We start from the raw sequence: 72089 nt of genomic DNA, 5'->3' as shown, positions 1-72089 counted from the left end.
TAACTAATTCTACCACTCCATCTTAGAGATCTCAAAATAAACCTGGCCAAATCTAGTCCAAGATATTCGTAAAATAAGACCAAACCAAACCACAACACTTGACCAGGCCATCTTTTACCAACTTGATTAGTCTGCAACCTGCAACTTTAATAGACTTAAGTCAAACTTATCCACCGGCCTGTTTTATAAAATAATAAACAAAAGTACTAAAAAATATTTTATTAAAACATATACGCGTACTATAATACATAACAAATCATTATATCTAAAATTCAAATTTATTTCATTAATATAACTTAAAGTCAAATAGGAACTGACAAGACCAAAAAAAGTTAGTCTATTCAGAATATGAATCTAACCAGACCAACACAAATTTATCATGTGGCTCATCCAACCGAGTCGGGTTGACCCATTTGACAACTCTACTCCCAAATAGTTGCCAAACTTAAAATATTGTCAAAATCATGACGTTCAAAGAAAAACTCCTTCAGTATGAATTCCCCTCAAACCAAAATTGATAGTGTTAAAGTTAATACAGCATAAAAGAAAAAGGCATAATTTAATTCATAAATCCCTCCATATTACCAACATATAATCATATCGGCATTTCATTAGTTGAAAGAAACTAAAAGCTAACTTCTAGGAACCACATCTAATATTAACCACGGATCATCCAGCATTATATTTTGATGTTGAAATAATCTGAGTCGAAGTGATGCAACCGTACATAACCATCTTCACCTCCACTTGAAAAACTACAAAAGAAAAGTTTGTAATTTACTGAGAGCAGTAAACGAAAAAGCCAAACAGCCATTCGGAAAGGAGTAACACTAAAGTGCAATGTTGAGTCATAACTATTAGATATTCTGAGACATAATGATAATTGAAGAAAGATGACAACCAAGAAAGCAATGAGTAGCATTTACAACATTGTTCAATCCCTAGAAAGCTAATTATGGAATGCAAAAAGGTGTGTCTTCAAACTCATTTTATGACAATTACAGTTGAATAATACAGAAAACAAATACATAGTGTAGCATAAATTTAAAAGTTACTTCTAATTGTAAGGGCAAATAGTGATATTACTAGGCAAGAGACAACTGAATATAAGTATTTCATCAGTTCATGATCAATCACAAAATCAGAACCACTTCATGTGATCACCATATTATGCATTCTTCCTACATCTAAGACTACATATTACTCCAACATCTAACGATATCAGATTATGCGCTCTTCCTACATCTAATGATATCAGATTGTGTATTCTTCGTACATCTAATGAAATCACTATAACTACTGTCGGAAGTTTAGGCATCTTCATTCAACGCTATATTTCATATAAAAATATTCATGTGCATAACCAAGTGTTCAAATTCATACTTTATAAGGTTATGAACAATTACACAATATGGGGCTTTGATTGATCAATGGAGTGGATCCCCCATAGAGGAACAGAGAAGCGTTTATTTTTAAACCATACATTCGACAATTATGCGCATGGTAAACACCAGACACTGAGATTTTAAACAGTAATTTGATGAAGAGAGTTCATATCCAATTCACCAAGTAGTTTAACATAATCATGGTTGTCAGTTTCTCTAACAAAACAACAAACGGTAGGTCTAAAGAATGAAAGTAAGTCATGATGCAATGCAAGAGGGAGTTGAAGGACACTGGATATACCTTTTTCCATCAGGGTTAAAAGCCAATGCATTAATTGGTCCAAAATGCCCTTTCACGCCCCCAATTTCTTCTTGAAGAATCTAATCAAATGAAAATACAAATATTAAATAAAAAAGAAAAATGAGAAGAAATTCTATATTGTTAGAGAACTAAATATAGTACACGAAGAAAGAAAAACACTTACCTTGTCATAGAATTTGGCTTCAAATTTTCCAGCACGATGATCAGTGGTTGTAACAGCTGATGCGTCCTGACCACCTCCAAGTACCACCTACATAGGGCATGGAATTCAGAAAATCATAAGAAAACCATAAGACCAAATAAATAACAGGAGGAAGCTAAATAGAAGATGTAGATAAGGTGATAGCAATGATGAAATATATTGGAATAACATTTAGTCCATAAATTAGATACCAATGGTAATATGCAAGAATCAGCCTTACGTGGATTGAGGAATAAATCTCTACCAAGTAAGCAAGGTAATGAAAATAAATTCAACCAAGTTCCAAAAAAGATAGGACACTGATTTCACGGATAAAGACTTCAATCTAATAAAGCAGATAAACATTTACTCGCATTGATAAATGAAAAGAATATCACAACACAAGGTTAACTTATTTACAATACACATATACATACATGATCAAGAAGTGGCGACATTGCAACTGCATTGACTGGCCGTTCTGTGACATAGGTCTTGATAAGAGTCAATGTTCTAGTATCCCAAAGCTAGTTAACAATTTAAACAAACAAAAAATGGTTAGGTGAAAATAAAATAAACTCCCAAAGAAAACAAAAACATGAGAATCAACAGGAAAAAGAAATCACGGAAACAAAAAAGTTGATACCCTAGCAGACTTGTCCAGAGAGCCTGTAAGGAAGTGTGAACCATCCGCAGACTTGACAAGTGATGTCACTGTCTTTTTATGGCCAGATTCCTTGTCTGACTCCTTAAGCAATTTTCCCGTCTGCAAATAAATGAGAGAAATGATGTAACAATGTTAACAAACTGTAGCGGAAAGAAGAGGGTCCGGTAAAATGGAAGTGAAGTCACCTCAGAATCCCAAATTCGAATAACAGCATCTTCACCAGCACTAATGATGGTTCTGTTGAGTGGTCCCCAAAGAGCTCTATTTATTCGTCCCTGAGGACCCTTAATGAGAAGCACAGACTCCCCAGTCTCTGAGAAAAACAAGCATTAGAATTAGCACAGGCAATAGATATAGTAGCTGAGACCAAAGAAACTAAAGTCTCCATTGGTTAAATTCTAAACACACACTTACATGTGAAAAATAAGAAGCTGGACAAAAGTAAATTTTTCCACAGGTTAAAATTAAAGTGTGTATAAACCAATTCATAGAAATTTTCTCACACAACTCTTAAAAAGGCTGATTTCAAATAATACATAATCTATTTAGGGTATGTTTGGACAAACTTCCTCATAAAGATTTGCAGAAAAGAAAAAAGCAGTTTATACGTAAGCTAATTCGTAAAACTCGTTCATATAGTTTGTTTAATTTTTGTATTTTGTTAACTTGTGCACAAGTTGATCAACTCATTTTATTTTCTTCTTGATTTTCACTTCTATAAATCCTTTTGAAGAAATTCGTCCAAACAAACCCAAAAGACCTGTAAAAACATTTTTCTTTTCCGTAAGCACATCTTGGAAAAACAAACCTAAGAAGGGAAAATGAAATAAACTTCTCTATAATACTTAGTTTATGGATAAACTAATTTATAACAGTTTTCGGATAACTTCTCTAAAATCTAATTTTAAGGAATGCATTGGCTTAAGAAGAAATTTACTTCATTTTCTTGTCATTCTCTTTTTTCTAAAAGTGCGCATGAAAAAAATGTTTAGATATGAGCATGGTTTCTTTATTTTCTTCTTCTACACGAGTTTCTCAATAAATCTATCAAAACAGACAGTATATCAGCAAGGGGAAAAAACGTTACGTTCGGAGGGATCTTTTGCAATGCGCTTGACATGGATTGCAGAGGGCAATTCCATAAAAGGATCAGTGGTAATGACAGCGAGCTTATCCCCGACAGAAAAATCGACAGACCGGGCCGGAGAATCAAAATTGAAGGTGAACAACTGCTGACCAGTCTGCACGTTCCATAGCTTCGCGGTCTGATCCGCACTCCCCGTTATGAGTCGACCAGAATCTCCTGCACCACTAACAATCAGTGTGAGGAACAGTATTGAAAAGCTGAACTGAAAGATAAAGTTATAGGGAACTTGCTTGAGACGTCGCAGCACCAAACGGCACCGTTGTGGCCGCGGTAAGTGCCGAGGCGTTCGCCGTTGTCGGCGAACCAGACCGTAGGGTTGTGGTCCTTGGCGCAGGAGAAGAGGAGATCGCCGTCCCTGTTGTACTTGAGGAACGTGAGTGGCCTCTCGTGGCCCTTCATCAAAATCGGCCTCATCTTCGATTAGGGTTTTAGGGTTTCGCGAATTTGAGAATGGTAAAAGGTGAAGCCTCTGGAACGTGAAACGCGAAACCTAAAAGAGATGTTTGGCAAAGAGTATTGAGATTTGAGAAGCGAATAAGCAAAAGAAAGAGAAGCGCGGCAGAGAAAGCCGCTACTCAATCGCAGAACGCAGGCACGCACTAGGTAAAGGTATGCAAGTGTCTCTTGGCCCTTATAGTTCCCTATTTCACTTACAAATCACACAAGTAAATTAATTGAAAACTATTTGCAATTGCAATACATGGGTAATAATAATAATGTATGTGTTTTTATTAATTATCTATTTGATTCTTATAATTATACAAAAATTATATATAAACTCAGAAAAACATATTTGTAATTTTTATAAATTATAGAATGGAAAGTAAGAAGGTAAACTAATATATATATTGTAACATCCCAAAATTATACAGTCAGCAACTATATAATAGAATATTCACATGTATTAATATAACAAAACAGTCTTACAAAAAGAGATAACTCTCGCAAGTGGCCGAACGGCCTTACATATAAGCATAAATGTACGAGTGTTCGCTAACATTTAAGGACGAACAGTTTACAAAAATAAAACACGGATCGTCCAAGTATTTACAATCAACAAAAGGGCGCTCGCCCTCCAGCGGCACACTATTCTAATTACACTAACTAAAAATCGAACGACCTACTGTTCGGCCTTCACTTCCACGTTTACGAGATTTTCTTCAGTTATGATTTCTTCTTCAAGCGCTTGCTCCAGAGAAGCATCTCCCTCTGCTCACATCCACAAGGATGACCATTGCAAGGACATGACGGATATACATATACAGACAACACAATGGAAAATGCAAGGGTAAGCTTATTGAATTTAATTCAAGTCAAACATATATTTCATACTTATCAAATTCAGCAAGTAAATTCACAACATATACATTCAATTCATACATTAATTCCATTCAAATCCTGATACTAGACCGACCGTCCGGACTGTATGAATCCTGTGTAGCTAAGGCGTCCGTGCACTCAGGTGGGGTAACTGGAATACTCATCAGTAGCCACCTGAGGTTAGTCTGTTCTGTCCAAGTTACAGTTATGGACTAGACCTCCTGCCATTCCCACGCATGACCTACTCCTCTCTACTTGAGAACGAGCACTCACGAAATATCAGGATGAACCACCATCTAAGCTTACCACGTTCATACTTACAAATCTCAATTTCCATTCAAGAGTCGTTCCACCCTAGAACGCTCGTTCAAAAACCACAATCACAATTTCAACTCTTATAGTGTTCGCACATCTAAATTCTTCCTCTTAAATACATTTTCATTCTATGTTCCACTTGCATAAAAAGACGAACGTTCAATCCTCTTCAAAACGAGGACGAACGTCAAGAGCGAGACCGAAAGGACTTCTTCTCTGAAGGAATACAGTTGACTCTTCTTTCATGACGAACGTTATTAAAAGTTTGAATCAGTTAAACGAACTGATCCTAGAACAATTCAAATTATGCTTAGAATAATTTACTTGACAAGATTTCAGATTCAATTCAGTTGAATGAAGATAAAATACGAGTACTAAATGTACTAAGTACAATTTAGTTGGAATAAGCGCCTGCCAGTAAATGACCGAACACGGTACACAATTTTACTGGAAGTTAGGACGAACGCTATTTCTGTTCGTTAAAAATACCGGAAGGAACGAACGTTCAGTACAAGACCGAACTCTACTTATACTTACGTTTTGGGACGAGCGTTCAGTATAAGACCGAGCGCCACTTAGGACGTACGCTTTTAGGTCGAGTCTATTCGCTGATTCAAAATCATAGAAAATTGGGATTTATATAAGATGAGATACTTAAAGTTTATGTTTTAATAATTTGACTAATAGTTCAAAGGGATATTTTCAGGCTTCTCAGATTCTCATACAACACTCATGATGCTTACGTCTGGCCGAACGCTCAAACGTAAACTATATATAAGAGGGCGTTCGTCCGCAAGGATAATCCTTTCCAAATGAAAGGGTTCAGCTATTTTAAGAATTTACTGAGAATACCGAACGGTCAAAGACCGTTTCGATAACGAACGTTCATTTTCATAAGATTTTCATGTTCAAATTCAAAATACAGTAATCATATTTTTCAGTATTCTTTCATACATTAAATTAAGCATATCATAGCCAAAATCTATAGTGTTCATGCATCATCTCATCATACAACTCACATTTCAGTTTAATCCAACCATATAACATTTCATCAATTCCATACAATCAATTCAATATCATATTCATACACTAAAAATCCACTTATCATAAATCACTTCAAACATTACATAAACGCACAAGCAATACAGGAAATCACATGAATTAAATCTAATAGGCTTCCCTTACCCAGATCAGTAGTGATTGTTCTAAAATGAGTGATCTTGGCTTGTCCAAAATGGTTCTATCAACTTTTCTCTTGAACTCTTCTACTAGAACTAAAAGAAACATAAAGAGCTCGGTTTAAACCTATGCATGCAGACGAAACTGGTTGCAGAATTCCAGAAAAGAGCGTCCAAGTGTAAACTTACCAGAACCGGAAGTTGTTCGGTCCAATATGGAGCTCACGGTGCAGGGGACGTTTCTACGGTGCTGAAACGTGATCGGAGTAAAAGGGTGGTAAGTTACCGAAGAGAGAAGAAGGGGGTTTCTAGAGAGAAGGAGGAGAAAATGGAGGTTTGATTTTTCTGAGGATGATGAAGGTGTGCGCAGAGAAGGGGAAGAGTGTTTCAGAAAACTCAATTCTCTTCCCAAGTCAAACGGACGTTCTCTCTTGCGCTGACACCTGGCTTCCACTACTACATTCAGAACCTTCCGAATTGACACATGTCAGAGGGATTCAGAGAATGTAAGTGCACATTAATGGCACGACACGTGGGGCGTGGGTGTATTAATGAAAGCACAGTGGTGACTCAGCACCTTAATAAATGAAGCGTGACATATATATATATATATATATATATATATATATATATATATATATATATATATATATATATATATATATATATATATATAAGGAATTAACATACTAGAAAATAACAGTTAATTTTCTAGTATACAAAATTGATATTGTATATAAATTAAATTAAAATAAGGTATATTTTAGTATATCAAGTTTGGAAAACTATAGGAATTCGATGCATAATTAAACCTAATTTTAAAACATTAAAGGAATTAACATACTAAAAAATATTTTTATATTTATCGTGTTAATTTTTGGATGATATATTATTTTAAAAATTTATCAATTACCTTTTATTCATTATTTATCTATACTATTATATTTATATCAAGAAAATTTTCCTTTTTTATATATACATTTTTTTACAATTTTGTCAGGTTCATTTAAAGTAATTTTTTAGAAAATTAACTGTTTTTTACCAATTTGACATTTAAAAAAAATATAATAAAAAATTACATACAAATATTAAAAATTATATATAATTATTTTTATAATATTAATATTTTTTTATCATAAAAAGTCAACGAACATGTATTTAAACTAATAATGGTGATTAGATTCTTCTAACTGATTTTCAATTTTATTTTTAAAACCTTTTTTGCCTTTTTTATTTTGATATTTATTAACCTGAATTTTTGTTTTTTTCATCTAAACAAGTTACTCATAAATATTAAAAGAATTTATTGTAGAATTATAATAATCAATAAAAATTGCAATTATTATAGTATTTTTAATATATTGTTATTGTTTTTTATGGAAAATTACAATAAATTTTATAATGCATTATAAAATTATAAAAACTAATGAAATAATAATTTTTATGTATACATTTTCTTTTGTTTCAATAAAAATTTTAATAATATAGAGACTAAACTGAGACGGTAAGACATCAAACATAGGCAAATGTAATAATATTACATGTCAGGTTGATATATGGTAAAAAAATTTATTTTTAAAAAAAAATTAAAAAATTAAAAAATATAAATATAAATAATTCAAAAAATATTTAAAAAATTTAAAAAAATTATGAATTGACATGTGATATCTCCTTAAACGTATTAGTAATGATTTAATTGCTTTAATTTTTCACGAGTTGACCCAATTGAGACAAAAAGAGAATGAGAATATTATTTGAGAAAAGTCACCAAAATAAAAATAAAAGACTATATGAATGATTAACCTTTTTATTACTACCAAAAAGTAGACAAAGTATGTAATGAATATGTTATTCCACTCAAACTTAGATAAAAAAATTACTTTTTATTATGTCTAAATTTAAAATGTTAAAAGGGTTTAAATATATTTTCTGTGTTCAAATTATTATAAAAAAACTATATATTTTTTAAAATTAAATTATAAAATATAAACTATTATAAAAAAATTATATTTTGTTCCTAAATTAAATTATAAAATATATAGTTTTTATATTCTATAAAAGTTATGTAAAATATTATTTTTAACAAATTGTGTGTAAGGTGTTTTGTATATGATAATTTTTTGTTGGAAATATGTAGAAACAAAATACTATGTAATTTAGTTTAAAAGTAACTTTTAAAGCATCACCATCTTTCTACGATAATTTTATATTTAACTTTAAATAAAAGTAACTTCTAAAATGTCATCATCTTTCTGCTGTAAAAAACTGATAGAACAGTATTTTTTTAGGCGTGTAGTTTCACTATCCTTAAGGATTTATCCGTGGTGTATTGCGCAAGCCCCCCACGATACAACAGGAACTTCCCAGAATATTTCTGAGGATCTCAGAACTAGTAAGGATCTCTAAAAAGAATATAAAATAACCCAGAATAATTTTAGAAGAGGAAATGAGCTAAAGAATGGAACTTAGTAAAGAGGAGAATGAGAAATACTGAATTTGATGTGTTCTGGAATGGGAAAGAACTCTCTATTTATAGAGTCAGAAAAGAATAAAAGAAAAGAAATTAAAGAAATTAAAACCAATCAATGATTTTAACGTTGAAAAATTAGTGTTTGTAAATTTAATATTGAAAAAGAATTTGAACGTTGGCAAAAATTAACGTTGAAACAAATGAACGTTACACAACGTTCTTTTACAGTAAATTGCATTCTTGTGCAATAATTGTTTTGCTCTAATGTACAACAATCCCCCACTTATTGCAAAAGAAAGTTGAAAGAAAAAGTCTTTGACTCAAATAGTTCAAACATTAAAAGAAATATAAGAACTTTTATTCTAGGTCTCATAGGATGTAACACATCAAAGCTGGTATAATAAGCTATATGAACCAAAAGACACTTGACGTGTGTTAGAGGTTTCTCAATCACAATACACCCTCACAATCCTTGTTGTTATCGTTATGTTGCGCTTACTAGGTCATGCGTGTTTTCGGTATTCATGAGTGCTCTAGAGATCATGCCAAGATCTCATGCAAGCGGCCTCACTTGACACTCATATAGGTGATTTCATCAAGTGTATGCTGCAAATCATACACCACCCATAAGGGATATGAAAATCATTAAAACTTTGTTTAAGCTAAAATTCTTTCACCACATAGAATTTTAATAACAAATTTTAGCCTCTCAATAATGCAGTCTCTAGCACTTTCACACACACCATAGGAATGAACATAATTGATTTAAAATTAATTTAGTGCTATCAGAACTAACAAGTGACTTGTTTTTACCCATATGAACCTTATTCATGGGATCTCCAATCACAAAGGTTGGGTTACCATAACTTGTTTGTTTGCAAGTGGCTTAAGTCTCATTCCCCTCGATGTTTCTAATATCATTTTTCTTCCTAGGGGTTTTGTCAGAGGATCTGCTAGATTTCGTTCTGACTTCACATAATCAATGGAAATAGTTACACTCTTTAGCAACTGCTTTACCAAATTGTGTCTCAATTGAATATGTCTATTCTTTCCATTGTAATTCTTGTTTTTAGCTATAGTTATTGCCGATTGGCAATCATAGTGTATTGGTACCGATGGGTTGGTTTCATTCCTAGTGGAATGTTCGCTAAGAAGTTTTTCAACCACTCAGTCTCACTACCAGCCATCTCAAGAGCGATAAACTCAGATTTCATTGTTGATCTTGCAATAATTGTTTGTCTGTCTTATCTCCATGTAATCGCACCACCCCCAAGTGTGAATACATAACCATTAGTGGATTTTGTCTCATCTGAATCAGAGATTCAGTTAGCATCACTATACCCTTCTAGTACAGCGGGAAATCCACTATATTCAATGGCATAATCCATTGAACTTATTAAGTATCTCATAAGCCTAGCAAGTGCATCCCAATGTTCCTGATTTGGACATTGAGTGTACCTACTCAGTCTACCTACCGTATAAGCAATATCAAGTCTTGAAAAGCTCATCAAGTGTTGTAAGCTCGCAATTATTTGGGCATACATGGCTGAGATAATGACTGTAACATCCCAATTTAGTAATATAAAACTACTAAAATGAAACATTATATGGATAATAATATAACAAGAACTAAAGATTTGGTGAATAAAAATTTTCACCTGAATAACAAAAATAACTACCTATTCTACAAGCTTTGCTCCCCCCGCTTCAGTTGCTCCATTGAAAAGACTGCATCCCTAAGCTCACACCATTAAGGTGATCATCGCAAAAGAGAAACAACATACAAAGACAAACCACAAAAAAGCAAGGGTAAGCTAATGTAATTTAATATTCATGTGGAAGTACAATTCAACAATCAACTAAGATACTCATACAACATGTATAAAACATATAAACATATATTGACCGACCATTGTGATTTGATTGTCCGAACTAGTATGAATATGTAGCTTGAGGCCGTTCGTGCACCCGTGGGTGTAGTAACTAGAAACCTATCAGCTGACACACGAGGTTAGCCAGTTATATCTCACCTAAGGTGTCCCCCCTTAGGCTAGGGTCTCTTGCTATTCTCACGACATGACTTACTCATCTCTACTTGAGACTTGGTTATCATTAGAATGTAAGGATGAACGTCGTGGATTTCTCTATCCATATTCATACTTTACCACCACCCATAATAACCAATCACTGAGACATTCCTCCTTGGAATTCTCTTTCATACCAATTGGAACATCATACCTTATTTGAATATTAATACAATATCACATACATAATACATTCAAGCAACTGAAATAATTACTCAGAGTAAAACATAGAAATAATCTTTTAAAGACCAAATATCTTATAGTAATTTAAGCCCGAACGGTAAAACAACCGCCACCCATGAACACGGCCGAACGAAAAAGATCAACATAACCTATGAACAAGACCGAACAGGAAAACACTCACAACACGCGAACATGATCGAACAGTCATTTAACGAGTAAGGCTCAAACATGAGCCTAATGAAGTTGGAGGGCCGAATGCTAGAACGACCGAACACTTTTAGCTTAGATAGGACACTAAGAACCTAAACCGCATACTAATACAAGATCGAACGTTATACTAAACCGAATACTAGTGTATGACAAACACTAAAGTGAGACCGAACGCTAATGTAAGACCGAACGCTAGTACCAGACTGAGCACTAGTATAAGACCAAATGTAACTAAGAGGCCACACACCACCCAACTAGGATCGATCGCAACTAAGAGGCCACACACTCCATTAAGACTGATCGCTACTAAGAGGCCACACACCCCACTAAGACCGATCGCTACTAAGAGGTCACACACCCCACTAAGACCGATCGCTACTAAGAGGTCACACACCCCCCTAAGACCGATCACTACTAAGAGGCTACACACCCCACTAAGACCGATCGCTACTAAGAGGCCAAACACCCCACTAAGACCGATCGCTACTAAGAGGCCACACACCCCACTAAGACCAATCGCTACTAAGAGACCACACACCCCACTAAGACCGAACGGTCATGAACGGGTAAGACTAAAGAGACTGAACCTAGTTAATGACCGAGTACCTGAACATAAACGAGCGGTAATCATCGAACGCTCAGCTTTCTGCATAATTCTGCATAATCATGAACTGAAGGACCGAAAACTAGATTTCTCTATTTTAGTACAGTTTTTGAGTGACTTAAGGATCTCAACGAGTCCTAAATAACTTGCCTAGATTCTCTATACAGACCAAACTCACACCGAACACAAATTCCCCAATTTCACCATCACACTTCCTCACAATTCACTCGGCCATTGAACCAAAATTCTGCAGAAACCCAAACCTCATGAACATAGCATATAATAGTCCACACAAGCATCATCGAACATCAAATCATTCAATTTCACACACATGCAGAATTAATAACAACCTTTTCATACATCATCAACCAAACAATTAAATTAACTAGCTCCCCTTACCTTAAAGCAACTTGACAGATTTAAACCTCTCCACAGTTTTGCTAAACCGCAAGTGATCATAGGACAACCTACAAACTTTGGATTGCTGAAAGGAAACCCACCACCAAACCAAAAACAGAATCAGAACCCAGATGAATAACCGATGAACACATGCAAAACCGAACAGTGCTTGCATGTACCAGATATTGCAGAAATTTCAAGAATCAAAGGGAGACAAACTTACCGGCTCTAAACACGAAATTGATTAATGGAAAAAGATGTTTTTTACTCCAAGATTACTTAAGCTCGGTCTGATTGAAAATCAGATGAAGTAAGATGAGAGATTTTTAGAGAGAAGGAGGAGAAAAGAAGAGAGAAGAAGATTTGGAGAGAAATGGTTGTATCAAAAAATGGGACGAACGTTTGAAATTTTCCTTTATATAATAATATTATTTTAATATAAATCATTATGTCTCATTATTCCCACACATCTGTGTTAAGACTTCGGCAAGTGTACCGAATCATATCAAGTAATATAAAATGGTAAGACCAAATATCGTATCCCAAAGGACTCACGACACTAAACAGTTGTTTAATTGCTTAACTAATTAAGACTTAAGAAGAACAATTTTTGGGGTTTTGAATGCAAATGCAATAAAAATGATGAATATGTTGTTGGGGTTAGATTTCACCTAGTTGGCTCTCATGTATATACGAATTTTACTTCTTCATTAATGACAATGTCACTATCTAAAGTACTTAAAACCCGATTCCTCGGCGAAAAAAGTCTATCCTTAATTAGTAGGTCACAATTCCTTGCATCCCTAACCATTAATTCTTCATTACGATTAGTAGCTTAAGACAACCAAAACTCATACCCCCATTCCTGAGCAATACTGCTTCTAGGAATAATTCTCCAGAACCTGAATTGTAAGATACATTCCGGTACTCATGCAAATCATACATCCTGTTAATGAATGAGTTAAAGAAAGCAAGCATTGAGTGAAGAAGAATTACCCTAACAATTAATGAAAGAAGCATATATAATTAAAAATCAATTCAATACATGAGAGTTTACAAAGGTTTACATCATTCCCCAACAACAAATAGAATTTAGTTCACCATTGGCATGGTGAAACTAAATGAACAATGGAATGAAAGAATGAAAATCCACTTCAGGTTCTAGAAGGAAGCTGCCATGGAAAACTTCTCTGGTTCTAGAACGAAAAGAAATTTAGGGTTTGCTGCTTCAGAAAACCTAAAAATTTAGGGTTTGTTGCTTCTCAAATTTGGGCATCCAATTCTGTTTTTAAAAATTATATATTTTTTTAATTTAATTTGGATTTTTTTAAAAAAATCATAAAATATCTTTTTTTAAATATTTACGGGTTGAAAACGGGTATCCAACGGGTATCCGCGAGTTGAAAAAGATCCGTGGATTTTTTTTATGCGGGTATCCGGCGGGTAGCGGGGCGAGTAACGGGTACGCTTTTTGCATGCGGGTCGGGTACGGGTATCATATTATGCGTGCCCGACCCGACCTGAACCATTGTCATCTCTAGCTGTCACATCCCCAAGTCTACCCCTAAGGGGTGAAAACTGTGTTTCTGTGCTCAAGCCATCAAAAGATACAATCCCTTGGACGTCCAAGTCCTTAAATAGAACATAAAAATAACATAAAACGGGTCCAAGCCCACTTCGCTGGCACTCGGCGCCCTAAGTGGGGTGCCCAGGTGTGGTACGTGAGAAAGCTGGCGCTCAGGCGCCCTGCACTAGCAAACTGGCACTTAGGCGCCAAGAATGGGGCGCCTAGGTGCCCTGCGCTCGTGTGTTCCTTTTTTGATGCTTTGATTGTCCCTCTTGAATTCTGACTCCTTGATACTTTTGCTCTTCTTTTAAATCATTCCAATAACCTACAAAATCAAGGGAATTTAGTGATAAAATCATCAAGTATACCCTTTACTCTCTTATTCACAAAACTATACTAAAAACATGAGTTCAAGCAAGCTTCCAAGTAACAAAGGGTTGATTATATATCAAAATTGAATCACAGATAACGGTATTTTCAGCCGTTATCAACCTGTTCACTCCAAAATCTTTAAAATTCTCGGTTCTTATAATGATTCTCATCTATTTTTTATTAATTTAAAATTAGCATCATAAAGGGTAATCACTGGTTTTAGGTCATAAAACCCAAACTTCTTAAGAAGTTTCTCAATATATTGTTCTTGAGATAGTAATATATTATCTCCTTCCTTATGATTCTAACACCTAAAATCACATTGGCTTTACCCATGTCTTTCATCACAAATTTTGATCCTAGAAATAATTTAGTTATAGTGACAATCTCATTGCATGTACCAAAGATTAACATGTCATCCGCATACAAGCATATAATGACTCAATCACCATTTTCAAACTTAAAGTACACACATTTATCAACATCATTAGGTGAAAAACCATCACAAAGCAACACATTATCAAGTTTTTCATGCCATTGTTTTGGTACTTGTTTCAACCCATACAAGGATTTTAAGAGTTTACATACTTTATCCTCTTGACCAGGTACAACACGCCCTTCAGGTTGAGTCATATAAATTTCCTCCTCTACATCACCATTCAAAAAGGTTGTTTTAACATCCATCTGATGTATCACTAGTTTATGGATAGCTGCTAGAGCTAACAACACTCGGATAAAGGAAATCCTAGTCACAGGAGCAAAAGTATCAAAGTAATCTATGTTGGGTTTTTGAGTAAAGACTTTAGCTACTAATCTTGCCTTATATTTCTCTATGGATCCATCAGGATGATATTTTTTCTTAAAGATCCACTTACAACCAATGGGTTTTGCTCCTTTAGGCAAATCTACTAAAGTCCAAGTATTGTTTTTCTGAATTGATTCAATTTCAGTCCTAATGGCCTTATCCCACTGTTTTACATCAGGAGCACTAGTAGCTTCTATAAAGCTTATTGGATCATTATCAACAAGTATAAAAGTCATATCCAAAGGAAGTTTCCTTTCTATGTCTTTTACTTCTACTCAAATCCTCATTCATGGTATTACTATTATCATTATCATCAACAGGTTGAGACATCTCACTAACCTTTAAACTATGCAATTTAGTTTAAAAGTAACTTTTAAAGCATCACCATCTTTCTACGATAACTTTATATTTATTTTTAAATAAAAGTAACTTCTAAATCATCATCATCTTTCTGTTGTAAAAAGCTGACAAAACAATATTTCCTGAGGCGTGTAGTTTCACTGTCCTTAAGGACTTATCCGCGGTGTATTGTGCAAGCCCACAAGATGCATCAGGAACTTCCCAGAATATTTTTGAGGATCTCATAACTAGTAATGATCTCTAAAAAGAGTATAAAATAACCCAGAATAATTTTAGAAAAGAAAAAGAGCTAAAGAATGGAACTCAGTAAAGAGGAGAATGAGAAAGACTGAATTTGATGTGTTCTGGAATAGGGGAAGAACTCTCTATTTATAGAGTCAAAAAAAAAATAAAAGAAATTAAAGAAATTAAAACCAATCAATGATTTTAACGTTGAAAAATTAGTGTTTGTAAATTTAATATTGAAAAATAATTTAAACGTTGGCAAAAATTAACGTTGAAAGAAATGAACGTTGCACAACGTTGTTTTACAGTAAATTGCATTCTTTTACAATAATTGATTTGCTCTAACGTACAACACTTTCTACATTAATTTTTTTTATTGTATTTTAATATTTTTGAGTTAGTTTTTAATTTATTTAAGGGGTAAATATATTTTTATTCTTTGAACTACATGAAATTGAAATTTGTTTGGCTAAAAGTTTGATAAACTTTAAAAATGAATTGATATAGTCTTTCTAACCTAATTACGTTAAATTTTTTTACATGTCAAACGTGTTTCATGCTAACATTTGAGTTATTTACATCGTTTAACACGTTTTCGCTTCAATTTCATCTAAAAAACACATTTGATATGTCAAAAAAGTTTAAAATGACTATATAAATTTATTTTTAAAGTTTAGGGACAAAAATGTATCAAAGTTCGAGACAAAAACGAATTCTAATTATACGTTAAAATTTAGAGACTAAAAACATATTTAACAATTTATTTTAAGACGTGAGTTTGTCATAGTAATGCTAATTTGGAGTAAAAATGTCTTTCCACTAAGAATTATGTTTACAGATTTCTTTTTACTTGTATGCGTTTTTTAATTGTTCAAATTTGAGTTTCTATACTTTGAGATATTTGTATCTATGTGAGATTTAAGAAGGAGAAATTAAATGATAATTTGATAATGTAGGGATATATTTAGTTTGATGATCATGATTTTGTGAAAAGGTTCAAACATTTTGTACTAAAAATTGATGGAATTTAACTTCAAGTAATTTTACTTTTTAAAATTATGGCACGTTAATTACAACATATGAATCCTTCTTTATATATAATTTGATCACAATGGTTTTAGTTTTGTGCAAGGAATCTTTGTTGGACATTATTCATAGCATTTTGAGCTTTGATAAAAATAATATGTGTGATGATGATTTTTTTTATTTGAGTTTTATTATATGTTTTGTATGTTATTAATGTTTATAATCAAGATTAGTAGTTAGCCTTATGGGAATGAAATCAAATTATTGAAAATGATGGAAATTGAGAAATTGTAATGTTTGTGTGAGTGAAATTTAAATAGTTAGTAATATAACATAATATGTTGGTAAAGAAATGAAATTGACAATGAATATCTTATTTTTGTTGTAACATCACAATTATATAGTATTAAAACTACAAAAGAACAATCACATCATTAATAAAATAGAACAATTAAAGAGATGAGGAATTATAAAGCTTCATTACATTCATCTAACATAACCATAAATACAACTTTATATACATAACACTAGGCTCAAAACTATGAACACGAATGGTTATCTAAACAACCAAAGGAAAGATATAAGGCTTAATACCACTGATGGTCCCAATTTTTGTCAACTTTGTTCAAAATGGTCCTAATTTTTTAAAATGTTCGATGTAGTCCTAAATATCGTAATTTGTGTTCAATTTATTCCTTTTTGCAAACACCGTTTAAATAGTTAATGGCCAAATATCCAGCTGTACAATTAGTGAATGACATGTCATTTAACTGTTGATGTGGACAACACCTCACCACCATCAAACCCGACCCGCCGCCGTGAAGCCCAAAGCGCAACCACTCTCCCTTAATTGCGAGTGTCGTCGCGACACTATCTCACCACCATCAACACACACCTACACAAGAGGAACCCAAAAACGCGACCCAGCAGCAACAACGACAAGCCACTTATTCTTCGTAGCACAAGCAGCGCCTACCTTGCTACCACCGCCTCAGGTCGCCGCCGTCATCAACACCGCAAGACCTTAGTGTCGCCACCACCATGCGAACCCTAAAATTGCAAAGTCGCAATCTCCTTCACAAAACCAGTTTAAAACCTACACACAGAATTACGACCACACGAGAAGCATCAACATTGTGCCTCTAATCATCGCACATTTTCTCTGTTCAATCTCAACCATGTCGCGACACCATGTGCAACTGCAAGGATCACCGTCATCAACCTCTCTACCATCTCGCCAACCACAACACCACCTAGCTTCTTCACATACCTACAAATACATCCCTAATTTGCGCCGCAAGGAAGAAGATAGAAGAGGCGCATGAGATCCCTTTCCCCAATCTAAAACCCTAATTTTGGGTGAGGAAGGGGTTGACACGTGGCAATGCCTCATTGGCCACATCCGCCTCACTACGCCTTAAACTGTTTACGTCAACGGTTAAATGACATGTCATTCACTGATTGCACAATTGGACATTTGGCCGTTAATGATTTAAACGGTATTTGCAAAAAAGACTAAATTGAACACAAACTACGATCTTTAGGACTACATCGAACATTTAAAAAAAATTAGGACCATTTCAAACAAAGCTGACAAAAATTGGGACCAACAGTTGTATTAAGCCAAGATATAACTACTAAAACTACTATGCTTCTGAGTCATCACCACCTAACGCTTGCTCCATAGTCAAATCATCTCCCTCTACTCACATCCATCAAATGATCATAACACATACAACAATGCACAAGAACAAACCAACAAGACACAGAAGGGTACTATGATACAAAACAAATATTAACATTTCATACATGAGACATATTTTACATAAAGCAATTTAAGCGTCTTAATCATGTCAAAACCTAGACTATACTATGCAGATTTAGTATGAATGTCGAGCTATGAGGGATGGGCACTTGTTGTGGCCTCTACTGCTCTACAAAGCCATTGTCAATGGGTTTCACCCGACCACACTCACAATGTTATTCTGTACTATGTCTTAGGCCATATTGGAAGCATCTAGACTAAGACTTCATGCTACTTTCACCACATGTATCAATCCTCTCTACTTGAGAATGAATGATCGTTAGAGTGTCAAGATAACCCCCAAAACTGAACTCCCTGCATTTATACCAACAATACTTTGATACAACCATTAAGAATCCTCCTTAGGACTATTACACACCCCATTCCATTCAAACATATGTTCCAAACCTTACCACATATCATACAATAATCCATTATAACTTTTAAAACATGCACATAGAAGAAAGGATTCAAAAATACCCAAGAACTCAGACTCACTCGCCTAACAGATAGCCTTTGCTCGCCTAGCGAGAGGCAAAACAGTAGGCCTCCTAAGCTAAGTAAGTTGGCTCACTTAGCCTCTGCAACTCTCTGCCAAAAACCCCAAATACTCGCCCAGCTAGCTCCAAATTAGCAAGCTCCCCAAGCTAAGTGAGTTGGCTCGCTTAACCTCTAGAACTCACTATAAGGACTCCTCTAAACTCGCCCAACGAGCTCATTTTGCTTGCTCAACCTCATTGCATAATTTTGCAACACCAAAATTGCATAATTGGCACTCCTAAAACACCCATGACCTATTCTAATAATTTTTACTAACTTATAACACTCATAGATTGAATTATAAACTATTATAGACTTGAACAAAAGTGTTAAACCCAACTTAAACTAGTTATCAACTATTTAACCACATGATTTCACTTAAACATTTAAAATCTTCCATTTGAGACCAAAATTGAATTCTACAAGTTCTAGCTCATTTTTAAGTAACTTATAAAATCTAACAAGTCAGAAATGCCTTACCAACCCCCTCTAAAATTACCATTTTGACACATAAATTATAATTCAAAATCTCACTAGTCCAAACCCCCAAAATGAATTTGAAAACCAACCAAAAACACCACCAAAGTACTATTACCTCTTTCTAAAACTAATTTCAACTAATTAACAAATCTAACAAGTCAAAATTCACATTTAAACAGACTCTAAAATTAAATTTACTCTATTTAACCGTTAGCTCAAAAACTCACATACCAAAACCCCCTATATTGACCAAAAACACCTATTACTCTACTTAGTTCCATTCTCCTCCACTTTTAACCATATTAAACACAACCAAGACATCTCAAAAACATCATTCATCATATAATTGGAATTTAACACAAAATCATTTAGCATGAATAATCATCATGTGATTCAATTCACTCATTCAACAACATTTCACAGTAACTAACATTTCAAGTATAACATTCAGATCTACAAACTACACACCCTAAATATTATCAATTTATACTTTATAATTTTTTTTAAAAAAAACTAGCTTCTCTTAGCTCAAAGAGAACAACTACAACTTTAAGAACGCCAAACAGTTGCTTAAATCTAAGGATCTCTAGGAACGCTTACAAATCACCAAATTGTGATCGAAGTGAGTCCTTAGGACCTCATATTAGTAAAGAACCAGAAATAAAAGATTAATGACACATGCAAAGGGGTTTCTAAGCATGATTATGGACATAAAACAAAAAAGAAAAAAGGGATAGAAACTTACTTGCTCTAAACCAGAAACGTATAAAATAGAAATGAAGGTTACTCTGTTGTGATCTCCTTGACATTTCCTGATCGTCAAACAAATTATTAAGAAGTTAGATTTCTTAGAGAGAAGGTAGAAAAACTCAAGGAAGGAGTTTTAGATAAATGGTTTGTGTTTTAAGTAATAAGACGAGTTTAAGAAATTCTATTTATATTATTCAATTATTTTAAAACTATAATACTCAGTCTCATTGTTTTAAAACACTTATGAACTCTAATACTCTATTTTCTAGGTTCTTACATTTGCAAATAAAACTACAATATACTTATTTCGGTAGTGAGGTTGAGGTTATATGTTCACTCAGTCCTGAATGTTTAAGTGTTCGTCTTTGTCACCTTTTGTCTCGAAATCTCGTTCGGTCAAGTTAGGAGGTTACCTGCAAAAGGTACTCCGATGTCAAAGTTAGTAAAGATATGTCAATATAAAATGTCATCACCTACCTTTATACCTCAAACCTATATTTATAGATTTCAGAATGAGCTTCGAATTACTGACAACTTAATCATGGCCCAATTGGTACTAATTGTGTTTTGTCATAAGTTAATCAGAATTAGGCATAATCATCTTGAAGGGTGATTGTTCAACCTACATATTGCAATCGTTCGGTCTCGAGATAATTACTATGGTTATGTTTACAAGTGGTAGGCTGTTTGGATCGTCTGGTCATGTGTTGACCAGACGATCATACCGTACAATACTTAAACTAAAAATATGCACTACTAGGATCATTTAAATCATCATACTTTTTTTAAGTTGGATTAAGTTAGTGAAATATGTTCTTTTTGTTAGATTATGAAGCACATATCAATAATTAATGAAAAATAAACACTTTCTCTATGTAGCAATTCCTAATTTCCTTTAGAACAAAAAATGGAAGTGTAGCTAAAGGGTTAAAGGGTTAAACATTGGGAATAATGTAAACTGATATATGATCTTCCCTTTTTAGAGTATCTAAGACTCAAGCTCCTCTTCATTTTTTTTTCTTCTAATGAGAATGAAGAGAAAGAAACAAAAATCATGAACATACTCATACATATAAATATCACCCTACATGTAATATCTGTCAATTTTTTTTTAAGTTTTAATATATATATATATATATATATATATATATATATATATATATATATATATATATATATATATATGATGGGTTAAATATGTTTTTAGTCCCTAAACTATTGACCGTTTCTGGTTTTCGTCCCTCTAAGGTACGATTTGGTCCTCAATCTTTAAAAAACGTTCGTTTTAGTCGAAAAAACGAACGTTTTGAGGACTAAAACGAGGACTAAAAACAAAATTTTGAGGACTAAAACGAACGTTTTTCTAAAGAATGAGGACCAAATCGTACCTTACTTTGGAAGAGGGACGAAAACCAGAAACGGTCAATAGTTTAGGGACTAAAAACATATTTAACCCTATATATGATCATGTCGTGAGAGAGATGAGATGGTAAGTCAGAAGAAATTTTAATTATGTATATAAATTCCTTAAAAAATAATTTATTTTGAATTTAAAACATGATATATAATATATATATATATATATATATATATATATATATATATATATTATATTATATTATATTATATTATATTATATTATATTATATTATGGATGTTTGATCCGATAAAAGTTAATAAAAAGAATTGAAGAATGTTTGAAAAAAAAATGAGGTTATCAAAATATCTCCTTAATACACATAAAGTTATTAAGGTTAAAAAAGATCCATATATTTTTTCTTTTCTACTTGTTAAAAATCATGCATTTATAAAAAAAAAATTATTTAAATATATTTTTAAATTTTTAAGCTTTTCACTCAATATAAAATCTGTTTTTATGTGACATTTTGATATATTTTAATTTTTAAACTTTAAGTTCTTTCAAGTTAAATAAGTTAACTTTTTTTAACATGACATATTAAAAGAAATTAAGTTATGAGTGATGCTCCCCGCACCTCGCCTATTTCACCCTGCATCTTCCATTTTATACATTTGTCCTTCATTTATTAAAGTAAAAAAAAAATAATGATGAGTTAATGAGTCCTTAACAACCAACAACCCTCCTAACGACCAACAACCATAAATCTCTTTTGATTGTATAAACTCTAAATCTCCTCTGGTTGTATAAACCGTACCCTATATGCACCCCCTTTCCCCTTCTCATTTTTTCACATTCATCATAGTAGTATTTTCTTCACTTTTACTGATAAATTATTTTCTGAGTTGAGAGTTGTGAGGTTATATAGTTGTGGTTGTGATCCGTGGTGGTGGTGTTATGGATATTGGAGGAGGAAGAAGGTGGTGACAGAGAGTTCATCGAGGTTAGTTTAATATTTCAAGTAAACACCTTTAACCGGCCTTGGAGCTGCGGTTAAGAGTGTCGTTGTCAGAACGCCGGTTGTATATAGTCGAACTTCGAATTTCGACTGCCCCCAACCACACTTCGAACTTCGGTTTAGTGGGGTCACACTTCCAACTACGGTTGCACTGTGCAAACTTCATTTTTAACCCAAGCCTACACATTTGACATGCTTGGTTATGATCATTTTATGTTCTCAAAAGCTCCAAAGATTATTTCAATCTCCCCCATTATTTGCACATCACATTCTGAATCTTGATGTCTCATCTTTCTTGTTCGTTTACGCTGCCAGTGTTATTGTCATAGAATGAATGTACTCTTATGGCTTATAGTGTGTTTGGCAACTAATTTGATTAGTGTTAAACAGAGGTTTTGAACATTCGAATGCCAAGATGTAAAAGCATGCGTATGTTAGATTGGCAATAAGTTGAGAGCAATAAGTTTTAAAACAGACACCTAAGTGTAACTATTCTTTTACCATTTTTTATCTTGGCTTCATATCTAAGACTCATTTACCTAATGTCTATTGCATACCTCCTTTGTGAACCTTGAGTGTTGACATACCTATTCATATGGCTTTAATGTTTAGATGGCATGTTGTAGTCATGTTGGATTAGATATTACAAATACATTTCCACAGGGTTAGTCATCTTGATTCTATTTCTTACTGGTAAATTTGAAGCAACTAAGCAAGACAATATTCAACTACTTTTTTTTAAGTAGCGTTAGAAACAAAAATTCATTTACAAAAATTTGTTAGATTTTTGACTTACTAAAGTTATTTTAACTGTTAATATATGTTTTTTTGGTTACTCATCTTCTTAACTACATAAGTTTGTAACTTGATATAAGTAAGCTTGTGAGAGTTTAAACTACATGTTAATATAAACTATATGTTAACACGTATATCTTTGATTTTGTTATGCATGCTAATGAACTTTTATTTAATTTAATTTTTTTATCTAGTATTTAGTTTATAATATTTAATGTTATATTGTATTTATTATGTACATTTTTATGTGTGTTAATTTTTAAACTTTTGATTTAATTTAAAATATTTTATTTTATTTTTGATGTTGTAGTTAATAATTTAAGTGTTTTTTTTAAGTAATAGTTAATATTTTGTTATGAAATTTTTTTCTTTGTTTTAATATTTCAATGTTTTATACAACTTAATGATTTGAAGTTATATTTAATTTAAAATAAGTTTAATTTTTTTATTTAGTATTTAGTTTAGAATATTTTTTGTTATTTTTTATTCATTGTTTACATTTTTTTTATGTATTAATTTTTTAAAATTTTGATTTAATTTATAAGATGTTTATATTTGGTAATTTTTTTCATTTTAAAAGTTTTTCTTTATTTTTTATTTTTTATTTGTTATTTGTTAAATTTTAATATTGTAATATTTATTGTAGGTCGTATTTAATTATATAAGATGAATAACTATTCATTTCTCGATTCTCAAATAAATTTTGATTTTATGTCGGAATTTTCTTCTTTTCTAAATGAAGTCGGTGAGGGTGATTACACAGATAACTTTTTCACTAATCAAATCTTCCCATCATGCGCCAATTTAATTTAATGGGTTCGAAAGATTGCATTTGACCTTGGATTTGTTATCGTCATTATAAGATTTGACACAACAACTAATGAAGCTGAAAGAAAAACATTTATTTAGGTTGTGAAAGGAGTGAGAAGTATAGGAAGTATAAGCCATATGTTCAGCCTAGTGTATTTGGCACAAGAAAATGTGAGTGTCCGTTTAGGTTGAGGAGTAAACCTAAAGGACACGGTTGTGTGTTATGTGCGACTATCACAAACATGAATTAACAAAGACTTTGGTTGGTCATTCTTTCAAGGGAAGGTTAAATGTTGTTGAACTGTCAATTCTTGTGGACATGACTAACAGTCAAGTAAAGTCGTCAAATATTCTTTTGACTCTCAAAGAAAATAATGAAGATGACCTGACCACGATAAAGCAAATATATAATGCGAGGTACACTTACAAACGATATTCGAGAGGGTCGAGAACTGAAATGTAGCAATTGATGATGTTGTTAGATAGAGACAAATACATCCAGAGAAGTAGATGTTTGGACGATTCTGACGTGGTAAGTGACCTGTTTTGGACACATCCTAATTCAGTGCACTTGGTGAATTCATTTAATATTGTCTCCTTAATGGATACGACGTACAAGACGAACAAATATCGTCTTTCGTTGCTTGAGATTGTTGGAGTCACATCAACTGGTTTGACATTCACAACCGCCTTTGCATTGCTTTCAAGTGAACGCCAAAATAATTGCACTTGGGCATTGGAAAGGTTCAAAGGATCATTATTGACATCAGAGGACGATCCACGCATTGTTGTCACTGATAGAGACCTTGCTTTGATAAATGCCATTAGCAATGTCTTTCCTGAGACGTATTAGATGTTTTGTACATTCCATATTATGAAAAATGTTAAAGCGAAATGAAAGATGTTAGTGAAGCTAGCATCTCCTAGCTGCTCATAAGTATGTCACAGTACTGCTGCTCCCCAAGCATATCTCCCAAAGGCATTGAAGTCTCGGAAGAAAAGGAGGTACGAGACTCGAATCAGAGTGTTACTCTTATTCGTAAAAATTATGCATCTAAGCATATGCAACAAGTAGGCCTGAGCATCGCACTCCCAAAGCTCCTGCTCAATGCACTCCTAGTAGACCTCCCAAAGCCAGCTTAGCCTAACTTTTGGACCGCGTGACTATTTCATCTCAGGTGAAGCTTTGGCGCGGTTCACGCCAGGCAGCTCCATAATATGAGATCGAGCTTCATCATACTGTAACTCCTCGACCTTACAAAATTGACCCATGATGGGTAGGTGGAGCAAATTTAGAATGTCATTTAATGTGACGCTCATCTCACCTACCAGGAGGTGGAAAGTATTTGTCTCCAAGTGTCACATGTCCGAAAGGGCAACAATCAATCCATGATCGTCATACTCGTATGATAGGTTCACTAAGGAACCTAACCCCGACATGGAGATATAAGGCTCAATAGCCTCATGATACATTCCAAAATGTTTCATGTTTTTCCCATTGGAGATCACCTTGATCTCCCTTCGATCCTACATAAAAACAAAAAATTATATAACAAAAATAAATTAACAATTAATGAACAATTAACATTTAGGTTGATGACTAACCCGACCTTGCCATATGGCAAATGCAACGTGTTGGGTATAATGGGTAAGTAAGGAGGTGTCATGTGGACCTCCTTGGAATCCATCATCTTCATCTTCATGTTCTTCCTCACTAGAGTCATCTTGCTGTTGAACATCCTCCTGCTCAACATAATCATCCTCATCTTATCCCTGTTGTATAAACTCGTCCTGCTCCTCATGCTCATGCTCATGAATGGCATCGACACGATATTTTTCTACACGTCTTCTAAGAGTAGATGTCGTAGGTCGTCTCCTTTCATCATGTACTGAAGATCAAGACTCACCACGAGAAGATGATGCCCCTCTAGTTCTAACCATTTCTATTAACAAATTATATGCAAAATGAATTATATTATATATATGGTTTATATAACAAACCAATACAAAAAGAAAAACATATAATTACATAATAATAAATATAGAAACAAATAATAATTAGTAAAAAATTAAATATTAATAATATTTAGTTAATAAATAATACTTATAAATAACTACAAATTATAACAACAACATTAAAAATTAAAAAATAAATTAATAAACAAAATAATAAGTGAAAAAATAAATTTACGCATAATAAATATCATTTAAATAAATAGATAATTTCAAAAACATTACATAATACCAAACAAATATAAATTTCAAAGTTACATTATAAATAATATTTAAATAAATATCAAATATAATAAAAATTAAAAATTAAAAATTAAAAAAATGTTAACCGTTCAATAAAAAAAGTTTAAAAAAACCACAAAAACACAACAAATTAAATTTAAATTAATAAAAAAATAAAAAAAATATACAACAAAATTAAATAATAATTCATATTTCAAAATTAAGAAAAAATAATTATAATAAAAATAAAATTTAAATAAATATGAAATACAAAAATAAAATACAAATTACAAAATATTAACTGCAAAATATTTAATATTTAAATAAACTAATAAAAATTATAAAAAGCAAAACAAATTCAAAACAATTAAATACAATAAACCTAGAAAGGAAAAGCTTGACCGCACATCGAGCTGCAGCGCGGTATGAACCGTACTTCCAACTGCGATTAGATCGCATTTTAAATTGCAGTCGCACTTCCAAGTGCAGAGAACCGTGCAACCTCTCATCTAATTCCTGCGTGCTCTCAACTAGTGCGGTTAAGGCATCCACCTTCGTCCCATCAGCTCAGAAATGTAACCCATCAAGCCCGCAAATCCCAACACATACAAACTACACAAAAATTTCATACAAGCTTAATGAAAGAACAGGAGAGAGCAACTAACCTGGACACCCAAGTTAAGAAGAACAACAACCGCAAGGCACTCACCACGATACTACCACGACAGCCACTGACGAGAGTTCTGTGCGTGACAACAAGTAAAGTGATGGAGGAGGAAAGGCAAAACTAAAGTCGAGGGGAGGATGGGAGGAGGACTGCACGCTAGATCAAGGAAGAAAGAGAAGAAAGGGGTGTATGGTTTTAGTGAAATGCGGTAGAGGGGGTGGGTAGTTGCTTTTAAGTGTTGAATGTTGAATGGGTCAATTAAAAACAAAAGCAGTCAAAATATTCTCTAGACACAGTTGGAATAATAAAAATATAAGAAGGTGCAAGATGAGACTAGGTGAGGTGCAGGAAGAAACACTCTTAAGTTATTTGACCTAAAAATATTGTATTTATTTACTTTTAAATTTTAAAAAATAAAGTGTAGAATTTCACATAGAAACATATTCTAATTTTGTGTTAAAATTTAAAAATTAAAATTTATTTAATTTTATAAAAATAATTTATACGTGAATTTAGACATGATCACTCATACTACACATGCAATTATAATTTAAAAAAAATTAATTGAACAAATGTGAAAAAATATATGCGAAAAATAGTTTTGAAATTAAACAATTTAATCTGGCAAACCTTAACTAATATTTATTTATTTCGTATACTCTTAGGTGTAATTTTATAAGTGAACTCTTCCAATACCTGAATAATGAATGATGTATTGACTCTATTTTTTAAGCATTTTATTAATGTTTTTCTTTTTTTATCACATCATATTACTTTTACGGTTGAAATTATTATACCATTTTATTCATGCTCCCTTATAATTTTATCCTATTAAATAAGTTTTGTTTTTCAATTATTTATTTTTCATCTAGAAGGCTTAGATTCGAAAATTTGTTTAAGGAAATCAATTCCAGCACCGACCAATTTGTTAATGTATTTTAGTTTAGGTTTAATCCTTTTTGACGTCCCTATTTGTGTAGGAATGTCTCAGATAGGTCCTCGTTTTCTAAAGTGTATCAAAATGGTCCTTAATTTTGAAAATTGAGATCAATTGAGTCCTTCCCGTTAAGTTGGGTGGACGGCGTTAAAAAAATTGATGAGTGGGATGCTGAGATGACGAAATGGTACTGACTTGGCATTGACCTGGCTTAATGGTGAGTTTTTTAGATTTAAAAAAGTTAAATTTGTAAATCAAAACGCAACGTTTTGATTTTTAACATAAACAGCGAACGTTTTATGAGAAGGAGGAATCCCTAAATTGATGAGGGTTTTGTCGAGGGTTGTCTTTTGTGGTTCCAATTTGGCGGACAATAGGTATCGTTTCTAGATTTGCGAGTGATCTACCGGTGGTATTTCGGTAGAATCAAGAAGGTGTTGGCGGTGAAGCACGTGGAAAGCAGTGGCGAAAGTGTTCGAAGTGAACCACGTGTTCAAGTTAGTAAATGTGCTTTTGATTGAATTTTGTGATGATTTTGTCCTTTATGGTTGTCGTACACTGTTGTATGTTGTATATTGTTTCGTTTTTGATTGTAATGTGGTCCCTCGTTATTAAAGCGTTGTTTGATTGTCTTTTTCAGTGGGTTGTGGTTTGTATATATTGTTAATGCTTTTTTTTTGTGGTGGGTTGCAATGTGGTCCCCCATTGTTAAAGTCTTTTCTTACTTTATAGGTTAAAATATAATTGTTGTGTTGTACGTAATGGAAGGAAATTTTGAAGTTGTTTTTCACCATGGTGGGAAGTTCATAAATGAAGGAAAACTTAAGTATGCGGGGGAGAGTACAAGTTTATCCTTTGACCCAGACATGTAGAGCTATTTCCTTGTAGTCAGTGTAGTAAAAGGTCTAGGTTATGATGGGTTTAAGGAGTTGTTGTACTGCGTTGGTGGTGGTTCTGTTTTGGAAAATAGGTTGGAACCCTTGTTGGATGACATAGGAGCCATGCACATGATTACCTTAGCCAGGCTTAATGGTGAGGTTCATCTATTTGTTGTTCACAATGTCTCTGAACCTGAGGTGATAAATATGTTAGAATATATTCCCCAAAATACAGAAGAAGTAGAAGTTGAACCTGTAGGTATGGTTATGGGTGAAGGTGAAGAGGAAGTTGGGGGTATGGTTGTTGAACCTGTTTTAGAAGAAAGAATTGAGGCTGATGATGTTGTTGAACGAGAAATTGAAACAGAGGTTGGTGGGGGTGAATGTGAACAACATAGTGAAAGACAATTTAAGGTGGCTGTTAATGAAGGTGAGAGAGGGCAGTGTGATGGAATCAATGAAACTATTGTGGTTTCAGAAGAAAGAGTTGAGGCTGATGATGTTGTTGAAGGAGAAATTCAAAGAGAGGTTGGTGGGGGTGAATGTGAACAACACAGTGAAAGACAATTTGAGGTGGCTGTCAATGAAGGTGAGAGAGGTCAGGATGATGATGTTGTTGAAGGAGAAATTGAAACACGTGTTGGTGTGGGTGAGGTTGAAGAGGATGGTTGTGATGTTCGAAGCTGGACCAGTAGTGGTCATGATGATGGCAATGAGGAGGTTAATTACGACTGTATGGAAGGTCTGGTTGATGTTAATGTTGAGTGTGATTTAGAAGAGGATGTAGGAGATAGAGTGGCAGATTGGTTTGGTAATGTCGAAGTTGATGTGCAATCTGATGATAGTGATGTGGATGATGGAATGAATAGTGATCATCATAGAGGTTTGTCCGATGATGAATGGAAATCCGATGAATTAGACAGTGGAGCAGAAAGTGAAGCAGAAGATGATGAAGAGGAGGGTTATGGGAAGTTTGTAACCTTCTGCATGCCTAAGACAATGGTAGATTATAAATGGGATGTGGGAACTTATTTTGCTAAGAAGGAAGACTTTGTGGATGGCATGAAAACATATGCAATAGAAAATGGCAGAAATATTAAATATATTAAAAATGATAAGAAGAGAATGAGGCTAAAATGTAGGTGTATCTAGATGTATGGCTTATAGGGCAAAGGCCATTGCTTCAGACCATGTTGATGGGTCTTTCAAAGACCAATATAGAAGGATTTATGATTATGCCAAATGAGGTTTTAGCTCGTAATCCAGGATCCACAGTAAAAGTCAAAGTTGAAGAGAATGTGGATGGAATCAGTTTTATGAGGTTTTATACATGTCTAAAGGCCTGCAAGGATAGTTTTGTGTCCTGCAGGCCAATAATTGGGTTGGATGGTGCTTTTCTGAAAGGAAAATATGGTGGTGAAATGTTAACTGCTGTTGGTAGAGATGCAAATGATCAAATGTTACCGCTTGCGTATGCCGTGGTGGAAGTAGAGAACAATGATACTTGGAAATGGTTCCTTCAACTTCTGGTTGAAGATCTCGGTGGGGAGGAAGTAAGTTCATCATTTACATTCATGTCGGACCAGCAAAAGGTAATGCACATGACCTATTCCCCGATTATGTTAATTATCTTTGAGGTTGAAATCATATCTCTAACAACACTGTCATAATTTCATTCAACAGGGACTACTACAAGCTGTACAAGAAGTGGTGCCTGGAGTTGATCAACGTTTCTGTGTTAGGCACTTATACGCTAATTTTAGAAAGAAATTCCCTGGAAAACAACTCAAGCGTTTGATGTGGAAGGCAGCTACAACAACCCATCCACAAGCATGGGAAGCAGAAATGAGAAATATTAAACAGCTTAACGATGAGGCTTTCAAATACTTTTTAAAAATTCCTCCCAGGTTTGTATTTAAATTTCTATTGTTAAAAATCTGGCAAATATTCACAGTAACATTGATGAACATATATATGTTCTAGGTACTGGTCAAGATCAAGATTTAGCAGCAAGCCTCAGTGTGATACTTTGGTTAACAACTTGTCAGAGGCTTTCAATAGTGTAATGGTGCATACAAGGTCTAAGCCAATCGTAACCATGATGGAGGAAATCCGGCTTTACTTGATGAAGAGATGGGCAACTAACAGGACAAAAAGTCAATCACTTTCTGGGAACATTTGTCCAAAAATCAAGACTAGACTAAAGAAGGAGTCTCAGTTAACTAAATATTGGATACCGTGGTAAGAATGAGGTTTGTTCACTTATGATTTCTTTTAAAATGTGTTAGTGGTTTATGATTATAATGTGTTTCTTGTTTTGATTTTATAGCTGGTCAGCAAACAAGATTTTTGAAGTTCGCCATGTGTCCCAAGCTGGTGACAAATTTGTAGTCAATTTAGATGAAAATTTGTGTACATGCAGGAAGTGGGAAATCACTGCCATACCATGTTGCCACTCCTTAGCTGCTATGAAATTCCTAAATCTTGATGCAGAGGAATTCATTCCATGTTGCTTTAGGAAGTCAACATATGAAGAAACATACTCTTCAATTGTCTATCCAATAAATGGTAACAATCTGTGGGAGATTACCACATATGAAGATGTTCTCCCTCCACCAAAAAGAACTTTTCCTGGAAGACCAAAGAAGAAGCGAAGGTTGGAGCAATGGGAGTTGGTGAAGGATGACAAAAGAATGAGGAAGGGTGGTTTAAAGAAAAGATGTGGCATTTGTAAGGAACTCGACCACAACAGGACTTCTTGCACCAAAGCACAACAAACAACTGATTTCAACTCTTAACAAACACAACAAAGTAACCCATCAACTCAACCAAACATCCCATCATCAAATCAAGAAGAAGCTGCAGTTTAAGGGGATAAATGAACAAATTTAATGTTTTTTTTTATGTCTCTTTGTATTAGACAGCAACTTGGTGCTCTTTTTGTATTTCACAGTACTTTGGTAATATGTTTCTATTACACAGCTGATAATGCTAATTTTTATGTTAAATCCTCTTTTTTTTTCTTGCTTTCTAAATAATTGTATTACCACCGAACGAACGCTCGTCCAGTGTGGACGCACGAGAGGACGCTCGTCCAGCGAGAACAGGACACTCGCCCTGTGCACGTACGAGAGGACGCTCGTCCAGTTAGAACACGACACTCGCCCTGTGGACGCACGAGAGGACGCTCGTCCAGCGAGAACATGACACTCGCCTTGTGGACGCACGAGATGACGCTGGCCCAGCGAGAAGAGGACGCTCGCTGAGTCTGGACGCACAGTGGACGCTCGCTCAGAGAGATGTGGACGCTCGTCCAGTGTGGACGCACTAGAGAGCGCTCCCTCAGCGAAAAGACGACGCTCGTCCATAGAGAACGCTCAGTGCACGGTCGGCCAGCGAGAATAGGATGCTCGTAAAAAAGTGACCCTAAGCAATGCAAATTTTTTAGACTCATAAAAACACCTCAGATATGCATGACGCAGGTGTATGATAGGAGACTCATAAAAACACCTCAGATATGCAGATTTTTTTAGACTCATAAAAACATTACAACTTCAACATAATAACATTATTTACTCATCACATTTCATAACAAAAGTAAAGTTTTCACTAATAAGAAGTCTGACTTTCATTGAAATGGAAGAAAAGTACAACACGGTTACAACCCATCAGCCCATTCTCATCAACATTGATACGCAAATTGTATTTATTACACATAAAAGAAAAACCAAAAATATCAACACCTTCATCCAGTTCTGAACAACGAACAAAGATTTCTCAAACTTAACTAAAATTTTCCTATTACTATCCATTTCTTCACTGTGCACCGAACTTTCTTTCTTTCCTTCACACTTCAAGCATTTGCCCCTTTCCTCTTCCACAACATCATTGAACCATTTGAAGTAGTTGCAACCACCCTCTTCAGCACCACTCTGTATAAACAACAATCCATTCTCAAAAACACGTCCACATAATACAAACGTCAAATAAATCATACCTTATACTTCGAGCATCCCCAAAATTGTTTGCCACGATTCTTCACAGTTTTAGCAGTTCTCATCGCACATCTGAGTCCACAGTGGCAAATCGGTGAACACAAATTACGGTTCTCCTTTCGCCACACAGTGCATGTCGACGAACAACAAGAATGCTCCTTCGACATCGTCTTCGAACAACTACGTTCTTAAACCCACCCACCTGCGTCGAACCAAAATTCCCTTCTTGCAACAACCTCAACAACCTCCAACGCCAACCTCGCTCTCGTCAACCAATTTGGGGATTTCTTCAATTTAGGGATTCCTCCTTCTAATAAAACGTTGGCTGTTTATGTTAAAAATCAAAACGTTGCATTTTGATTTACAAATTTAACTTTTTTAAATCTAAACAACTCACCATTAAGCCAGGTCAATGCCACGTCAGTACCATTTCGTCATCTCAGCATCCCACTCATCAATTTTTTTAACGCTGTCCACCCAACTTAACGGGAAGGACTCAATTGATCTCAATTTTCAAAATTAAGGACCATTTTGATACACTTTAGAAAACGAGAACCTATCTGAGACATTCCTACACAAATAGGGACGTCAAAAAAGATTAAACCTTTAGTTTAACTTGTTATGTTCATGATGACGTTATAGTGAGTGATTGAAACATCATCTATCTTCACTATTTTTATTCTTTACCTTAAAAGTTGAAAATCTAATTAATTGAAAAACTACGAAAATAGAATAGAACTTCTTAGCAAGAGGAATTTTCCATCTATTATATTATTATTATTAAATAAATTTTAAACGAGCCATCATGCTTTTTAATGCACATTTTTCTAATATAATTTATAAAATTGATTAATTTTTTAAAAAAAATTATAAAATTGGACCAGTTCTTTGTGTAACGAATATTACTTACGATATATTTTAATTCTTAATAAGCTTTGATAAGAGAATATGGTTATTTCTTGTAGTATGCTATTATCCTAAATACTCTTATTGTAATATATGAAAAAAAATAAAAATTTTAAAAATAAAGTAGTTTTGAGACTTTGGATTTTTGTTTGAAAATTAATATTTTTTACTGTATATTTTGTTAGAACATTGTTATGTTATTTTTGTTTTATATTTTTGTCTAAGGACAAAAGAGATTTTTATTTTTATTTAATTGGTTTAGAAATTATTAAGTGGTGATTTTGTACTTAGAAACCTAAGAAACTCTAAATCAAAGAGAGTAAACAAAGGAATATGGGAAATTGGGGTTTTGGGAGAAGAGAGAGAGTGACGAAAAATTCTTAGTATAAAGAAAGATTGGTGGTGTTTTAGGGTTGTAGATAAAGCCTTATAACTAGTCAAGGTATGGGAAGCTTACCATTGTTTGTTTATGGTTATATGTTATATATGTTCTTGATTGATAATTCTTGTTTTGATACATGTATATATGATTATGATTATTTGTGCTTATTCTTGGGTAAGAGTTTGTGTATGAATGGTCATAGATATAGCATTTATGTAATATTGGTGATGATTTTTCCCTATGAATGTATTATATAAGTTTTGTTGGGTTATCCTGACAAAGTGTTTGATGCTAAAGGAGAACAAAGTTATGATGCTTGGGGGTTTCATGCAAATATATGTTGTAAGTGTTGGGTTATTGGGCTCCCTTCCTACGTGGCGAATAGGTCAAATAATGTGGACCATTATGTTTCACTTTGTTTTAGTGGAGATGAGTAAGATTAGTAGGGCACATTAGAGTCATTTGAAGAGAGGAAAAATTCAAGTGAGAGAGAAAGGAAGAGAAGAAGTCATTCCTGCATAACATAAAACTTACACTGGTGTTTTTTTCGTTGTGTAGTCATTCACTGTTGGATCATGTTGATTTTTGGACAGTGGGTTCTAGAAGTATGGTTCTTCATTATGACCGTTCGGATCGTCAATCGTAGATCTAGTTTGGGAGAAAATAGTCTCGCATCAGCAGCTCTGTTTTGAAGAATTTCATAAATCTGCACTGTTATGTTTTCGTTGTTGTAAAGTCGTTCACCGTTGGATCGGGCTAATATTTGAACAGTGGGTTCCAAACGTATGGTTATTCATTCTGACCGTTTGGATAGTCAATCGGAGGTCTGGTTTGAAAGAAAACAACTTGGGATCAACAACTTTGTTTTGGAAAATTTTCATCTGCTTGCTTCTCATTTGTAAGCATTATGCTTAGTTAGTTTGGCTGATTGAAAACCCTATTTTGTGCTTTTATCGGAGACTCTTTTTGCATCCTATTATTGGGGGTATAATACGTCAATGATTGGATCTGGATGATTCAAGTGATGTATTGTATGTGTTTGAGTATGTTTACGTGGGTATGTGATGCTTGAATGCATGTATGATGTGTTAACTATGTTTCCACGTGATGTAGGGTTGATGTATGCATGTTTGAATGCTTAAATCATGTACAGGATGTGTTTCTATTCAACAATAATCGATTATCATTAGTTATAATCAATTATTTGCGCGTTGGTTTTTAGTGTGGTTTCGAGAATAATCGATTATCTGGGATGATAATCTATTATCTCTTCCTGCGTAATGTTTCTGGGTAAATCTCACTAAGATAATATATTATCAAGATAATCGATTATCACAGTGCATTTTGATGAAAAATGGCGAATTTGAGGAATAATGGACGTGAATCAAGGTTGAGGAGCTGTGGAGCATGATGATAATAAGAGATTGAGGTTAATGGTTATGTTTAAGGTCATTTTGACTTGTGGTTGAGAGTGAAGCACGAGTGAGTGATGGAAGACGCTCCAAGGAAGAATAATTGAGGAAGGTATGCTAGGTAGGATTCCAATAGTGAGTGTTGGGATGTACCTGAGTATGTGACTGATGAGCATGAAAGTGGAGGATAAGTCTACTTGTAGTACCTCGTAAATCTTGGTTCTATATGCGGATAGGTGCTTCCTTTTGCCTTGTGTGCATTAAAAGGAGATGATCGGTAGAGAAGGCTACATATGTCCCGTAAGAGAGGCTACAGGTGGGTTGTAGGAGCGACTACAGTCGATGAGGTAGAGTATATGTGTGAGATGAACTCTTTCCACTATGGTATTATGGTATGATGATGCTCATGGTATTGTTCATGACTGTGATAGTCATAATGGTGGTGTATCTATGATGATGATCATGGTACTTGAGATGCTCCAGATTATGTTATGTTGATAGTGGTGTTACTATAATGATTATAGTGAGTAGTTAGGATGGGTGCTAATGAGTAGATAGACCAAGTGTATATGTGTGAGATGTTAGTGATGACATCTAGGGTTAGAGATCAATGATTGATGATCGAAGTTCAAGGATCAGGGATCGATGATCGAGTAAATTAGTATGATTGAATTGTTTATGTTAAATGAGTAGGAATCCTATTGTTATTACTACTATGGGGTGTTTGATTATGGTTGATATTATCAAAAGATATGTATCTTGTTGTGTATTTGATTATGATTGGTATAATAAGAAGATATCTATCTTGTGTGTTTGATTATAATTGTATAATTAGTATATATATATATATATATATATATATATATATATATATATATATATATATATTGTTATGATTGTTTCATCATTAGCTTACCCTATACATATTTATGTTTGTGAATGAAATTATCAGCTATAATTATATAATGTGTTATACATGAGCAAACAATGTTACATATTTTTTAGATGCGTTATTGATTGAAGAGAGGACGTGGAATAACTTGAGATTCATTTAAAATTATTTTATTTAATTAAATAAGATTTTATTTAAATACGTCTTCATACTACCATAAATTTTGAATTTTTCAATTTTTAATAATTAGTTACATCTCAAAAATCAAGGTGTTATATTTCACTTTATATTTATCTTAAAATCATAAAATCATGTAATGTTACTGTAACGAACATTGAGTCATAATTTTTTTTTTAATAAACGTTAACTAATAATAGAAGAATGTATTAGTGCTGAATTCATATTTTTTAACAATATTTTAAAATATTAAAAATGCTAGAACTATATTTTTTCAAATACATTTTTTTTTATTCAACAAAATTTACTAAAAATTCATATAAGAGGGTAAAAATGTAGACGCAATATCACTTGTATAACAATTAGTGTCGATTTTCAGTCAAATTTAAAGTTTTTTCTCGTAACTGCGTAATAAAAGATTATATTAAATGCTAACCTAATATCTTAGATGAAATTATACATAATCAAATCTAGTATTATATTGCACATTCCCACATAGTTTTGCTTTTTAACAAAGGAATAATAATTTGACACACATCAAATTTCTACGTTTATTTAACATTCTTCTTTTTATTTTTAATTCCTTTTTCTAAATTTAAAATTATACAATTTTTTTTTATTATTTTATCTTTGTATTTAACGTCAAACAAATATAAAAAGTGTGTTATCTAATTATTATTTTTATTAAAAAGAATATTGATATGATAATATATTTTTATATTTATTTGATATAAAATATAAAGATAAAATATTATGAAAAAAGTAAATTTTAATATTTTTCTTTTGAAAAAGAGAGTAAAAAAATCAGAAAAGATGATGTAAAATAAATGTAAAAAATTGATGTTTCTCAAAATTATCATTTTTTTTAATAAACTTGAGAAAACATGAGATGTAATCGTAAGCGCTGTGTTAATGAATGTAACAGAGTGTGCAAGAAAGAATGTGTAAAATCTTGTGAAAAAAATGAGGAATTTTTGGAGTGACTCTTCGCTTCACTTTCTCTGTTCCTTAAAAGCAACCCAATTCAGTTTCTTCTGTTTCAACTCAAAACAAACAAATCCAAAACATGTTTCTCATTTGACTTTGTCATTCTCACGCTCCCTTCAGTTCCACGGTTACATGGTTAGCAACATTTCTTTCTTTAGTTCGTTCTTCTTCGTTTTCTTCAGTCCCTTCAGTTTTAACAAAGCCAATGGAACAGTGCAGTTTCCTTGACATTATCCTTTCTAACGAATCTTTCTTCTTTTACTTTGGTTCTTTAGTTTTATACCAATGGAACAGTGTGGTTTTCGTAGCCTTATTGTTTTGTCTGGCTCAAAGTTTTACTCTTTTACTACTGATTTGAAGAAACACGAACATGGAGTTTTATTTACTTCTTCTCACTTTCTCTCTCTGATATTGTGACAGTGTTATACAAAACTTGTTGGTGTAGAGTTCTCACTCGTTACTTGGTTCTCAAGACATGGTATTTTCATGTACCCACCTGAAGTTGACCATTCACTACTCATTCTATATCATACCCATGCAAGCTTTTCTTAACTTCCGATGATATAGTTGTTTTTCTGCCACTAACCTTGGATTTTTGAACGCTTGCTGGTTGGGTATTAATGACAAGTTTGGTAGTTAGAATATTGACTAATCTTTTAACACTCGTTCCTTTGTTATGGTTTTTTGTTTTTGGTTGAACAATTTTTTTAGGACTCAGAAGGCAGTAGCTCTTCCAATCACCATATTGATTGGAACACTGATGACGAGATTGAGGTGTTTGGAGTACCTTCCTCTGATTCGATCAATTATAGTGAACCAAGTGAAGAGAGCCATGAACAAAGTGTGGCGGTAAATCCTGCATCCAATTACCTCAAAATGGCTTTCATCACACTAAAGTTCTAAACATATGCTTGTAAATGATACAGAAGGGCAAAAGGGCTTTTCTGGTTTAATCTTATGTATGATGGTTAACTCCACACGGCATGTGTATAACCCTTTTGTTTTTTTAATAGGGGCTACCCTTTGTTTGAAAAGAATGTCCCATGGGCAGTAAGAATGATTTGACACTTACTGAGAGAAAAAGGAAATTTTTTTGATATGATAGAAGTAGTGATGGAAAGAAACATAAGTGCTAATGAAATGTTTGGAGTATAAAAGTTTCCCATTAATCATTACTCAATTATCTGGGAGGAAACAGAGAGGCAAAAAGTTTTTTTTTTAAAAAAAAAAAACTCATCTTTTTCTGTCCTTTTTATTTCTGTTTTCTTCTGAATCAAACAAAAGAAATGCATTGTTGTTTATGTTTGAGAAAGTTTGAATCTTGTATTCCTTTTTCTAACGTTGAAGTATTCTGTGTTCTGTTTAGGAGAGTTCTGCAAGTGACTCGAGTGCTAGACATGCCAAGATGATTCATCATTTTATGGGCATGGGATTTTCGAGAGGGACAGTAATCGATGCTATTAATGAAAATGGTTGTTTTTCTTGTTTAATGTATTCACTAAATATTCTACTTTACAACCACTAGTACAGTACTAATGTTCTTTAATGATAAGCTTTTGTTTTGTCCATGGCAGGAGGAGATAACGAGGAAGAAATTATGGAAACTCTTCTTGCAGTTACTGCTGTGAGTATAGTAATAATCTGCGGACCATCAAATTGTTTTATGACACTACCATAAGAAGCGTATTAGAAAGTAAAATGATCAAAGAAAAGATGCTTTCAGGCGAGTGAGTTAGTGAAATAGTACTAGACTTGGGAAAGATTGGAGAATTAATGGTTTTTGATTCTCATTAACTTACAAGTTTACTCTGAAGTGCTTTTTACAGCAAAGTTTTTATCATTCTCATTACTTCTACTTTTAAGGCAGAGTTTTTACTCTGTTCAAACCCCTTAATATCATTATATATTGAATACTTATTCATGCATACGTTTTAGTTATCCGACTTCTAGGAAGCATTTTACTCACATTGTGTATATAGATTCCATTTAACTGTTTCCATTTTCGCAGGAAAAACCCTCAACAGAAGAGAACGATGAGATATTGTCCATACTTGTCGATATGGGATTCACTTTTGAGGAAGCTTGCACAGCTATAGACAAATGTGGTGTGTTTATTGTGTAATTGTTACTCTTATATATGTCATCAACACTTTTTAAGTTTCTTTTTTGTTTTTCTTTCGTCTCTCCAGTATCAGCAGCATTAAATGGTTCTTAAATATTTTATTTCTGAGCAACATTTGTCAGGTCCTAAAGCTGAGATCGGTGATCTGGCAGATTTCATCAGTGCTTCTCAGTTAGAAGATGAAATTGACTCGCTTCAAGATCTGCCTAAAAATAAACATGTTGCATCTGTTGATACACAAACAGAGGTGGTGAGGTTTATAATCCTATGAAATTACTTCTGCTTGTAATTAAAATATCAGTAAAGCAAGTGGTTTTTTTATTAAATTATGTTATATCTTCTGCTCTTCCATTCAGCGAAGGGATTATCTTCATACATGTAAGAAAGTAAAACTCCAGGACAATAAAGGGAAATACAGAATGAGCTGGCCAAAAGAGAAGGCAGCATCAGCAGTTGATATGGGAATGATAGTTCATCACCCAGGCCCAATGACAGGATTTGGTGTACACAATGAAGCCAGTAAAGTAATTTCAAGAGAGCTACCAAGTGAAGTAGCAGGTAAACCATACTTCTATTTTGAAAACGTGGCAATTGCTCCTAAAGGAGTTTGGAATAACATATCACGTTTTCTCTATGAGATTGAGCCAGAATTTGTTGATTCCAAATACTTCTGTGCTGCAATGAGGAAAAGAGGATATATCCATAATCTTCCCATCCAAAACCGCTTCCCTCTGCTTCCTATCCCACCACTAACTATACGAGAGGCCTTCCCTTCTACTCAAAAGTGGTGGCCTTCCTGGGACAAAAGAACAAAGCTCAATTGTCTTCTAACTGGCATAGCTCCTGGCACAGTTACAGATAGAATAAGGAAAACCCTCGAACAATTTGATGATGAACCTCCACAAAATGTCCAAGACAATGTACTTCTACAGATTAAAAAGTGGAACTTGGTGTGGGTTGGGAAAAACAAATTGGCACCTCTTGAACCTGATGAATATGAAATGTTGCTAGGATTCCCAAAGGATCACACCAGAGGTGGTGGAGTCACTCGGACAGAGAGATACCGGGCACTTGGCAATGCCTTTCAGGTTGTCATGCTATTGAGTTTTGAACTGCGTGTACTTTAAGTGTTTGTGTATCATTAGAAGAGTTTATAGTGATGATATTATAACTAAATGAAAAAGAAAAAAAAATCAAACTTCTTACTGTTATAGGACAACTCGGTTAAATGATGATTTTAAAAGGTTGTGATCAAATTAGGCTGCATTTTATATTTTCTGGTAGGTGTAATAGCTTGATTAGAGACTTGATTATATGCCATAAAAACGTGTTAGAATGTGCTAAAAAGAGCATATTTTGACAAAATATGCGAAGGGACTAATTGAAATAAGTTAAAAAGAAGTTACAAGAGTAATGGGTTATAAATAAGCTCAAACAAGCTTTCCATAAGCTCTTCAAAGACCCTCTTAGTTTCTTTGGAAAAGCTCTAACTGCAAGTGAATGGAATTGATTTCAGGTTGATACAGTTGCCTACCATCTTTCAGTGTTGAAGGATCGTTTTCCAAATGGCATTAATGTGCTGTCTCTCTTTTCTGGCATTGGAGGTGCCGAGGTTGCTCTGCATCGACTTGGAATAATGCTTAAAAATGTGGTATCTGTGGAAATAGCTGAAGTGAACAGAAACATCATTCGCTGTTGGTGGGAGCAGACCAATCAAAAGGGAAACCTAATTGAGGTCGAAGATGTACAGAATGTCTCTTCAAATCAGCTGAGCCAGTGGATAACCAAGTTTGGTGGATTTGACCTCATCATTGGTGGGAGCCCCTGCAACAACTTTTCGGGCAGTAACAGAGTTAGCAGACATGGGCTAGAGGGAGAGCACTCCTCACTCTTTTACGAATACTACAGGATTCTTGAGGCAGTAATGGAAATGCAGAAAAATGACCCTCAGTGAAACAACAAAGTGCAATGGGGGATTTTGTTATTTCTCACTATTGTACGTAAATCAAAATTTTAAGGTGTAACTGAAAATGAAGTACACAGTATGAGGAAAATCCAATATACTCCCCAAAAAAATGCAATTTTGTCGTTCTCTTTGCTCGTTATACTTATGTTCTTTAGGTCTTACCAGGTTTTACTTACAACTATGTCGTCACTGAGATTATTTTTAAGAAAGAAAAAGGAAAGGAAAGGCTTAAACCGAGTGTTTCATATGCGCGAACTGATGTGCACAGAAGTAGCGATTAATAACTAACATGCTAACAGTGTTCATAATATTCCTAATTCCCTTTTAAGGATATTATTCTACTAAAAAATTGTAATTTGACCCAAGAAAGATTTTTGTAAGATTTATATTAAAAAATAAACTTTAAATCTAACAAAATTTTATTTAAAATTAATTTGTAAAATAAAATTTACACTCATTTATATCGATGTTTCAATCACAAAGAAGTCGTCGGAAGAACAATATAAGTTGGTGGTAATACGGTCAACAGTCACAAATAGGTTGGAGACAGTTTATCCAAATAACTTAGAAACAAAGCTAAACCTATTTTGTGAGTATATGGAATAGAAATAGGTACTTAAGATACAAATTCCATTTCATAATTTTATAGGCATCATTAAATTCCCAAAACTATCCGTTATTAACCATAGTAATGTAAGCATGTCATATCAATAATCATTAATCAAGTCAAGTTCCCTGAGAAAGATAACATACAATCCTTAGGCATAGTCAATTTTTATTATAGAGATAAATTACTTGGAGTTGAACATTAAGAACTTTAGGTAGATAAATCACACAAAGAAAACAGTGACTTATATCCCGTTCTTGTTTAAATACTTACACTTTGTAAGTTAAGACAGATACACCTCAACACTTGCAGTTTTTATCAATTGGCAAACGGGACAAACATTGATAAATTGCTCACAATCCTTACACAAGCACAGGTGCCTACAAGGCATCAACAACATAGAAACTGCCTTTGCCTTGCAAGCTCTGCAAGTCAGATTCTCTGCATCTTGGTACCTCTTGTGAGTAGAGTTTATAGGCGCACCCTGTATGTTTAGGAAGTTATTAGGATCTATATACGAGGCATCATCATCAACTTCACTATCTCCAAACCCTTCCTTCCCTTGTTCAGCACCTTGTGAAATTGCCTGCTGTAGGTTGTTCCTTAATGCATTCACAACTGACTCATTGTACTTTGCTCTGTAATGCCAGCTCTGTGCTTCAATAGCCACCTGCTTTATTCTTTCTGCCAGCTCCCTGTTTTTCCGGTTCATGTTTTCTATCTCCACATCTTTTTCCTTTAGCTTTGCACTAATACCTTTCTCAATGGAGGAGATGAAAGCAGTCATGTGTTTTTGCTTCATGTCTCTCACCCCCTTTGACAACTGTTCCTTCTGTGGAAAAGTAATTGGAATAGCATTTCAGAAGACTGCGAACCAAGAATTAAAAAACTGATAATTCCATCATTAAAGTATAGCGTCCAGTTCATATATCTTTGTGCAATAGAAAAAACAATCATTCAAAACATTTTCATTACAATATCTTCATCACCCTTACTCAACTATTTAAGCATTTCGGATGAAGTGTTCAAAAAGTAATGGTTCTTCAAAAGAGCAACTCCTAATCAACTACACAATGACTGGACAAACATGGCTGCAAATTCTACCCAAAAAGATTTAGTGGTGTACTTGTAGAAAAAACAACACACTCGGAGCAAATTGATAAAGGAAAACGTAAAAGCATCTACTCATAAGATGAAATAATGTACTTATTTCCCTCTTTTCCTATTGAATTAAGCCACAGGCCAGTCCTTCATACCCTTCTGATCAACAGAAACATTTATAACGTAAATCATTTGTACTGCCCACAAACATCACATAAAATGAAAAAGCAAATAGGTATCTTCATGTATTACCTGAAGTTTGATATAATGATCCAACTCTTCTTGCTGCCTATCAAGCTCAGTTCTGATATTATCACCAAGAGACAGTATGATAGACGGTGTGGCAGCCATGCTGCCACTAGCAGAAGTAACAGATGAGTTATGTTCATCATCGTCATATGAAAGCCTCAATCCTGTTGACACAGGGTTCGGATTTTGAATACTTGCTAATCGATCAGCATCCTTTTGATTGACATTGTAATTTAAGGAAATCTGAAGTCTTTGTTTTGACATATCTTCCATTTCCTTGCTGCGTTTATTAGGCTGAATCATGGAGCTGACATGCTCATTTCCGAAATAATTAACTGGGTCAACACTACATCCAGCTTGTACTGCAAGAGATATTGCATGACTATCATTCAGTGATAAGGTAAAAACTATGGACAAAATACTAAAGATATGAAAGGACATACAAATAATTTACATGGTAGTTTAAGGAACTGCATTAAATGATAAATTGAAACAAATATGTAATAATTTCTAAATTTACAACACAGAAAGGGAATTTCAGTGCTAGCAATGACAAGTATACTCAATCAGTAGCTTGCAGGTCAAACACAGTACAAGATAAGGAACTGTATTAAATGATATGAAAGGACATACAAATAATTTACACGGTAGTTTAAGGAACTGCATTAAATGATAAATTGAAACAAACATGTAATAATTTCTAAATTTACAACTGTTAGGTTCTCTAATCAAGAACCTAAGGGAAAACAATTTTACACACCAAAAAGCACACACTCACAACATAGAATTGTATAATCTCCTTTGTATTAACAACCATCCAGCATGTCTGATACAATGGGTTTCTCAGAGAGCTTAACCTCCCCCTACAGGACCTATGGGTACCTGTCAACTAATAATACTTCAAAACTAACTCTCGCCTAACAGCCCAACCCCCTTTTATACCAACTTACCTAACTGCCTTGGCAGTTAGGCTGTATAACATCTCTCCTTCTCCTATACACCAGTAGTTTCCTATCATTACGCCCCTCCTCTCCAACAACCTTGTCCCCAAGGTTGAATTCAGGATACTGTTCCTGCATAGTCGCCACATCTTCCCACGTCGCTCCCTCTTGTCCTCCTTCTTGCCACTCAACCAAAACCTGAGGTATTTCTTCTGCTCCCATTTGTCTCTGCCTCCTGTCCAGCAGTTTGACAGGCCAAAACATGGGTCCCTCTGCCTGCAACTCAGCTGGAAGTTCCTTTTCAACCCTCTGCTCTCCCACCGCTTTCTTCAATTGGGATACGTGAAAAATTGGGTGTATCCGGCTGTCTCGGGTAATTGTAAACGAAAAGCTACCTTCCTGCTGATTCTGAACTCCCCCTATCATCCTCATCATTTGCTGTAAGTCGCGTCTGATCGCGGCCGCCTCATCTTTAATTCCCTCCACCGTAATCTCCAGATTGTCCAATCTCCCCTCCGTTTGGCTATTCATCGCTGATCCTTTCGCCTTCTTGATCCGGCAGGTCGGACCAATTGTTAGGTTCTCTAATCAAGAACCTAAGGGAAAACAATTTTACACACCAAAAAGCACACACTCACAACATAGAATTGTATAATCTCCTTTGTATTAACAACCATCCAGCATGTCTGATACAATGGGTTTCTCAGAGAGCTTAACCTCCCCCTACAGGACCTATGGGTACCTGTCAACTAATAATACTTCAAAACTAACTCTCGCCTAACAGCCCAACCCCCTTTTATACCAACTTACCTAACTGCCTTGGCAGTTAGGCTGTATAACATCTCTCCTTCTCCTATACATCAGTAGTTTCCTATCAACAACACAGAAAGAGAATTGCAGTGCTAGCAATGACAAGTATACTCAATCAGTAGCTTGCTGGTCAAACACAGTACAAGATAAGGAACTGCATTAAATGATATGAAAGGACATACAGATAATTTACATGGTAGTTTAAGGAACTGCATTAAATGATAAATTGAAACAAATATGTAATAATTTCTAAATTTACAACACAAAGAAAGGGAGTTTCAGTCCTAGCAATGACAAGTATACTCAATCAGTAGCTTGCTGGTCAAACACAGTACAAGATACAAGTAAAGAAAAGGTACCCCTAGTTCCCAGAAAAATAAGTTTCACGCCAACACCATTACCATTTGTGCTTCAAAACCAAAACGTAAGAGAAAGAATGCAGGATAAGTAGATATTCAAATTGTCAGCATTGATTATGTCAGACAAAATTAGGTGTGACATGCAAGCAATCGAAACACACAAAACGTACATACAAGCAAAAATCAATACAAGTTCATAACCCAATCTATCACAGTAAAACAAAGGAAAGGATATGATATAAACATGCCCATTAATAACAGCAACAAGAGGATTGAATTATTGAAGTACAAGAAGAAAGAAAGCAGCAATTGAGTAAAACTATTAAACCAGAAAAATATACTCATAAAAAACATTAAGGTCATTAAAACGGAGCTACCCTGTTTAACAACCACATTCAAAAGATTCAGTGAAAAAGTTTAGTTACATGAGAAAAGGAAAGAGAACTTACAGTTTCCAAACAACTGTAGCTGATTTGATGCATTAGTTTGATGCCGAAATTGAGTCTCATCCAAGAAAACAGGAAGCAAGCGATTTCCATTGTTGCCTCCAAACATTATCGCCGGATATGTGCTTGCCTACCTCAAGTATGTATCCTTGAAAGAATATTAATGAAGCTACCGATGATTATCTAGAAGAAAAGGGTAAAGGAAAAACTCATCATCAACTTTGAACAAAAGTTAACATCAAATATAAACAGCACCGAAAACCACATCAGTGAAATACTTTGTGCTATTTGGCTTGGGAGGTTAGGAGAGTTGATGGTCTAATGAAGCATAGTTATAAGTCAGTTTTGATATGATGATATTTGGTAAATATTTTCTCTCTCCTACTTGTCAAGTAATTTAGTGAAAAAGAACAAAATCAATAAACAAATGTATCTACGTGTTCAAACAAAAAGATTAAAATGGACAAATTTCATCTCAAGTTTTATTTGCAAACATTTATAAACTAATTTTGGGTAGAAACAAAAGTTAATTGTTCAGCATTTAGTGCAAATGTGGCAAAATAAAATATTTGAAGATGATAAAATAAATATTGACTTTCAATTATATCTAGGTGAAATCTTTTTGCAAATACAAAGGGAAAAATTAGTTAGAAAACAAGCAATTCATAAAATTAATCATATACTTCTTAAGATTAAAATCTAAAGTTCCAAAGCAGTTGTTTGCAAGTTCAGTAATACCAAGTAAATTGATTTGTAGTGAAGATAAGTACAATTAATCATACACAACTCAAGCTTCTTTTTTGTTTTTGGTGTTTCTTCTGCTTAGAAGCAGAAACTTTGCCAAACACAGTTTCAAAGTAGCTCAACAAATTTTGCTTGTTTAGTGAAGTAAAGACCAAACCATCAACTAAAAGAGTTCTGATTTTAACAAGTTAAAAAAAGGAAAGGCTAAACACTGCCCTAGTGAAATATTGAGGAGCAATATGAAGGTCATATATATCTTCACTTTCATACATTCAGTATACATACTCTCGTAAGAATGCAAACATTTCATGCAAACAAATGTTGAATTTCAAAAAATAACAAGTTTTAGAGTTCAACAAAATCGTAAATTGAGTTTCAATAGCAATAGCCTTGTCCCACTAATCGAGGCTGGATACATGGATAAAAAATATCATGGGGGCTTAGTTAAAAACTAAACTACCAAGTATGTTGTTCACCATGAAATCCCTTTTAATTTGTCCAATGTCCTTTTTGATCTCTCTTTACTGCTCATGGGGCTAGAAATCATGTCATCTCTCCTCACCAATGCCTCGAATGGACTTCTTTGCATACCGAATTTCTATCTTCTTTTCCTCAATAAGTTATGCTAATATCTCTTCGTATACAATCATTCCTTATCTTGCCCTTTCTTCAGTGGCCACAGATCCATCTTCACTCCACCTATGGTCTCATAAGCTAGACCCAAGCTCGAATAAAGGAGAACAGTTATGTTAAGCTCTCAACAGGAAGCTTAAAACTTGTTGAAACCCCAATCATGGATCACTCAAGGAAGATATATTCACTATCAATCATAAATAAAAACAGTTCAACAGTAGGTGTCTGACCTCCAACAACAATATCCCTGAACTGTGGCTAATATTCACTTAAATAATCACATAAAGCACTTAGGGCAGCCAATCTTATGAAGAATCATATTTGAGAAAATGATTAAATGCCCAGCAATTGTTATATAACTAAATTATAATAAGAAGAAAAAAAGGATAGAAGTAATACAATGTTACAATGAATTGCCCAGAAAAAAACAATAATAATGAATGGATTTTTCCTACATCAGTTGAGTAGTTTGGAAACTGGTAAAGAAAATATATATGATCCCCTAGGCATATATGTTCTTCTTCCCATTTTTTTCTGTACAATGGAGAAAAAATGCCCTTGGTTCCCTTTCAAGGAAACCATGGACTTGTCAAATAAATCTGAAGGTATTCATTAGAATTTGATTGTATCAAACGAATTGGCAAGACAAAAGAGTAATCAAAACTGAATATCCAGTCAGCAGATAAGCCAAACAAACTAGACGAACATCATATTTATTAAACATGAAAGCACAACAACATTTCACTCAGATCAATAACAACTTAAAAAAAATCAAATGGAAAACTATTAAACGATGACATACATAACAGAACACGACAACAAAAAAAATTATTATCTTAGAACATCAGAAGAGAAATGGAAAGCTGCAACACAATCCAGCATCAACTTAGCAGGCACTATAATCTAGAAAGTCAAAAGCTTTGAGACATCAAAAGATGAAGATCAATTCAAACAAAAACCCAGTACATACCTTGAGATGGGAACCTTTTACAAGAAAGAAAAAAAAACAAAGATGAGGCTGATACAGATACAAAATAACGATGGAACAAAAGGCTAACAGAGAGGAAGAAGAAGAAGGTAAGAGATCTAAAATGAAAGATTAAGGAAAGTGGATGAATGAATGATGAGAGTTATGAATAGAATATAGGAAGGAGTGGGTGTTGCATAAGAAATGGAGACAACTATTATTAATTTGTGGGATTTTTTATGGTCTGAAAAAATATTAAAATTTTTATATTCAATAAAGTATTTAGGAACATTCATGGATAAATCTTTACTTTACTACTTCTTACGTGTTTTTTCTATTTATTTGGAATTAAATAATTTATTATTAGACATGAAAAGCATTTTTATGTTGGTACTTTAAACTAATTTACAATATTCATATTCAATAAATTGTATTTAACAATTTTATGATGTGTTCAAAAAATATTTAATCTATCACTTCTTATGTTTTTTACTGTTTTATTTTAAAGTAAAATTTTAATTTATTACTTAATTTTTTTATTTGTTTAGTTAAAAGAAACATTTTATGGATTGATGTTTTATAATGAAATTTTTGTTTTGAAACAGTTTATTTCTGTTATATATATATATATAATTTCCTACCTTAACTTTTCACTGTATGACCTTTTCTGTGTTTGTTCTTGAAAACGGTAAAATTAAAAGTAAGATAAGGACTTTGAAATTAATACGAAAAAGGTTAAAAATAAATAAATATTTTTGAAGTTTGGTTTTGGTGTTTAACCTTGATATAACAAGACATTTCAATTATACACATTTTTATTATCCTCGTTTTCAGAAAATCAATTTTACTTTTATTAAATATTACATTATTAATAATTTTTCTATAGAAAAATAAATTTTATTAATTTACTTGAGATTGAAAACTAAATAATCATGATAGAGTATCCTAAATATAATATGATCATGATAAATAGGATAACTTAAGACACAATATAATCATGATAAATAGGATAATCCTAGACATAATATAATCATGATAAATATGGTAAACCTAGATATAATATAATCATGATAAATAGGATAAATATTTTAACACTTCCCTCAAGCTGGAGCATACAAATTGTATGTGTCAAGCTTGGAATAAATAAACTCACTCCAACAAAATCAACTTGTCTAAAATGTCGAGGCAATAGATGTGGTAACTCTGGCTTCGAATAAGATGTACATATGCTTCAGACCATCAAGAGAGAAACAAACCAGCGTAACCAAAGAGACTCCTCATAAGCTTGTGGACAATAATATTGGACAACCACGAAACTTCATCTAGCACCATGAACCTTCAAGTAGGATGACTTTGACAAAGTTGATTTCCATCAAAAGTGAATGATGAGTGATAGACAACGACAAACTATAGAGACGGGATTGTCATCAAGTAAAGATGGAGCTTGCATGGCTAAAAGCGACAAAAATGCAGGGACTGCTATCTTTGACTAGTTAGGGCCTGTAGTGGCTGAAAGCGACAAAAGTGCAGGGACTGCAATCTCTGACTAATTGGGGCCTGCAGTGGCTGAAAGCAGGGACGGTCATCTCTGACTAGTTGGGGCCTCTAACTAGTGTCTGACAAGTGTATGGAAACATACTCCCCTCATTATAGGGACTAAATTGTCATTACTGACTGATGGGGGCTATAGGGACTAAATTGTCATCACTGATTGATGGAGCCGGTAAGGACTAAATTGCCATCAAGTAAGGATGGAGCTTGTAGTGGACAAAAACATACTGCAGGGACTAAATTGCCATTAAGTGAGGATGGGGCCTGTAGTGGCTAAAATCGACAAACTACAGGGATTAAATTGTCATCAGTGACTGATGGGACTTGTAGTGGTTGAAAGATACTTCCCCTCACGGCGAACGAGGAAAATTGTGAAGGTGGAAGGTCATAATGATCTCCTTTATTCATCAAAGCACCACTAGAAAATATGGTTGGATTGTGTTGAGAACCGTAAGGATGATAGATTCAAGGAACAAAGATTGAGACTTATGATGACATTAAAGGCCAAAGACACGTTGGAGGTCCAAAGGTTCTATGCTAAACTACTCCCAAATGGTGATACTTAACACTGTATCACAAGAAGTATGAGCTAAACAAACTAGCCTCAAGCCCAAGGAGAAAGTGACCAACAATGATTGAAGAAAAAAGTGACAAAGTGGCGTTAAGAGCGGTTTGCTGACTTTGAAATCAGGAACCAATGACGTATATGGACTCAACATGATTCAACGAGTCAAACAATGATGAAACAGAGATCTAAAGGACTTAGGGTTCCAAAAATATCAAAGAATAAAACCCTAGGTTTGAGTCATAAACATCGAAACTAAGAAACAAGTACCAAAACGCACTCAGGAGCTCCGAAGAGACGAATGGCAATGACGTAGTGTAATTTTGACACGCGTGACAAACACAAGCTAGAAGCTGATTGAAGAGAAGTTGTGCGTGACGGTGCATGTGGAGGAGAATGAGGCAACGACCACTAAGGATGGGTCATGCTCCTCGATGCACACAAAACCCCTAACTTCCCTAGAGAAAACGAGACGACAACAGCAGCGAAGGTCGGATAGATGTGGCATGCGTAACGGTGCTTGGATGAGAACTAGCCCTCGACACAGGCGGGGTTGACTGTCGCTCAAGGAGGCGATCCAGATTCATTGGTCGCCAGACTAAACTGTGGCGGTAGCCGTCGACGGATAGTGGCGGACGACATCGAAATGGCAGGGAACAGAGGTTGATGGTGACAAACTTATGTGGAAAGCTCCTCACAGTGGCAAAACAGTGCCAATTGGGCAACGACAAATGGCGCTGGACAATGGCAAACGACATCGGACAGCAACAAACAGCACCAGACAGTGGCAAGTTGCAGACAACAACTAGGGTGGAAGACTAGACAAAAACCAGAGCAAGACTGCTCATTGAAGTATTTCATAAAAGATGAAATTTTTAAGGCCGCTGGTGGCGGCAACTACAGGCCACCAGTAGCAACAAAGAAAAAGTAGGAAGAGACTCAGACAACCTGCTCTATACCAACTTGAGATTGAAACTGTAAAATAATTATTGAGGCTTGATTGATCCTCTCATAATCTTTTATTTATAAAAATAAAATTATACAAGAGTACATGATAATTAAGGTAACCTTAAACACAATATAATCATGATAGGGTAACCTAGACACAATATAATCATGATAAATAGGATAACCTAGACACAATATAATAATGATAGATAGGATAATCCTAAACATAATCATAATAAATGGGATAACCCTAGATATAATATGATCATGATAAATAAGATAAATATTTTAATAAATTTAATTGCTGAATAATAATTTTATGTCCTTATAATTGTTTATATAGTAATATTTGCTAAAATTAAATAATCATAATATAATTAAATTATTGATATTTTAATATATTTTAAAAAATATATTTTACATTAATTTTAATTTAAATAAATAAGATACAAAATAATTTTGCACTAATTGAAGATCACATATTTTGGATATAATATATAATTTTAAATTAATGTAAAATTATATAATTTTATGTACATATGTACAAGTACACGAGTCATGAAATGTTTTTTTTATAATAATAAAATATAATTAAATTATTATTATTATAATTATAAAGTTAAATATAAATAATTCTATTGTAGAAAGTTATTTTAATTTAAAAAATAGTTAAATTTAAAAGGGTTTAAAGGTAAGAACCTAGAAAATAGATTATTAGAGTTGATAGGTGTACTGAGTATTTTATTTTAAAATAATTCAATAATATAAATAGAATTTTCTAAACTCGTCTTATTACTTAAATTACCGTTTATCTCTCTAAAACTCTTTCTCTTTGCTTTCTCTCACATCTCTCTAAGATTTCTCATTCTCTGATAATTTGTTTGATGATCAGGAAGTTTCTAGGAGATCACATTTGAGTTATCTCCACATCTAGCCGATAATTTCAAGAATAAAGCTAATAAGTTTCGACTCTTTTTTCTTCTCCCATTCCTAATCTGTTTTTAGAAGAATATTGTACTGTTGCATTGTAGTGTTATTGTGGTTTGAATATGATTTTAAAGCATTTGGAGTAAGTAAGAGTCAATTACTTAGGTTTTAAGCTTAAAAAGTGAGCTTTGATGAGTGAGTTTGAGAAATACGTATTGGAGTGAGAAGGAAACTTGTTTAGCACTAATGTGAGATTATTTGGGACTTGTGACAGGTGTGTTTTGATTAACAACTTATATGTAGCACTTAAGTGGTTCCTTGTTGAGGTTTTGAAGTGTTTTTAGTGTGAAAAATGAGGTTTGGAGTAATGGTATTTAGGAGTAAGAGGTGTGTACTGTTTTGGACAATTGGGAATTGATTAAGAGAACTATTATGACTTGTCTAAACTCTTGGTTAAGAGAAATATGAGTTAAAATGAATTAGTACTGGAAATGTTGAGTTTTGTATGGTTTTAGATTCAATTTTAGGAGTTTTAACTAGTGAAATTTAATATTAGAAGTTATGGGCTTTATGTGATGATTTATAATCTATTACTGGGTATATTAGGACTTGCTCAAGTGGTTAGGTTGCAGAAATTTGGTGTATAAGGTGTAAATTTGATTTTAGGTGCTTCGGAGTGTCAAAAACGGTTTGATGCAACTAATCTTGAGTCTAATGATCAAATGAATACTTATTTTCACTTATAAATGTGTTTTCCTATCAATTCTAATGTTTAAGGAACCAACTTGATCAATAGAACAAGTTATGGGAGCATAAAAATTCATTTTTGAAGTGTTTTGGGTGTTGTCATGGGGCTTGGGCATCCCTGTTCAAGGGGTCTGGCGCCCGGGCGCCCTTTTTGGGGGACTGAGTGCCACTCTACAACTTTTGTTTTTTTGTTTTTTAGTTTTCAGGATCTCAAACTTGGAATTCTGGATACCAATTATGGACGTTCTTTAGGTCGTTTTAGGGGTTTTAGACCCTTTCGGAACTGTTGGTGAGAGTTTCAAAGCTATTTTCCTTACCTAATTATGAGTATCAAGATGTCATGAAGAAATTGTGTTATTTTGTGATTTATGCTGACTTGTGAGTGTGTTTCTAATCCTTTAATGTATGATTAACAGTCTCATGTATTGGTATACTATGTGAATGTGAAGTGATCTCAATGGTTTCAAATGATTTCAATGTTTGGAAAATTGATTCTAAGGTGGAACTTCTTAGTTTGGTTCAATTGTGTTAGAATGAATGCAAGTAGCTCCGTCTTAGAGGTTTTCCTAACACTCTAATGGTTATACTTCTCAAATAGAGAGGTTTGACACATGTGGTGAGAATAGCAAAAGATCTTAGTCTTAAGTGCTTCTAGTATGATCCAAAGCGTGAAACATACTAAACATGTGAGTGTGATAGGGTGAAACAATGAGTATTACAAAGTTAAGTTTGGTACAAACAAATAACATTGAGTTTAGGCTAAGATTTCTCGATAATGTCATACTACAATGTTCTTTTTTCCTCGGGCAAGTCTTAATTATTTTGCTTGAAAATATTGTGTAATACAAAGAATAAAATATTAATCATTTTAGAACATATGTTCATCTCCTTAAATCCACTAGAAAAATATACAAAAGATTCATGAAAACTTTCGGATGAAACTTTACACATTAGTCTATCTTATAGACGCAACATCGTTTATATATCAACAAATTCGTATTTAAATTTGGTTAATTAGACTCTCTTTTTTTTCTTTTTATTCACATTTTAGTATTGTTTTGATTAGAAAGCACGACAATTATGAGGTGGAAATGGTAGTACTTTTGGAAATCGAGTATCAATAATAAGTTGTTGGAAATTGAATATTAATAATAAGTTCTTGATGAAAAATGAAGAAAAATCCACAATAAGATTTTCCTATATTATAGATATATGAGTATAGTATAGAAATAATTAAATAATTATTATTTGTATAATTAATATATATTTATAGGCTTTTGAATTTAAGCTGAAATATCCAAAAGATATTTAAAATAAATAAAATATACAACTTTTTATTATTGAATATTTCCCTTTTAATTAATTACAATCATATACGTACACGTATATCTAAGTTACATGCCTTCAAATTGATTGAGTTTTATATTACTACATTCTGACGTCAGAGGGAGAGTGTTGAATGCACTCTAAATTTGATGCAAAACTGTAACATATGAATTGTATATAATATAAAGATATTATATTATTATTATTTAAATACTTTTTAAAATATATAAATAAGATAGTTAGGTATTTTATTTTTACACAACTTTTGTCTCTTTATTATTATTTTTTATGATCGAAATATATTTTAATTGTGTCGGTTTTTAGATCCGGAAGAAGTAGCAATAAGATGATAAAGGAAGAAGGAATTCTAACTAATTATATATGTGAAGTAGTATATCTAAGTCTATTTATTCTTTAAGAGTGTCTTTTAGAAAGAAGTTTCTACCTTTTTCTGAAGATATTTTTCTAATAGAATTTTGTTCATGAAGTAATATTTTGTTGCATATGAACAAAGTGAGAAAAACATTTATCAATTCCAAAGATAGACAGAAAGATGAACTACTGTTATATTGCATATACATTATATCTCATAATAGAATATCGTATTATTATAAGGATTTTTGTTGTACTTGATATAATTTACACATATTATGTATATTCTTATCACTCGATGTGAATTACTACTGTGCACTATATATAATAATAATAATAATAACAATTTCTACTTCCATTATAAAAATTAAAATCATGTTATAATATCAATCTGTTGTTTACACGAGTTTTTACATCTTATTTAATTCTTATCTAACATTAGTGACAGAGCTTTTTCTTATAAGTTGTTTTGGTCTTCCAATTTTTTAAAAATATATGAATTAATATATAAATAATAATATTTTATTTTAATTTTAATATAGTTCATAGTGGTATCCTAAAAAAATTATTTATTAATTTTGACACCGGTTATTATTTAACATAAATTTCTACATAAACTTTCTAAAAAAATAAAAACAAAAGAGTGAAATATTTTATTTTAAAATAAAATTAGTTTAATCATAGACTAAAATGATAAAATAATTAAAATAAACCTTTTTCTGTAAATAAATTTATGTTTAACTAATTTTAGCATTTCAAAAATTATTTTATTCTCATTTTCTTTTTCAAAAACTTCATCTCTATCCAATTTAGCATCTCTTTAATTTTCTTGGGTTTGTATATAAGAAAATAAATTTTTATCAAGTAAATTATCAAATTATAATAATTATTCATATTATTATTTGATTCAAATTGAACAATAATAACAAAATTATAAAAATATTAATTTTAGTATACTTTGAAAAATATACATATAATTTTGATTTGGGTAAACAACATATGAAATCATTTTAAATTAATGTTTTTTAATGATAATCAATGAAAAATTAATCTCCCACTAAATTATAAAAATGATCCACCATATATAACAGATAAATATATATTGTTTATAGTTCCTTGAATGTGTTGATTCATTAACCGTGCATAGGTAATTTCTGTTGACCGCTCTATTAAATAATCATCATGCTAAAATTACTATCCACTCAAAACCGCTCTATTAAATCGAGTTATATATTACTTGGAGTTTTGGAACTAGGTCAATTATATTATTTGTTGCTTTAAAAATTTAAAAATTTATTGAGTGATTATTTTTCAGTGGAAAACATATCACGCCTTATTTAAAATTAAGTTTAAATATATTTGTAATATTTAAATTTATACCTGAAATTGAAATTTATTTTTATTTAAAAATTTTATATATTTTGATTTTTAAATTTTAAAAATTAATTGCTTTTAATCCAAAAATGTTGTTTCTTTTACGTGTAACAAGATGTTTTAGACTAATATTTAGATTTGAAAGTGATCAAATATCAACCTAAAATGTCTTTTGATACATAAAAATATTTAACATGACTAATAGAATTATCTCTGTTCGTTTTTAAAGTCGGGAGGCTATATTGTATTAACGTTGGAGACAAAGTAAATTTTAATTTTATGTCAAAGTTTAGAAATTAAAGACATATTTAATCTTTAAAATTATATAAAAATTAATGTTCAAATTTAATATTATTAGAAAACTTATTTCATGACTTTCAAATTTAGAGATCCAAGAAAAAATTAAGTTCAAAATTTAAACCTAAATTACTTAATATTTCAAGATAGAATCACTATATAGTCCACTTGAGGCATAAGCATGTAAATATCTTGCTTTATGCCTCCAAAAAAATTCCAAAATTTGTTTAGTACTAATATATCTTCATTAAATTAATTGTAAAATTATGTGTGAGAATAAAATTTAAATAAAATATTTTGAGGTGATGGTTAACTTCTATTATACTAAAAATGATGTTTAGTGACCTAACAACTTTTTTCAATAAACTTAATTTTGATTAATTAAAATTATTTATCGTTTCTATATTATTATTTTCTCTTTCTTTGTGTGACTTCTCATCTATATGAATCCTATACTATATGAATCCTACTAATTGACTTTTTACTTTCTTCTTGAACATTGCTTAAGCAACTTAACACATTAGTTAATATCCATTAGTTTATTCTCATGTTATGTTGTGCATGAATCTATTTGTATCTATTTCAAGTGATAGAAATAACTAATTGACATTTATTCTTTTAAAATGCGGCAATGCATCATATCAAGTAAAAGGCTAAAAACCAAAATTTAAAAACAGTTTTATTGTTATTCACTTAATTTGTTTGTTGCAATTTCCTTTATTAACTTATAATTGCATTTTTTATATTAAAAAGTGTTAATTTAGTAAACTTAAATCTAATACCATGATGAATTTTCATTGTATATATAATTTTTACATATATTATTAACTTCTACCCCAAATTCTTATCATGATTGATCTTCAAGATAACTCTTTTAATTGCTTTATTAATGATTAATCTTAAAATAAATCATGTTATTTTATGAAAAAGTTGAAATTTAGAAAATTAAATTTAAATATTTTTTAAAGAAACGAAAGAGGCTACTTGAGACTTCAAGATACTACAGGTCTACTGTCAAATTTATTTTGTTAACAACCAAAATCTAATTTTATTCATTTAACCAATTTGATGAAGAAATTGATAATAGGGATGACAAAAATTCACAGATAAAACTCACGACGTATAGTTAATATCCACGAGTTGCGGGTAGTAGATATTTTAATACCCGCTTATAAACGGATCGGATTCGAGTATTATATTATCTGTACGATATCCGTTATTCGCAAAAAATAAAAATTTAATTTATATTTTATTATGTTAAATTTAATTAAAATTAACATTAACTTATATTTTATAAGATTAAATTTAATTAAAATTAAATTAAATTTATATTTAATTTAATTTATATTATATTTTATATATTTTTTATAATTTTATTTAAATTTTATTTTAATAATTTAAAAAATATATATATTTTTAAATATTTACGGATATCCGTAAGTTTTAAAATATTCGCATGTATTTTTTAAGCGGAAATCCGTGCGAATAGCATGTCGGGGTGAATTTTTTTTGTCGGATTGAGTTGCGGTAAGCACTATTCGTGTTTGACCCGACCCGTTGTCATCCTTAATTGAGAATAAAATTCCAAAATATCTTCAATAATAATTTTGAATTAATTACTTTCTATACATTATAGATAAATCATGCTTCAAATTATATTTGAATAATTTAAAATATATGAAGATATTTTTTTTATTTTTTTATTTAGCATTAAAAAATTAAAGTCACTAGATAATGTATTTTTGAAAGAAAAATGCTAAAACCTTGAAAAATCTTAAGAACATGATAATTTGTTAGATTTTGATGAATTTAATTTATTTTAAAAATTAAATATCTTTATAAAATTATATAATTGAAAAGTGATAAACTAATTAATATTTTTATTTATATAAAATAATAGACAATTTTCTAAATATATATAATTTATAAAATAATGCTAACAGTGTCAGTTTTCTTTTTCAACCTAAAAGAATATTTCAAAGCTAAAAATAATAAAATATTATTTATAGTCAACAACATAAATTATTTTATTAGTAAATAAAAGGTTTTTATTTTAAATTCTTTTTAGTCATGTAATCAAATTTAACATTTTGAGAATAAATCAACTTGAGCCGTTTTAGTTTTAAAAGTCAAACTACCTTATATATTAAATTAATGTTATTATGACTTGCCAAACATTGATCATGTATTACTAGAGTGCAAAGAGTATTCATATTATAAATAACTCATAACAATGTTCTATTCTGAATAAATAATAATAATAATAATAATAATAATAATAATAATAATAATAATAATAATAATATTATTATTATTATTATTATTATTATTATTATTATTATTATTATTATTATTATTATTATTATTATGTATTGATGATTACTTAATCGAATATAATGTGTATAGTATACCTTTGTTGATTACGAGTGATACCTTTGGAGCGTAAACATCTTCAATTGCGAAAGTGGTCCACTAACATTTGACTTCTTGTGGCATGTGGCAACAGACAGGTGGAATTTTTATAATCTTAATTTCATATTTTTCTCGTTTGTATTGAAATTTAGGTCAGAAAAAGTAATAATCATGCATTCTATGGTAATGATTTCCGTAGAAGAATTATTTTCTTAAAAAACAATAAATTCTTTGTTGCTATATATGATCATACCATTTCAAAATGCATAAATTTATTTTGTCTTTATTAATATAAACTTTTGATTCTTATGCAAATTATTTTAATATTTTATTTAAAATAGATATAATAGAAAAAATAAGTTCGATGTCGTGAAATAGTCTCAAGATGAATGCCAATATATATTTTAAGAGCATTTATAGGGATGTTTAAGAAATATTTTGAATTGTTTAAATAACTAATTTATTAGAGTAATTTCACGTGACACTCTAAAGTTATTTCTTGAAAAAAATAATATTTACTTTTTAAGAGTATAATTAAATTTAAGTTTTTTTTAAGATTTGATTGTTTTTAATAATTTTGTTGTTTTATTAAATATTCAAAACTTTTATGTTTTCAATTGAGATTTTGATGTTTGGTTCTGTTATAAAATGAAGTGACGTTATTGTAATTTTACATGGTCAATGTATTTTTTAAATTGAAAATAAAAAATTGTAACTAAATTTTAAGTCAATTATAAATATAAGTATATTTAATTTCAATTGTGTTTTTATTAAAAAAATATTTATTAAGTGTTCAAGATCTTTATACTTCCTATTAAGTTATTATCGTCAATTGAAATCACAACGTGTAATACTCTTTTATCTATAGAGACTTTCCCATTCCATAAACTCTACAAGTCTAAAAGATAAAACTTAATAAATAAATATATAAATAATCATAGAGAGAGAGAAAGAAACAACACTGCTTATATTTTTCCTTCAACTTTGAGCCCTCCATCCTTTTCATTATACTTCAATTTCATTCTCCATTTTCATTTTCAAATTCTAATTGTAGCAGAGTGAAATTGAAGAGTTAATAAGTATTTTGAATCAATTGGATTATGAAATAGCATAAATTTAATTTTTACCATTTTTTTTGAATAAATTCGTTCTCCACATTGTATTTAGTTCTTTTTTTAGTTACATATTATTTTTCTACCTTCTAGATGTTATTCAATTCTTTTGCAATCTTAAAATCACGCTTTGATCTTTGTTTGAATATTTTATATGTATAAAAAGAGCAAATCAAAGAGGATAAATTGTGTAAAAGATGATCTATTTTAGGAACCTGCATTTAAAACTTTTAGTTGAACGTTCCAATAGATATAAAAATCTTACTATATGTGTGAGTTTGATGTATTACGTTGGTAGTTGTAGTATTTTCAATACAAAGTAAGTTAAGAACTTTATTGAGAAAGTAAATTATGATATGGATTCTGACATGTTGAATTGGGGTTGAAATTAATAAGTTAATTTATGATTGGTGCTGATAATTTTATAAAGTTTGTGTAACATCCCAACATATAGTAATTTACCATAATCAGAATTAATTACATTAATCATATAAAACAGTGCAGTCTTACAAATCTGAACTAGCGTCTAATTGCCGAACGGCATAAACATAAAGAAATAACGAACGCTAATTACAAGCCAGAGCTCAGGGACGCACGGTCTTACAAAACTATAACCGAACGTTCAAAATAACGTAATTAAAACTAACTACAAAAACTCGCGAGCGCTCTAAGGCTCGGCTTTAACTTCTACCTCCACCAGGTTAGCGTCTTTCAAAATTTCTTCTTCTAGCACATCTTCAAGTGACGCACCTCCATCTGCTCACATCCACACGGATGATCATTGCAATGACAGGACGAACGTACATATACGAGGCGACAACACAAGGAAACGAAAGGGTAAGCTTATATAATTTAAATTATACATCAACATATACAATAAACATATCATTCCACGCAAGCACTCATGTAACATTATATGACTATATATATATATTTATGACGACCGTCCGGACTGTATGATCTGTGTAGCTACAAGCGTCCTCGCACCCGAGTGGTGTAGTAGCCGGGATATACCTAATCAGCTGCCACTCGAGGTTAGTCCGTTCTTACGTCGCCCATGTTAACTTATGGACTAAGGACCTCCTGCCATTCCCACACATGAACTACTCCTCTCTACTTGAGAATGAGTGTCACGGAATATCAGGATGGACCAAGCCTGGCTTAGCTTATCCACAGTCATACTTTACCAAATTTAATATTCAAATATATAAGAGACGTTCCTCCATGGAACGCTCGTTCAAATCCCATACTCATAGAATCACTTAATATAGTGTTCGCATGGTAATATCTTATAATTTATCATCATTCTCATATTTAACTTTAAGAGCATAAAAGGACGAACGTTCAGTCCTTTGAAGAATTAGGACGAACGTCTAAAATAAGTACTGGATGGACGAACGTGACTCTCTGTTTAGTCAGTTAAATGAAACGACTCAATTTGAAGGAGTACTGATACTTAGAAAAGATCTTGAACCAGATTCAATATAGGAAGGATGGTTAATAATACTTAGAAATTTTCTTTATAAAATTTTGTATATACAGAACTGATGCCAGTATTTGAACGAACATAAGAAGATAGATATTCCAATGTTGGACGAATGCTATTTTGGGACGAACGCTTCGGTATCAGACCGAGCGTCATTTAGAACTAACGTTCGACATAAGGCCGAACGATATTAAGGACGAACGTTCGACATGAGGCCGAACTCTATGAAAGACGAACGTTCGACATAAGGCCGAACGCTATGAAAGACGAACGTCCGACATAAGGCCGAACGCTATAAGGGCGAACACTTCGGTTAAAGACCGAGCGTTCCGTATTTGTAAAGTTTCAAATATTTAAATTCAGCTGAGCTGAACCGAACGCTCAAACATTCAATTGGGGACGCTCGTTCTCGAGCAGAGTTCTTTCCAAATGAAAGAACTCCATTCTAAGTAATTTCCAGGAAAACCGAACGGTATAAGACCGTACGACGACGAGCGTCTTTTATCATAGGGAAGTGTTTTAAATTTCAGATTTCTCAACCTTAGCAGAATTTTCCAGATTTCAAATTTATAAACTTTATAACTTTCATTCCAGATTTTAATTCTCCTTAAATATCATCATCATACAGATCTCAACATTTTAATCATTCCAACTATACAATAACCACATCCGTTCATACATAATCAAATCAACATACATTTCAAACCACCACATCATATATAATACATACAAGCAGTGCTCGTTCATGACAGATAAATCAAAATCAGAAATCATATTCCATAACAGTGGTCATCCATACAGCTTCCACATACATATCTTCATAACATTCTTTCATACAACACACAAGTATAAATTAAACATATAAGCTTCCCTTACCTGGTCTAGCAGTGAACTCCCTACGCGAACGTTTGTTAACTTGTCCAAACAAAATTTCCTACCCGCAACGTGATTCTCAAGTGTTTCACTAACTCTAACCAAAAAGAACGAAGGAGAACTTAGTGTATATTCTAACATGCAGCTGCATCAAGTTAGCATGCAACTCAGAAAAGGGTTTCTAGGGTTTGAAAGCTTACCGGATGCAGAATTCTAATATGTTCGGTTCCAGTGAAAGCTCACGACGCCGTGAACGTTCCTACGGTTTCAGAAAGTTGATTGGAGTTGAAAGAAATGAGTAATGGTAGAGAGAAGATGAAGGTTCTTGGAGAGAAGTTGGAGAAAAATGGAGGTTTTAGGTTATGGGGAAGACGAAGTGTGCGTGCAAGTGAGAGAGAGAGTTTCTCAAAACTCAGATTTTGTGGATTTCCACGTCAAAACGGACGAGCGTCTCCCAGCCTGCCACCTGCACACCAAACCCTGCTTTGGAAGCTTCTCCCGCGACACGTGGCGTGCTTGCATGCTAAGATTGGTGCGATTTTAATGTTTCCAGAGAAATGATTTTTGGCTCAGCTTTCCGTGCACAGCAGAGATGAAATCAGAGTTGGGAGCGGGTTTTTAAGGGGATTAAACATTGATTGTGGTGCGAATTAATTTGATTTGACACAGAATTATTATTGCTAATTATAGAGGGTTTTACAGTTTGTATGAAAGTGTTACAGGAGTTTTGACTTACAATAAAATTTACTAAATGAGAGTGAATTCTGGTGATTTTATGGTGAAGTTATTACATTGTTGTTTGGTTGAATTAGTGGGTTTGTAATTGTTATTATAATTATTTTATTTCTTAAAGGTTATAGCTTAAAGAGATCATGAATATGGAAGAAAATCTCAATAAAGGTTGACTAGAGTATAGAATAAATTTAATTCTACATATAATTGCTTGATTGGAAAAGAAGAATATATAGAAGAAACTTTATATGGTGAATTGTTCGTTATGTTAATAAGAAAGAGTATTGATGCCTTGAAGTGATTTTGACGATGATACACTTGAAGACTTGAAGAGTCTATATTGTAATTGTTAAAAGTAGGTTTAATAGCCAACTTTGTCCCTAGTTTGGTTGGCAAATATCAATTTAGTCCCTCTTTAGAAAAGTGTTTAAAATTTGTTCTTACTTTTAAGTTTTTGAGTCAAAATAGTTCCTTCCGTTAAGTATAATCAAACGGAGTTAATGGGTTAATGATGTGGCACTACTTATTGATTATGTGTCAAAAAAGGTGCTTACGTGTTGGTTAATTAGAGAAAAAATGATTTTATTTAGAAATTGGGTTTTTTAATTGAGCAGCCATCTTCTCCCCCACTCGCAGCGTCGCACCTCTTTTCTGTCGGCCAAGAGCATCACCGACGATGCCACCTACGCTGGATGCAACAGCTCGAAACCTTTGTCCCCGCTTTTCGCACGTGAGAGGAGTCTCGTCTATTCCTGCGACGCCAACGGCATGAGCCAGGATTGCCACCGCCGCGATTCTCTGCTTCGATCCGCTGCATCTCCTTCGGTTGGTTGAGACTTGCGCCGGTTGTAGCAACCAACCACTCGCGCTGACGCCGCCACCAAGAGCACCACCATACTACTCGTCGGACTATCGCCGACGACGCTGCGGTTCATAACGGAGAAGGAACCAATCTTCTGGCGAGGGAACTCGTCGCAACAACCTTGACATCGATGACGCGAATGAACGCACCAGTCATCTAATAAGGATCAGTCTCTGATATCGTTGGACAACAGATTTCTTCACTAAAGGGTGTGGATTAGGGTTTTGCGTACCAAAAAGAAATTGGGGAAATGGGGAATGAATTCCTGGGTTAAAATTTGATGAAGATGATGGAAGTAGATTTTGCCTCATTTTTTATTGGATTAAGAAAATGAAGCAGATTGAATTTGATTTTTGGGGAGTGTGATGTTTATTGGCTAGTCTTCTCCACTTAATGTTTTTCTTCTCTGGATATTGCTTTGCTTTCTGGGTGCAGGTTAAAGAGATGTTGGTGAATGAAGGTACGTAAAGATGAAGAGTGTGATGGTTGGTGGCAGTGTAAGAAAGGGTATGAAAATGATGATGGTTCTATGTTGACATGGGTGGCGTAGAGGGGAGAAGAGGATGAAGATAGATTGGGGTTTTCACGGGCAATTGATTAAGTCATTTGACGCTTTAACACCCTACTATCTTATCGTGTGATTAGTTTTTCTCATTGCATTCTTTTTCCTTTTATGCCTTCAATTTTCGTGTCTATATCCTGTTGGCGCTTCTTCAAGGTCCTGCAACTTTCACAAATTGAATTGTGTAGAAGTTGGGTACCAAAGTCTCATGGCCGTATCTCTAATTGGCACCAAGCTCACAGTGTAATATGTTATGTCTTCGAATCAGCTTCTCAATGGGGCGGATTTCGTGACCAATGATATGCTCGCACTCACACACGATGCTTTTGATGCCAACGATAATGTAAGCTTGTCGATTTTCGCTTGCACCTGTAGTTACTGTATTGTTGTAGGTTTTCGCTTTTTATATGAAGCATTGCTTAAACCCTTGCTTACGCTTGTTTTGTGGTTTTGATAATATCAAGTTATCTTAAAATTTAATTTAATTTATGTTGTTTGATGATTCACATGTTTGCCTAAGATAGAGTCGTGTATAACAACTGGTTGGTTTCTTACGGTATTTCTTTCACCAGAACACTCGGTATTTCTTAATGAACAGGATGATGTAGCTATTGAAGGGGAAAGATGTGGAATATGTATGGATGTAGTTATTGACAGGGGAGTTCTGGATTGCCGTCAGCACTGATATGTGAAGGTACGTAAAGATGAAGAGTGTGATGGTTGATGGCAGCGTAAGAAGGGGTATGAAAATGATGATAGTTCTGTGTTGGCATGGGTGGCGTAGAGGGGAAAAGAGGATGAAGATAGATTGGGGTTATGAGCCGAGTATGAAAACCCAATTTCTGAATAAAATTCTTTCTTCTCTAATTAACTAACTCGTAAGCACACACAAAAATATATTTTCACATGTAATCAATAAGTAGTGCCACATCATTAACCCATTAACTCCGTTTGGTTATACTTAACGGAAGGGACTATTTTGACCCAAAAATTTAAAAGTAAGGACCAATTTCAAACACTTTTCTAAAGAGAGACTAAATTGAGATTTGCCAACAAAACTAAGGACAAAGTTGGCTATTAAACCTTAAAAGTATTCAATGTAGAAATGATTGTATAAAAATCATTTTGCAATCGTAAAAACACTTAGAAGTTTCATAAACTAATGAGTCTTTACAATAATAATCGATTATCAAAGGGATAATCGATTATCACAAGCTAAAACAGAAAATGGTTGCTCACGATAATAATCGATTATCACAGGGGATAATCGATTATCACTGCTAGTTTTGATATTGTCCAGGGTTTGACAATAATCAATTATATCAATTATCACGTTTTCTAAAACCCTATAACGGCCTGAAATAATTGATTATCACTTATGGTGATCGATTATCACATTTGGGAGTAGAATTTTCATTTTTTGACCTCTGACCTATATATACAACCCTTCTAAACCTTTAAGAGGTTACCTAAACTACTTGAGAGCACATATCAGTTTTAAGGAAGTTCTTTGAGTTTAAGTGTAAGTTCAATGAAGTCTTATGAAGAGGAGAAACTTTTGTTTAGTGCGTCTAAGGTCCAAGCGATTCTCTTCAAGTTGATTGAGCTGGTTTCTTTCCATCGTGTGTCGAAGGAAGGTGCTTTCTTTTCCTAATCTCTGTATTACTTTGATTGTAATCTGAAACTGAGTTATAGTGAAAAGGTTAATTACTTTTTAGGTTTAAACCCTCCCTTGGTCCTCAAGTTTGTATGAAAATCTCAGTTGGGTCCTCAAGTTTTTTTCTGTCTCAATTGGGTCATATTTTTTGTAAAAGTGAGCACATTGTACCATAACCGTTAAGTGGTGTGAGACGGCGTTAAATTGGTGTGAGCTGGATTTTTTCATTTACTGACGTGGCATTGTGCACTAAAATTGAAAGGCCACGTGGTGATGTTTTGACTAGAACCAGATCTTCTCCTCCCTCCCCCTCTGCTTCCTTCCATCGGCGCCACCCACCAAAAATTGTTGTAAATTTGCTAGCTCTTATATCTTCTGGATTGTAAATTAGCAGGTTTTGCACTGTGGGAACTGTTATTCTGTGCAAGAAACTCTCATTTTCAAGTTATCAGTGTTTTGCTTCAAGTGGGTAGGGTAAAGTAGTGATTTTTGTGGCCTCAGGTTTGATTTGTCGAATTGAGGGTTTATCTGATAGTTAGATTTTGTATCTTCTTGGTGTTTTATGGATGGGTTATGTGTTTTGTTTTCTGATTTGTGACCAAATCTGGGTTGCTACTGTAGCTAATGTTGTGATTTATTTTGTGTGACATGAGTTTAGTGATTATGGGTACTGAAGAAGAGGATAATAAGATAGAAATATAGACAGGAAATTTTATGACTTCATACTCTTTCCGTAATCTTTTCTGTATCATCTAATAACTTTTTCTTTTCACTATTTATTTGCCTTCTCCCCTCATTGCTTCCATATTCTTGATGATGATGATGATAGATCTGGCATACCTTACAACTAGTTATTCTGTTTTGGTCCCTTTCCTCTTGATCACGGTATCTAGCAATTAAAGTCCCGATTTTGCCACAATTTGAAGAGGATAATAAGATAGAAATATAGAAATCTGGGAATGCTGATAACGGGGTGAATGTATTGAGACCGGGAACTGGTTCTGTGAGAAGGAGGGTTAGTTGGTTAGTGGGCATAATGGGTGGCATGTGTTGCAAGCCCTCTGCCATTGAAGACAGTAAGGAGAGTCCAAGGGAGCGTTTATTGAGCAAGGCTGTGTCGGACTTGCGTGTATCTAGGGGAACTTCATCGAGGAGGGAGGAAGTTTTTAGGGTAAAAGATAGATATGATAACAATGAGGGAAGAACGACATTGATTGATAAGCAAGGGAATGGTTCTGCTAGAGTGCAAGGTGATAGTATTGAAAGAAAGAGGGAGAAAATGGAATATGTTGTTGCTCCACATCCGGGGATTGGTAGTGTTCCCAAAGCCATGGAAGGTGAACAGGTTGCAGCTGGGTGGCGCCGATGGAAGGAAGCAGAGGGGGAGGGAGGAGAAGATCTGGTTCTAGTCAAAACATCACCACGTGGCCTTTCAATTTTAGTGCACAATGCCACGTCAGTAAATGAAAAAATCCAGCTCACACCAATTTAACGCCGTCTCACACCACTTAACGGTTATGGTACAATGTGCTCACTTTTACAAAAAATATGACCCAATTGAGACAGAAAAAAACTTGAGGACCCAACTGAGATTTTCATACAAACTTGAGGACCAAGGGAGGGTTTAAACCTACTTTTTATAGTGATTAACGACTCGACGTAGAATCTGTTTATTCGAACTAGGATAAAAATCCTTTTGTGTGATTTTCTCTATCCTTATACTTTTGTTTACAAACTGTTTGATAAAGTTACTGAAAGAAAATCATAATTTTTAAAAGAACCAATTCACCCTTTCCCTCTTGTTTATCCCCTCTTGTTTATTGACTGTTTTCACACTTTTAAACATTCCGCTACGTGATACCAATCTCAACACATTAAAAGTTTTGGAGTATCAGGAGGAGTATTATGGAATAAACCTAGTATGTTTTTGTGAATTTGATTTATAAAAGAGTTTTTAAACATTTGAGACTATATGATATTGTTAAAAAAGGATGAAAAGGAATTTTTTTTTTATTTTGCCTAGTGGTTAAGTTTGATTATGAGAAATGGAAATGGGGAAAAATGAATGTGATTGATATGTAATGCTTTTTGTGATATATCTATAAAAGTTGAGATTTATAAGTTGTACTGATGTGATCAAACTACTATGAATGTTGTACAAGTAAGTGAAGTGTTTGTGAGATGGGTAGAAAATGTTTGATTATGCTTAATTGATGAACTTGTTTATACAATTGAACAACAAGACTGATATTTTTTTTTATAGGATATAGTTGTTACTTTGTATTTGATTGATTGAATATTGCCAATATGTAGTGTATTATATGAAGTATACCGATCGGAATTTATTGTCATTAAGCAGGTACTAATAGGTCAGATTGTCTTACGCTCTACAAATATACGACATTAATGATTAATTATTGGGTTTGATTACCTAAAATATATTGCAGTTATGGTTAATCAATGGACGTGGCTGTCACAAGCCTTATAAGTAGACAACTGATGTCCAGGTACAATGATCATTTTCTATCCTAATAAAATATAGACCTCTTTATGAAACATATCTGACTTGAGCGTCAGAGTGTCTTCTGCAGGTCAACAACCCATTGGAGTGGATCACGTTCTCAAAGAGATTGAAGATCAAAAGAGAGCAGAGTAAGGAAGGACGACCGACCCTCGGACCAATTCAACCGAAACATTTTGGCGCCCACCGTGGGCCGAGCATCATCCCTATGAAGCCACAAAGTACCATACGCGTGCTCGGTCTCGAAATCACTACTTCGGATCAACACCAGGTTTTGCAACAAGAGTAAAAAATTCCGTAATAATTCCTAAAGACATGTCTTTTGTTTTGAGAACTTTCAGGAACGTTCAGCCCTATATCCAACCTTGAGAGGTTCTAGTTTTCATTATAATTTCCAAATTATAATCTATTTGTTTAACACATATTTTTTTGAGTAAAAATATTATGCACAGGATGGTTCAGAGCAGCTGCGTTCAACCTTGTCAGGGTTTACCAACTCTTAATTTTAAATTATAAAATATTATGCACAGGATGGTTTAGAGCTACCAACTCTTAATTTTAAATTATAAAATATTATGCACAGGATGATTCAGAGCTCCCTTCAACCTTGTCAAGTTCTAACCACTCTTAATTTTAAATTATAAAATATTATGCATAGGATGGTTCAGAGTTGCGTTCATTAATTTTAAATTATAAAATATTATGATCAGGATGATTCAGAGCTGCGTTTAACCTTGTCAGGTTCTACCGACTCTTAATTTTAAATTATAAAATATTATGCATAGGATGGTTCAGAGTTGCGTTCAACCTTGTCAGGTTTTACCAACTCTTAATTTTAAATTATAAAATATTATGCACAGGATGGTTCAGAGTTGCGTTCAACCTTGTCAGATTGTAAATGCATAGGATGGTTTAGAGCTACATTCAACTTTGTCAGGTTCTACCAACTCTTATTTTAAATTATAAAATATTATGCACAGGATGGTTCAAAGCTGCGTTCAACCTTGTCAGGTTCTACCGACTCTTAATTTTAAATTATAAAATATTATGCACAGGATGGTTCAGAGCTGCGTTCAACCTTGTCAAGTTCTAACGACTCTTAATTTTAAATTATAAAATATTATGTGTAGGAAGATTTAGACCTCAACTTGGTCAGGTTAAAATGGCCGCTCGGGGGGAAGTTAGAAAAGTGGCTTTAAAAATCCCGCTCAACGTAGGAAGTCAGAAAAATGACTCCTGCCTCAAGCTGCTCGGGGGGAAGTCAGAAAAATGGCTTCAGAAATCCCCGCTCAACGCAGGAAGTTAGAAAAATGACTCCTATCTTAGGACCGCTCGGGGGGAAGTCAGAAAAATGACTCCTGCCTCAAGCCGCTCAGGGGAAGTCAAAAAATTGGCTTCAGAAATCCCCGCTCAATGTAGGAAGTCAGAAAAATGACTCCTACCTCAAGCTGCACGAGGGGAAGTCAGAAAAATGGATTCAGAAATCCCTGCTCAACGCAGGAAATTCGAAAAAGAACTCTTATCAGTCAACTTCTCAACAGGTTCAGCTTTGTGAGGTTCCAATGCCTTTTCATTATAAAAATAAATATTTAAGCGTTTACTTTATTTAAAAGCATATTTTTTTGGAGTGAAAATCTCTTGCAGAGGAAAAAGTTTCAAAGAGAATTCTTAGCATTTTCTGTTCAGTCTAAGGAACAAATCCAAAGAGAACTCGTAGAGTTCGCCGCTCAGTACATAGAGCAATGGAGACTTAAAGCATCAAAGATAGACTCCCTAAATACAACGTGAGCGACCTCTTTTAAAGCTCATAATAATCCCTACGCACCTATTTTAATAAAGAGCTTGCTCGGACTTAGGGGGCTTATGTACTATATGAAGTATATCGATTGAAATTTATTGTCATTAAGCAGGTACTAATAGGTCATATTGTCTTACGCTCTACAAATATACGACATTAATGATTAATTATTGGGTTTGATTACCTAAAATATATTGCACTAGTGGTTAATTAATGGACGTGACTGTCACAAGCCTTATAAGTAGACAACTGATGTCCAGGTACAATGATCATTTTTTATCCTAATAAAATATAGACCTCTTTATGAAACATATCTGACTTGACCGTCGAAGTCTGCAGGTCAACAACCCATTGAAGTGGATCACATTCTCGAAGAGATTGAAGATCAAAAGAGAGCAGAGTAAGGAAGGACGACCGACCCTCGAACCAATTCAACCGAAACATGTAGTATTATGATTGTACTTATAAAAATATTGTTACTAGAATGTTATCGTTCAATGAGATTAGGACACAAACAATTGGGAGTGGAAAACCTTCTCTAATAATCTATTACAAGAAAAGTGTAATCAATTACTAGTATATTATACACATGTTTCCCTTCTCTGTGAATCAATTACATATTGAATGTAATCAATTATAGACATAAAATTTTCAAGAATTTCTAGAATTTTCGAGAATCTATGTTGAAGAGATCTATGATGCCTTTATACCTTAATTTGGAAGGGATGATTGGATTGAGTGGTGTTAGTTTATGTATGCTTGTTTGAAAAACTGATGTGATGATACTAGTTGAATTGGTTATTTTCAAAGGGAAATGCTAATCTAGAGTGAGTTAAACATATTGAAACATATTTGTTATGATGATATTATCCTGAATCTACTAGTGTCAAACTTACATCGAGAAAGATAACTAGGTGTTAGAGTTGAAGGAGACTTCACTTAGCAGAAGGTATGATAGGAAGGTGAATAATACTTAGATAGCTAGTGAAGTTAATCCTGTCATAACTTGATGAATTATATTTTTTGAAATGGCTAATAAATCAAACCATTTCCAAACAACCAAATTGATATCCTAATACTTGTAATTGTTTGAAAAAAATACTTAACTCTTGGTTTGGATATCAATTTGCTCAAATGATCAATAACATAATCCATTAGATTAAGCTCACACTCACCATAA

General features: G+C 33.1%; 3 protein-coding genes and 2 pseudogenes across 7 annotated transcripts; 2 read left to right on the top strand and 3 right to left on the bottom strand.

Annotated features, from left to right (window-relative positions):
• Nucleotides 1-319: 319 nt before the first annotated feature.
• On the bottom strand, nucleotides 320-4321 carry LOC124821945 (eukaryotic translation initiation factor 3 subunit I-like). The gene is made up of 8 exons (XM_047293886.2): nucleotides 3933-4321; nucleotides 3643-3858; nucleotides 2741-2868; nucleotides 2535-2654; nucleotides 2326-2415; nucleotides 1871-1957; nucleotides 1687-1766; nucleotides 320-755 (listed from the first exon to the last, which is right to left on the bottom strand). The coding sequence occupies exons 1-8, from the start codon at nucleotides 4114-4116 to the stop codon at nucleotides 680-682; spliced, it is 981 nt and encodes a 326-aa protein (XP_047149842.2). The 5' UTR covers nucleotides 4117-4321; the 3' UTR covers nucleotides 320-679.
• Nucleotides 4322-25490: 21169 nt separating this feature from the next.
• LOC148196456 (uncharacterized) lies at nucleotides 25491-26140 on the bottom strand (annotated as a pseudogene).
• Nucleotides 26141-30888: 4748 nt separating this feature from the next.
• LOC148196455 (uncharacterized) lies at nucleotides 30889-31961 on the top strand (annotated as a pseudogene).
• Nucleotides 31962-36167: 4206 nt separating this feature from the next.
• LOC124846256 (DNA (cytosine-5)-methyltransferase DRM2-like) lies at nucleotides 36168-42015 on the top strand. The gene is made up of 8 exons (XM_088095394.1): nucleotides 36168-36251; nucleotides 38554-38691; nucleotides 39209-39314; nucleotides 39417-39466; nucleotides 39851-39947; nucleotides 40087-40211; nucleotides 40321-41052; nucleotides 41481-42015. Exons 1-8 carry the CDS (start codon nucleotides 36168-36170, stop codon nucleotides 41916-41918), a joined length of 1770 nt encoding a protein of 589 aa, XP_087951520.1. The 3' UTR covers nucleotides 41919-42015.
• A 658-nt stretch (nucleotides 42016-42673) lies between these two features.
• LOC124846246 (E3 ubiquitin-protein ligase BOI-like) lies at nucleotides 42674-48985 on the bottom strand. Of its 5 annotated transcripts, none has more exons than XM_088094671.1 (5): nucleotides 48791-48985; nucleotides 47604-47901; nucleotides 46447-46626; nucleotides 43891-44249; nucleotides 42674-43369 (listed from the first exon to the last, which is right to left on the bottom strand). In XM_088094671.1, exons 3-5 carry the CDS (start codon nucleotides 46550-46552, stop codon nucleotides 42821-42823), a joined length of 1014 nt encoding a protein of 337 aa, XP_087950797.1. In that variant the 5' UTR covers nucleotides 46553-46626; nucleotides 47604-47901; nucleotides 48791-48985; the 3' UTR covers nucleotides 42674-42820. The 5 variants fall into 5 exon arrangements, with proteins under 5 accessions (XP_087950797.1, XP_087950796.1, XP_087950794.1 ...); XM_088094670.1 differs by having other exon boundaries at nucleotides 47648-47901; XM_088094668.1 differs by having other exon boundaries at nucleotides 47664-47901; nucleotides 48791-48984.
• Between the last annotated feature and the right edge of the window lie 23104 nt (nucleotides 48986-72089).

This window comes from Vigna umbellata, chromosome 7 (assembly GCF_029865625.1).
Source record: "Vigna umbellata cultivar VRB3 chromosome 7, Vumbellata_1.0, whole genome shotgun sequence".
Lineage (NCBI taxonomy): Eukaryota > Viridiplantae > Streptophyta > Magnoliopsida > Fabales > Fabaceae > Vigna > Vigna umbellata.
This window is presented reverse-complemented; position numbering and strand designations above follow the sequence as displayed.

Excerpts from the sequence above, each read along its gene's own strand:
- LOC124821945 (XM_047293886.2), bottom strand. The coding sequence starts at position 4,116 with ATGAGGCCGATTTTGATGAAGGGCCACGAGAGGCCACTCACGTTCCTC. Across the intron at positions 2,416-2,534 it reads CTCTGGACAAGTCTGCTAGG|CTTTGGGATACTAGAACATT; the intron begins GTATCAACTTTT and ends ATTGTTAACTAG. Across the intron at positions 1,767-1,870 it reads AAGCCAAATTCTATGACAAG|ATTCTTCAAGAAGAAATTGG; the intron begins GTAAGTGTTTTT and ends TCATTTGATTAG.
- LOC124846256 (XM_088095394.1), top strand. The coding sequence starts at position 36,168 with ATGGTATTATGGTATGATGATGCTCATGGTATTGTTCATGACTGTGAT. Across the intron at positions 40,212-40,320 it reads CTGTTGATACACAAACAGAG|CGAAGGGATTATCTTCATAC; the intron begins GTGGTGAGGTTT and ends TCTTCCATTCAG. Across the intron at positions 41,053-41,480 it reads CACTTGGCAATGCCTTTCAG|GTTGATACAGTTGCCTACCA; the intron begins GTTGTCATGCTA and ends AATTGATTTCAG.
- LOC124846246 (XM_088094671.1), bottom strand. The coding sequence starts at position 46,552 with ATGTTTGGAGGCAACAATGGAAATCGCTTGCTTCCTGTTTTCTTGGAT. Across the intron at positions 44,250-46,446 it reads GCTACAGTTGTTTGGAAACT|TACAAGCTGGATGTAGTGTT; the intron begins GTAAGTTCTCTT and ends TATCTCTTGCAG. Across the intron at positions 43,370-43,890 it reads ATCATTATATCAAACTTCAG|AAGGAACAGTTGTCAAAGGG; the intron begins GTAATACATGAA and ends ACTTTTCCACAG.